The 72,089-nt window shown below is 45.0% G+C and overlaps 1 protein-coding gene and 2 long non-coding RNA genes across 3 annotated transcripts; 1 reads left to right on the plus strand and 2 right to left on the minus strand.

Moving 5' to 3' along the window:
* Positions 1-17,754: 17,754 nt before the first annotated feature.
* On the minus strand, positions 17,755-33,646 carry LOC111838835 (mothers against decapentaplegic homolog 7-like). Its single transcript, XM_023802201.2, has 4 exons — positions 33,181-33,646; positions 32,077-32,130; positions 29,327-29,398; positions 17,755-18,665 (listed from the first exon to the last, which is right to left on the minus strand). Exons 1-4 carry the CDS (start codon positions 33,644-33,646, stop codon positions 18,133-18,135), a joined length of 1,125 nt encoding a protein of 374 aa, XP_023657969.2. The 3' UTR covers positions 17,755-18,132.
* On the plus strand, positions 22,111-33,881 carry LOC140581617 (uncharacterized). The gene is made up of 2 exons (XR_011984715.1): positions 22,111-22,151; positions 33,461-33,881. It is a non-coding gene; the product is annotated as an uncharacterized lncRNA (long non-coding RNA).
* Positions 33,882-63,126: 29,245 nt separating this feature from the next.
* LOC140587688 (uncharacterized) lies at positions 63,127-70,633 on the minus strand. Its single transcript, XR_011989367.1, has 3 exons — positions 69,626-70,633; positions 68,334-68,387; positions 63,127-65,224 (listed from the first exon to the last, which is right to left on the minus strand). It is a non-coding gene; the product is annotated as an uncharacterized lncRNA (long non-coding RNA).
* Positions 70,634-72,089: the final 1,456 nt, after the last annotated feature.

Raw genomic sequence — 72,089 nt, forward strand, 5'->3', positions numbered from 1 at the left:
TATGATAAGCAATTTTGAAAATAATCTACGCAGCAAAAAAAATCAGATGATCCAAAACACCATTGACTTCTAGCTAAAGTCAGAAAATTGCACTAAATGTTGAAAAAGTGGCAAGTACAAAAATGTTTAGTACCTTTACAAACGGCACCCCATAGTAGACGAGTAGATTTATTTAACTCAGATAGCTTGAAGTATTGCTGGCAACCCATGGAAGCTGATTTTTCTATATGTGGCGGGTGCTGTCTGAGTCTGGGTTTATGAAGCTTATGGTTAATAGGCTTCAGTTAACACAGACAAGATTGTGGGTACTACGATGGCTGGAGGGAGGAAGAATAGGGTTAGTTGTTCAGCAATATAGTTCACCTCCATATTGAGGGAACTCACTTGAGATTCGGGGAGCGAATAAAGATGCTGCGACAAGGCCGGGGAGGTTTCTTTAGACACCAGCCGTGGGGTTTGAACCTCTCAGCCTCGGAACACTTCTGAGTCCTCAAGCTGGGGTGCTTGGTCTGTCTTTCTCATCAGATACTCGACTGGGCAAGTGAATAGAAAAACAATTTCAGAAATTACAAATGTAGCAATAATTCCACTTCTCGTTAGTCCAGAGGAATTTTGTAATTTAAAAATTATCTTATCAAAATGGTCCGGTGCTGGTGCTCTATGGATCCCGGATGGGGGGTTTGAATGCCGCCCCTATCCTTTGTGCGTGGAGTTTGTATACGCTCCCTGTGTTACCTGGGGGGTCCTCTGGATACTCTAGGTTACTCCTACAGTCCAAAGACAGTCAGGGCAGTTAAACAAATTGATGTCTCCGTTGCCCTTATAGTGGACTGGAATCACCTTCAGGGTCTCCTAGCCTGCACTGCGTGGGACAGGCTCTACAAGCGCCCTGACTGGGATCATCACTTAGAAGATGGATGGATGGATGGCCAGAAGTCATTTTGATGCAGTTCAGGTACCAAGGATTTTACAGCTACTTTTTAAATTATTCTTTGTGGTGGTGAACATTCCTGTTCATTATCTCGGGAAGTCAAACATCAAATTGTACTTTCTGCCTGAGAGTAATTTTTTAAAGGGGAATTACCCAGCCCGGTCTGGAGTGTGCTGCGTCAGGGATTCTTAAATTACCTGCATTTATCTGCTTAGCCAAAGTTTTCAAAGGACGTACTCGTCTTAAAGTGAATGCGGCTTAATGTGTGGCAGAGCAAATCCTATTAAGTTATGGCTAAAGAGAACAGGTTTTGATCACGGGTCCAGGTGAAATTAGCTATTGTGCAAAATGCAGTTTGCTGATGTGAAAGTAAGCAATTTAAAAACAAGCAGTAGCGGATTTTCTTGAAACACGCAGAAAACATCATAATGAATGAAACTCAAAATATCAAAGGAATCCGTTACCTATGAAGGTTTTAGTGCTACAAAATGAAGGCAATAATGTCTTACGAGATACTAACTATAATACTATGTTGCTTCTCCTTATTAGCAGTGGTACTCATCCATCTCTCTATCTATCCATTTTCTAGCTGCTTATTGTGGGGTAATAGTAATAGTAATAGGAACATTGTTATTAGATGTTAAACTATGCAGTAATGAGTAGCAATAACAGTTATTGCCATAGGGCTGAAAAACAATACAATAATTACAGCAGAAACCATGAACAGCATGTATAAAAGTATAAAGATGTTACTTTACTCTGCCTAGAAATGCGTTACAATGTAGGAACACGATCCAGTGTCTCTTTTATATAGGCTCATGTGGTCCGATATAGTGACCTTCACCACAGCGACCGCAGCTGGGACGATTTAATTCGTCCCTCCCTGGCCCATTAGCATGGAGAGAGAGACGCAGACGTGGTGAAGCCCCCCCAGGTCACTTGGGAGAACTCCGCAGTGTCGCCCCTGTGTTTCGGTGGTCCTGAATGGCGAGTTCACCGGGTCAGCGCGCTCGCGTGCCTGTCGTGTTCTGCCTTCTGCCCGCCCAAAAAGCCCAGACAAAGGCTGAGGGTTCCCCGCCAGCCCCTTTGTGATGGATGACGAGGGACACTGATTGACAAAGAGACCTGTCTCCCTTTGTCCCCAGAGCCGGAGCTGGTATGTGCCTTCGCGCCACTGGGGACCAGGAAGTTACTGGCCTTTTAAGGGTGAGATACAGGCATATGGCTGGATCTTCTCAGCATGAATGGGGGGCGGCGGATTGGGGCGGCTGACCCCAGCACCCCGGGACAGATGGGCCCCTCTGAACTCCGGGGGAGGGGATATCCCACGCAGACGAGTGTGTGTGTGTGTGTGTGCGGAGGGGAGGTGGTGGGGGGGGGGGCTGTCTGCCTCTTACAGCGCATGTAATTATGGGATGGCTGGCAGCCACAAAGCCACTAACTATCCATATGAAAATGCAGGAGATGCAGCTCAGGCCAGCTGTAATGCGTGGGGCCATCAGGAGCTGCGAGGAAGCCTCGGTGGTCTACGTGAAAGGCTGCACCAGTCTGCATTTATAGACGGTCCCGTAAGAACACAAACATCACATCATTTCACACTTATCTTTTGGATGTTTCTATATGTAGGGCTGGAATATTTGACAGCTGAAAACACCTTTGTCTTGTTAATGGTGGGCAAGTTTGTCCTATTAGGGCTCTGTTTGCTGTGGATATTGTGCCGTTTGGAAAAGCCTGAAGGGGTCCATTGCGTGTGGCTGTCAGCTGGAGGTGGCTGGTGTGGGTACACAGTGCAGGAAAGATCCTCGAAGGGAAATGAAGGGCTGTTCAGCTTGGGAGAAGGAATAGCAGGCCTGGACGGAAAAAGGTAAACACGGCTTGATTTATTGTGGCTTCAAAGCCTGGCGTCACACTGCCCCCCCACCCCCTTCCACCCCCAAATGCTGTGGTAGGGGAAGTAACCTATCAAAGAGGCTGAAGACACTGTCACTGATTGGGGGGGGGGGGGGTGGGGGGTGGGGGTGGTCCCCACAGAACCCAGCAAATGTAATGTAGGAATACCTCACATACAGCATCCCGTGGAAACATGGGACCTTCTAAATGGAACAGGAAACACATTTATTTAAATATAGAGACTATCCACTCATTAAGGTTCCAAAGCACATCATGCTGTGGAACCTTATTGCTTTTCTTAGTTTTTATTGTATTTCTCCCGTTTTTCTTGCCAGTGTTCCTTTTGTCTGCAGAAATTGCATAATTTGCATTTTCTCCTCAAAATATAAACGTCAAATAAGCAAATTCAAAAATACAGGTAACATTTGATGCCACACCTACTGTACATAAGAGCAGCGTATAAATCAACAAATGTTTTTTTGTCGTTTTCAAAGCTGTTTTGCATGCAGGCTCACGCACAGATACGAATAGAGACAAAACAAGCAAAATCTTCATTCAAATCAACTATGCCTGAGATAATTCTTTAGCTTTGTGCTGGGATGAAAGACACGCCCGTTTTGGGGCTGTAAATCAGCGAGGCCCATCAGAGTCCAGTAACGTAGATAATGTTTGTTTGGCTTTCGTAGCCAAAACATGAATTATTTTGGTATTTGGCTGGTAAAGCTGGCTCGTAAGAAAAATACACAAATACTTAACTTTACTGTTTAATAATAATTCAAACAAGGTTTTAGGAATCTGAATAACCAGCATGGAAATAAAATAAATAGTTAATTGACCAATGACTTGCTGAAAGGTAAAATGGGTGAATTGCTTATTAGGTGAATTATTGCAGCACATTGATAACGGTCATACTGTATATACTGTCTTACCAGCTACACAAAGCCAGCAACAAGTTTGAGAAGAAATGTTTGTACACACAGACATTGACCAAAATATCTGTTATAGGGCAGTGCATGGTTTAGCTGTACTTAAAGAAATGAACTGAAAAGGTCAAGGGGACTCCGGTTTGGAGCCAATGAATGTACTTGACCTGAACATATTCGCTAAACAATCTAATAAATGCTTTATTTATATATATATATGTATATATATATGAATTGCTTCAGATATAAGTGTCTGTTAAGTTGATAAAAAAGACCCAGAGAGTATAGAGACAGAGAGAGAGATGCTCTAATGTTAAGTGCAGCTGAAGATAACCCCGTGGTCTCCTTTGTCCAAACTTCAGCAGGAGACCTGCAGAGCAGCAGCAAAGGAGCCAGAGAGCCGAGGTGTTGAACTAGGAGATTTACGTCAGCGAGGGCCAGCACAGCATGAACCAGGCTGAACTTTGCTTGACACCAGAGCTGGGACAGCCTCTTCCCTCATGGTGATGAAATATCAGAGGTCAGAGGTCCTAGTTAATAATGCTTAAAAGCAGTTGGGGAGGGGGGGGGAGGAAAATCCACCTCAGAAATTTGATACTAAATGGCAAATTCCTGCTGCAAAATATGAGGAAGCCTTGATACTGGTGCAGCGTGTGTGTGTGTGTGTGTGTGTGTGTGTTGGTATGTGTGTGTGTGCATACATGCAAACTCATATTTGTGTGCTCCTTCTTCCCAGGCACAGAGTCTAAATAAGGAGTTCTGAACTTCAGCAGATCAGATATTTTTCTCCTGCACCTTCCAGCAAGTACAGATGAGCACAACACTTTACGACACGTGTGATATGTGCTGGATGACAGGCTATTGCAGAGATACATACCTTTGCAGAAGGTGGGTACTGTCCAGTGTTGATCTCAAGGTGAAACAATGGAGCTTGATGTCAGGGCTACAAGAATCTGTGGGGTCTCCATTGTATAACAACAGGAATATACAGTGCAGAGAGTGAATCTCTCTCAGGGTATAACTGGTTTGTCTTTCCATGTCTAGAAGGCACTGGAGCCTCTGGTTATAATGTAATCCTTGTATCTTTAAGTGACAGGACCAAAACAAAACAGTAAGGTTTGCAAGTCATTTCAGGAAATGCCAGCCAATGCCAGCAAATCTACATCACTCTACCATCCAACAAAATCTGAAGCTCATAATCCAGTGAGTGTTCTGTCATGTGTATGCAGTGAGAACGCGGCGCTGCACGTTAGGCTCAGGAAGGAGCTGAAATCCTGAATTGAGCAAAGCCATTTACTGAGCCTTTTAAAGTCGAGATGATAATCTAAACAGTGTTTTGCTTGGCAGCCGGACTAGACACACTTCCACATCCTGTCTGCGGAAGTGCCAGAGGAAAACACTCTGTTGACAAACTATGCGTGAGCTCTCTATCATGCCTGTCTGATACAAGCAAAACAATGTCCCTCGTGCAGCCAGAGAGCTGAGCTTTTGATTAATCATGACGGAAAATTTCCAAGTAATCAAACTGCAGTACAACGGCAATAATAATGAGAATAATGAGAACCAACAGCAACAACAATAAAAACATAACATCAGTAATAATAATGAAAAAAATATTATTATTAATAATAATAATAATACATTTTTAGTAGAAGGATCACTTTGAGGCCATTCATAATCACTTGCAGTAATAGCAGTTAAGACTGGTCCCATGTGCTCCAACTGGCTTTATAGTCAATATTATTAAAGAAGGACTTTTCCAAAAAACAGTGATGCTGTTTTGCCGTCATTGTTAAAGAGTGCAGCCTTACCTTTATAAAACGGACACACTCCATTTCTGGCAGGATGAAGATATTTAAGCATTGGGATTACATGCCACATGACTCACAACGACATTCTGCCTGTGATAATGCCACTTTGTATGTTTGAGCGGATGAGAAACACGACGCATTCATCTGCCATGACAGACATCTTCCTCCTAGCGGTGCAGAGATGTTTAATGCATTTCCCAAGAAATGTCATGAATGGAATAAACAGAGCGACGTCCCGTAACTGTCAAACAGGCGCTATATCTTTTATGGTATGGAAGGCTTGGCTCTCTAAAGCAGAAGCCGGATTTTTTTGTATTATTTGATTTTTCCAATATATCAAGTTGAATATATCCAATATATCAACTTGTTTCTTGAATAATGAGCAGTCATTAATTAGGCAGAGTATGATACTGTAATTTAAAGAGCTACATTTATGCTCATGGGAGGTTTACTTACACAAAAATGTTCTGAGGGCAGAACATAAAATGATTGGTTTAGAGAGAGAACCAATAACATTGTAGAGGAGGTGGGTCCAAGCAATTACAGGAGGTGGGACCAAGATAATTATCTGATTGGTTGGTCCCGCCTCCTCTAGTTTCTCTAGTTTATTGTAGCAATTGTACGAAGAGATGCCAGCTTCAGCAGATCCGGTTCTTCAAAAATCCCAAACCCCAGCCTCCAGTTAGCTACTGCCGTGTCCTTGATCTGTGACATTATTTAAATAAAAAGTCAGGGAAAGATCAGATGGTTCTTAAGGCCGGGCCTCTCAGATATGTGGGGTACGCATGCCTCTCGACTCCCTTTCCTGTATCCATTCTGAAGTGGCCACAGGAGGAGACGGATTAGGCCGTAATTCAGGAAGCCCTTCCAAACACGCCAGGGGCTGTCAAAGCAGGACGTGCCCCACCAAAGCCTATGGGTTAGCAAGCATTCTGGGTATTTACAGCGCTCATTCAGTCCCTGTGCATGCAGGTCCATGCAAGCTGGGATACACAGGCCTCATATGTGCTCCGAATAAACCATACTGATGTTTTGGCAGAGACTCAGCAATTTCATTCTCTCGACATCCAAGATTGTCGATGAGGCCGCCCTCATACGTTACTAACTAAGGGGCTTGCGTGCAGGAGTAGGGGGGGTGTGACAGCCCGTGCCCTTCTGACCCCAACTCTGCTCTGGAATTTATGTGCGTATGCAGTTGTGTCTGGACTATGTGTCTATGAACGGACGCATGTGTTTCAAGGTCAACTGTCATGCGTGAAATTGAGACATGACACGCTGACAGCAGAACTTATCTACTGGTTTGCTGCTTGACGTTGCATTTGCTTGCGTCGGGACCATATCGGGGTCACTGTATGTTGCATGATGCTGTGTGTGTGTGTGTGTGTGTGCATGATGGGCATCTAGAAGATTTGTGCATCGAAGGTGCCCACTGCCCACAGACCCAACTGGAAGCTGCACTGGGCTCTCAGCCTATTTACAGGCACATTTGTTCACTGGCTGTCTGTCATAAATAGAGGGAGGAAGAGAGGCAGGGAGGGAGAAGGGGAGGAAGTGGACTTTTTGCAGTTCTTTGATCTTTTTTTTTTTATATATGCTGACTTCACTGAATACCCAAGCCATTAATTAGGTAGATTTCAATACCTCAGTAGTAAATAAACTCCCACTGCAGATTAGGGGGTTAGGGTGCTGTCATAAAACTCCACAAATCTGAGCGGGAACAGGCAGTATGATCAGTTTTCTTGAGTCAGCTTGTTTTTATGACACATGAGGTGGTGACATCAGCTTGTTTCTACACTACTTTTCCTTCAAAACTATGTAATACCATACTGAACGGATTTAAGGAAACCCTTAACATTATGAATTTACCAATTTAAACGAGAGTTGGTGAATTCTATTTGTCTCAACATTCAGTATAATTAAATTGCAAATCTCTATTCAATATATTCTTGGTAATATTAATCATAAATTGTAAATTAATGCCACGAAACAGGACTTTCATTCCCAATTTTCCTTTAAGGTAAGGCCATTCTTTAATTGAGACATTGATTACTGGTATGTTTGTAAAAGCAAATTAAGAACTAAATAATAAATCAATTTCATTGCTGTACAATCATTTAGTCTCAGTAATTCTGAATTATCATTCATTTCTTAATTTAGTTTCATTAATTTCTTTTATTTCAATTTCAAAAATTAGGACCTATTGCCTCCTCTGAGGTCCTTTATAAAAACCTGCCCTTTACTGGAAAAAAATGAGCAAATGGGAAAAAAAGGTAAATAATGGCACTGGGATGATAGGACCTACAAGAAGAAAGATCATTCGTAATAAATGTCAACAATGTAATAATTGAAATGTAATAATTAGATTTAGATTGTGTTGATATACTACTATCACCAGCCAAGAAGACGGCCCTGGGTCATTAATTGTACAATATTGCAGAGAAGGAAATATTTCCTAGGTGCAAAATGCAGAATTCTGAAAATAATGTGAATTAAGAATGAAAGTAATTTTTAAAAAATGTACAGTAACTTTAAGTAACTTTTTAACTATATTTTGGTCACCATATGAGAGATCCAGGACAGAGGCTTGTAATTATCATATTGCTTTAGAATAGACAAAGACAGGAATCATTATTCTGATCAGTTGTGAACATTACATTTTGATAATGTTCTTAGGAGGCAGAACAATTTCCTCCTATCAGTTCAGTGTGTCACATTCTACAGGAGAAAACCTACAAGATTTCTCAACCCTTGCTGTAAAAAAATAGAAAATTATTTATAGGAATTGATCTTACTTCCTGCCCAAAGTAGGCATGTGGAAATTTATAATGAGTTCCTACCTCCTACTCTGAGAGAAGAGGTCTTTCATGTGAGTAGAAACACTGAGAGCCATCTGAGGTTCCTGCTGAATTGCTGGGCCAGACATTGTGTTCTAATGGGCTTCCCAATAAGGAACCACCCACATGTCTACCAGGGTCAGACTTCAGGGAGAACTTCACTTCACGCCACCTTCCTCTGGAAAATTCGCCCCCCCCCCCCTAGCTGTGTTTGCAAGACTGGGTGTAGCTCCCAAAAGTCAGATAAGCAGTTTGCCCTCGAGAAACGAGTGAAAGTTTTCTGCAGGACCCATTACATTTTCAACTGTGAAATGTAAGTGGTTTTCGTTTTGCTGTGACAGAAGAATGAGAAGAATGTGGACAAAATCAATGATTCATCACTCAAACTGCTCTCCATGTATGAATGAAGGTGAACATACAATGGATTAACATGTCTTTCATTAGAGAGCAAACCACGACTGCTGCTATTGTGGATGTAGTTCTTGAGACAATGTAGAAAAATACTTTTAGTGATTGACTGACATGTGGCTGAGGCGCAAAACAATTCTGGAAATATTTACTTATCTGTGGCACTACTTGTGCCTGTCCTCCAATATAATGGTAAATATTATTTCCTGTATCTGCTGTTGATGCTCTTATCTTTGCTTCCCAGTATATTAATGGTGTCTAGTCAACGCAACAGAAGATGGCCAGTACAACAATCCAGTAACATGGATACTGAAGACTAAGCATATGCACAAAACACTGAGAAGAACTCAATCAATCATAAGTTAAAGAGAAAAGCTGGTTTGTTGTCAGGCATATTAAGGGTGCACAGTTTTAGTGTATGATCGCAAACAATAAGCCATTTGTCAGCCTTTGCAGTTAACATCAGGATACAGTTCGTACAAAAAAGTAATGGGTAAAACAGACTACAGTAAAATAATTATGTACATTTTGTAGACTAGGGTATAAGAGACCATTGTTTATACATTTAAATCATATTTTCATAGCTGTTGCACTATTTTAAAATAATATTTTGTTTCAAGCAATTTTTTACAAACATGATATGGTTAGTAGAGGAAAAATCATTTAATATGTTCTAGGTGTTTAGTATGTTTAAAGCATACATTTCGATGCTTTCAGCGGGATGAATTTTTGTGTTGCAGTGGATGTCATTTTTCCTTGATTGCTCTCTGTGGATGTCTTGCCTCAAACAAATAAGGGGTCAGTGGATTCCTCCGCCCTGTTCCGTCACATGCCAGCCTCCGGTCGCCATGGCAGTGTGGCCGACCTCGCCACACACCCCGCAGGAGACAGGAAGTTTTATCTGCAATCTGGATTTTCGCCCTCTTCCTCTGTCCTTTTGTCTTGTTTGTCTACTCTGGAGACAGAGGACCCAGTGTCTGCAGAGTGCCACTTAATGGGGATTGTTTTTCATTAGCATGGTGAGGCGGTGGCCTGTTTTAGGACCGTGCAGCTGGCACCGTTTGAGGGGGCTGGATCCCGCCAGCCTGCCACTCTCACTGGCGCGGCCGTCACCGAGCCCCCACCTCTGCGGAGGACCAGAGAGGTCGGGCACATGTTCGGCATATGATGTGGACAGAGGGAATCGTCTGCAATGTCACAAACACATAAATACTGCTGGATGGGTCAACTTTATTTCACAGCAGAATTCACATTGTCATGTTGAAAGATGCACTAATTTTGGCCTAGAACATTCGGTGTATTCAATGCATGATGACCTTTACAGCCACATGCTTTCAATATGTACTCTGTGTTCTTGTGTTGTAATATTGCGTATTAAATTTTTTTAGACCCAGTAATTAAAATGTTTATCCACTGTAAATCTGTGACATATTGTCATTTTCCGTAAAATATCACGAAATACAGTTAAACTGGCAAAGGACGCCTCTGGGTCTGGCGCCCTGATGAAATTACAGAAATGCCTGGATGTCAGTCAACAAAATTCAGATTTAAAAGAAGCACGACGAAATTCCTGCAGGAAATAAGACACTCAGGAAGGTTGTCGCGTCAAGCAATGGCAACTAACTTGCCAAGTTGCAAAGGTGCTTATAGTATTTTGCAGGGCATATTTGAACTTAGCAGATGGCACCATATTGTCACATTTTGGTAAAGGAACAGAGATATTCAGGCATGAAATGGTTAAATATGACATTCAACACAAAGACATTTAACAATTTTCAGGAACTCTCTTGCCATCACATGGAGCAGAGTGACATCATCAGTAGTACGAATTAATTGAGTTGTGCTAGTTAAGCCAGACACCAAGAGGGTTACATTCCTTCAGCACCAACTGAGTAAACATACTTTAGATGTTTGTTGTCACCATACTTGTGACACTGATGATGCAGTGGAAGGGCAAGGACCAGATTTGCAATCCTGTCTCAATGGAGTGACAGTTATGGCTGGGAAGGCTGCCACACTTTTACCTCTTTGGAGTAGGGTTAAGAATTAAATGTAGGGCATGTGTCCTTTGAGCACCGGGAGAGACTGCCGAGGGTTACTATTCACAAGAGTTTTAAGCTGATGTGACTTAAGTTTTGTAAATGTCTGTTAAAGAGTTTGAACTCTTGCAATACCACTATATCGTTATCAGTTTCATAGTTACGTTATTCGTTTGATTGACTGTGTTGACATGGGAAGTAAGATTTCGGGTTTAATTTGCAAGTGTTGTACCCTTTGTTTTCACTTCAACTTTTTTTTTTTTTAATAAATCAAGAGTTTTGTTGCTTTTTTTGTATATTGGAGTTTCTCCACTTTACCCACAAGTCTATGGTGCGCAGATATAGTGGCATACTGGGGGTGTGTCCACCTCAGTGTTGAACGAGAGCTAATTTGGGCTGCCTGTCTTTAGCCTGATGGTGTTCCTCTAAGGATCCATAATACAAAACCTATATCCATGGCATGAGGTTCATGTTGGCCGGCTGGGCTGTTCTCTCTCTTGCCACCAAACAGTTTTCGTGCTGGGTACTTTGTCTTATGGGGAGAGGTTAGCTGAGCTGAATCTGTTCAGCCTCGAGCAAAGGAGACTAAGGGGGGACATGATCCAGGTGTATAAGATTCTAACAGGTCTGGATGCTGTTCAAATGGCTATTTCAATATTAGTTTAAATACTAGAACTCGTGGCCATATGTTGAAATTAACAGGAGAACATTTTAAACTGAATTTGAGGAAGCACTTCTTTACACAGCGTGTAGTTAGAGTATATAATAGTCTTCCTACTAGTGTAGTGCAAGCTAAAACCCTGGGTTCTTTTAAATCAGAGCCAGATAAGATTTTAACAAGTCTGAGCTATGAGTTAAGTTCTCCCCAAATGAGCCTGAAGGGCCGAATGGTCTCCTCTCAGTTGTAACTTTCTTATGTTCTTATGTTCATCCTTAGCAGCCTGGGGGAAGCACATAGTATCACGTGATTCTTACGTGAAGGACATTTAGGTTTACCAAGCCCAAAACAGAAGAGTCAGCCGTTTGAAGTAAAAAGAGGAGACTATTCATAATTTATGGAAAAAACCAAGGTTACGGTGCAGATCTTTTTAATATATTCATATATAGGCTCCTTAAAATACATACTTTTTGAAAACTGTTAAAAAACATCAGAAGAAAAGAGCCATGTTTGCCGTTTCTCTTTGCTATGCTTGAAATGGCACTTTGTGAATAAAGTAACGGGTATTTTGTGCTAGAGAGGCTGCCACTCACCCATTTACAGAAGCATAGCGAAATCTGGGTGTCAGTGCCTCTGTGGTTTTAATCATTAAAGCAATTCGCTTCTTCACTTTGTTCTCTGATGGGTTTTTCATAGCCTACCTATCATGAATGATGGATTCTACTAGACATAACGGCAAAGTTGCAAAATACGCATGTTTGTGGAGCGCAAATTGCGATGGTAATGGGAGAACAAAGGGTATAATTTCTATAATTCTACATTTATTTCTTTTTATCACCACGATAGAGAGATGTGTAACAGTCACCCAGAACCACCTGACTTATTATGCTCCTTTTTAGTTAACTGTAGTAATTTTCTACTATGGGCAATAATATTATGAATATTGAGTTCTATCCTAAATATTACAAATCTGCTTATTTTGGCCTCATTCTGGAAGCAGGCAACGTGTTTGTTTGGAAAAAAAACATACCTCTTAAAACCTGGCAAATGTCCTAGACAATAGAGTTTGAACAGAATTTATCCTTGACTAATTACAGGCGGTTAACGCAGCCGCTAATTCCCATTCTGACCATCTCCTACATAACTGTGAGACCTCAGAGGCTGGTCAGTAAGTGAAACCTCCTGTTTGAGGCCGAGGTAGACGTAGATGACGTCTACATGCCCGTCTTCATGCAGCGAAGAGATGCTGGGCTCCTGCGAAGATAAGTTGGGGTTTTACAGGATGGGCCAACCCACACAGAGTGAGTCAGCAGAGCGGGGGCAGCGATGCCCCCTGACCTGAACCCCACGGAGACACCTCCAGGCATGTTCCTCAAGTCTGCCCAGAGACTTTCAGGCTCTTATCTCCCCCCCCCCCCCGTAGAGGAGGACGGGGGTGATAGTGGAGGCAGCTCAGCGTCACGTTCAGCCGAGGGGGACCTGAAGCTGGAGACAGTCTATCAGCTCCTCCTCCCACATGACTGATGTTGAAGCTTACAGTGCAACTACCCCCCCCCCCCCACCCCCCCCGGCCCCTGGCTGCCCGGCACTCGCCGGCCAGGAGGTCACCTCCGGGGGGGGTCGACCTGCTCAGCCAACCGGCCCAGATCTGACCCCAGCACGGCAGTTATATGCAGAGGTGTCGGAGACAGAAGAGACTGGAGCTGCCTGCTGTCCTTGGGGGTCCTCTGCGTTGAACACTGACCACTCCCCTCCAACACACCCAACACAAACAAAAAGGTCACACCGCTGCGTGCCTCCTCCGCCTTTTACAAAGCTGTTCTCTGTATCCTGTTTGCTGATATTTGTATATAGTACTGTATTTCAAATATTGTACTGATATTTCAATGACAGTAACCGAAGGAAAGGAAACTTGTATGTAAAAAAATTGTATTTGCGTTACATATCAGGAATTCTTGTGGCATCGTGGCTCAGTGGGTGGCGCTGTTGGCGCACAACTGCAACGGGGGGGGGTTTGTATGTTCTCAGTGGCACTATGGGGTCGTAACACCTGGGCGTGTGGGATTGTTGGCTGGGAGTGCAGTTCGCATGCTCTCCCTGTGTGGGTTTTTTCTCCTACAGTAGAAAAACACATGGATTTGAGTCTTTAAATTCCCATTTGTTGCTTCTGCCGCTGCCTGCCCTTCCCAGAAAAGCCCTTGGACTTAGAGGCATAGGAAGCTGGGGGGATGGGATGTACCCCCCAATATTCAATTAGACTTCACGCGCCCCTGCCCAAAAAAGTAGACTTTTGCATTCAAATCATTAAGTTGTGTCCCCTTTGGGATTCCAGGTCCCACCTGCCACATAAGGGAAGTACTTCCCACATTGGCTGATTTGGCCGCGGAGAGCAGGAGGCCATTTCTGGCAACTGACTCAGTCCCACTTCTGCAGGGCCCCTGATGCATCAAGGCCTTTATCTACAAGCTGCTGTGCAGCCCAACCAGACGACCCAGATAGCCTGCAGCCCCGCAATCAGAAACATGTGCACGGCCATGGCTGTAACTTCGGGGAGTTTTACAATGAAAAAGCTTGATCAGCTCAAGACCCAGCACTCACTGTCTGCCTAGGAAAAGATGGGAGCCCTTTGCAGAGTTGGGTGTGAGAACCCAGCAATAAAGGGTCAAGCTGTGTGTGTCAGTAGGGCTCCAAGCAGATAACACGCTGTCAGGCGTCAATACATGAACCTATTTGTCTTGTTATCTAATCTGTGACACGTGTCATGGGGGGCAGAAACAAAAAAGGGAACTCCTTGAGAAATCAGAATACAGAATTAATCGGAGTCAGCTTGCTTTAACATTATTTTGGGTATTTGTGGGGGCACCCATATGCACGAGAGTTACTTAGAGTCCGGGGGTTTCCAGAGGCTGTCAGAGGCTTATCCACGTGTCAAGGCTTATAAGCAGGCAGACAGGGGCCTATTTGGCCGGATTAGGGAAGTCCTGGGATTACCCCACCCAGGACAGCGCCGCCCTAATGCTTAAACCGGCTTGCTGCAGGGATCATGCAGGTCCCTGCGAGGTGGAGGTGCAGCCGGGGCAGCCGGGGCAGCTGGGGCAGCCGGCACCCCCATGGCTCCTTGACTGGCTGCGGCCTTGAGCGGGCTGGCGGTAGAGAGGTGGCCCTGTCTGCATGCGGCCCCGGGGCGGCCAGGGGAGGCTCGGGCAGCTTACCGGCCTAATCCTGCGGGCAGACAGCCCCAAGGGGAGGAAAGGGGAGGAGATGCAGTGGCAGTCTAGACAGCGAAGACACATGATTCAGCTCCAGCAATATCGACTCGGGCTTGTGATATGTCCTTCAAAGGATGTTTTTACTTACGAACAATTCGACAGAACAATTGGAAATTTGCTCCAGCGACATAATTATTTTAATAAAGAATGTGTTTGGAAATATTTGAATGGATCTTTCGTGAAGGATATTTTGTAAGTCCTCTAGATATTTCATAATATTATTACATATTATTCCGTTATGGCATCCATGCATGTTTTTGGACAGCTGTTTCTATCAGGGTCATGGGGAACACAATGGACAGGATGCCAGTCAATCGCAGGGCATACGCACAGGCACGGGCCCCAGGGGGCACGGTGGGGATAGGGCTATTCCAAGGGCCCCTGAGTGATGGCGCCCTGAAAAATTAGTACCAACCAAAATAGTTGGATTGATTTGGGTTAGTCTGGGTCTCTAGTGGGAGCCCTGCACACAGGCAGACATAAACTATGGGTCACATGTGCTGCCAAGTCATGGTAGCCAATAGGTGAAGGCGTCAGTCTGGGTCTCTAGTGGGAGCCCTGCACACAGGCAGACATAAACTATGGGTCACATGTGCTGCCAAGTCATGGTAGCCAATAGGTGAAGGAGTAAGTCTGGGTCTCTAGTGGGAGCCCTGCACACAGGCAGACATAAACTATGGGTCACATGTGCTGCCAAGTCATGGTAGCCAATAGGTGAAGGCGTCAGTCTGGGTCTCTAGTGGGAGCCCTGCACACAGGCAGACATAAATTATGGGTCACATGTGCTGCCAAGTCATGGTAGCCAATAGGTGAAGGCGTCAGTCTGGGTCTCTAGTGGGAGCCCTGCACACAGGCAGACATAAACTATGGGTCACATGTGCTGCCAAGACATGGTAGCCAATAGGTGAAGGCGTCAGGCAGGAAATCCAAAGCGGTTTCCCTGCACAGGTTCCCCTCCTGTTTGTGACAGTGTGATGCACTTTAAAGCATGAATCACCAATTTTTTCGGCCCATGAACCCTGAAATAACCAGGGACTCATGACCCCCATTTTGCTGCCTTGGTGGGGGGGGGGGGGGGTGCTCTGTAGATTTATTACAACCGGCCAGTAGTGGTCATGGTTAAACTGGAATGTTTTTCACATTTTCTAGAAATCATTACACAACTTTAAGGGGCAGTGTGTGGGTTAGTGGGTAAGGATGCTGTGTCCGTCATCAGAAAGTTACTGATCCAAATCCCTGGGTTGCCAGGGTGATTTTACTGTTGGACCCTTGAGCAAGACCCCTAAGCCCCAATGGCACCGGGGATGTTGGACACAGGTGAAATAAAGGTAATGTGAATAAATGTCTTTGGAGGGCAGGTAGAAGAAGAAGATAATGGGAAGTACAGATCAAACAGTAGGTCAGACAAGAACAATACAATCGAAAAAAAATACAATCCCCTGTGTTTTCACATTAAACATATATTTTATATTTAATTGGTTTTCTGCTGTAGAATTCCAAAGGTCTTTGGTGACATACTTCTTTTTTTTGGGGGGGGGGGGGGGGGAATGGCTATGAATGTTAGGAAATCTGATGTCTTGTTATCTAGTAAAAATATTGTTTACCCTCCTCCCACCATAGTCAGCAGCACATATCCAGTGTAATGCAGCACAATCGCAGTGATATTGCTGCATCACTGCACTCTCCCCTCTGGAGAGATAAGACCTTTCCAGAAGGAAGCGGAAGTACTGGCACTGTCTGGCCCTACGGATCGCTATGGAATTCCTTGCAACTGAAGCGCTACAGTTGAAAGGGATCGGCAGACAAATCACATCTTTCCCTCGTCTCTAATGCAGCCCCCCCCTCTGTTTGCCTGGGCTTTCCATGCAGCACGACTCTGAGGTACACACTCTGCATGCCCCCCCCTGCCCAGCATCTGCTCTGAGCTGCGTGCCACGACCACTGCGTCTGGCGTTGCGGTGGAGGGCACTTCTGAGGCTTCCAAGCGCGGGGGCTTTTCTTTTTACAGGCCCCTGGATGTCATTATCATGGCAACTTTCTTAAGATGTCAGAGGCCGTAAATGAGGATGGGGACGGAGGAAGGGAATCTGCCAAAAATCAAAGCCAAATAAGTAAAAGTTTTGGGAAAACATTGTTGTTTCATGGCAAAAGAAAGAGACAACCTTGTATGAGCTTAAAAATTCTGACTACTGACTTTTTTGCTTTTTATATGAATAGTATAGAGGACAAAAAAAGATTTTACACTAAAAATGTAAAGCAGATATTAGCAAATTAAGGTGTTCTGTCTTTCTAAAGGCCAACTGTGTCCCAGATTTAAGACTAGGAGAGCAATTTCAGCCGTTCATGCTGAGTGGGACTTCCTTAGTAGAGGAAAATGACAGGTGATGCTTCCATCAGAGTCTCTCAGCCAAGTTAAAGTGCCTCTGAGTTGCCTCTTGGATAAGCATGTGATGCACCCACCCTCAGTTTTTCACCACTAAGCCTTGCAGTGGGGCAATTTCCTGGAACTTACAGGGATGTGTCACAAGCAGCCGAGCACCAGGGGACAAAAATGGACCGATTGATTAAACTGTCAAACCCCATTTGAATGAAAACCTTTAGGAACAGAATTGTGGCAACGCATAGTCTATCTCAGGAAGCACAGAACATAAGGCCGGATACGTCTCAGATGGGACACCAGGTAGTCACTCATGAATACACAGTGAAAGTACTTTAAGGGCCACAACTTCTCCTCAATTGGCTTTAAAGAGCCGGGGCAGCTGGGAATTAGGAATTAGTCTGGGGGCGCCGAGATAAAATGCCAAGCTGGTGGGTACTGAATAAAACAGGAAAATGCCACAAAAATACTTTCGACAACTGCACATACTTTTGCATATGTCAACAACGCTAAGCATACTGGACTTATTTTGTTAAAGATATTTTTACATATTTTTAGAAACTAAGAGATACCGTGTATAAGGTTTCCTGTGAGAGGAAGAAGGAGACTGGAGATAAAGGTAAAGGTGTGGTTTTATTTTAACAGAACATTAACCTCCTTTTAAAAACATTCAGCTGGGTTAGAAAACCCATAGAAAAAAAAAAAACATCAATCTTGTGTCTCAGGTATTATTTTAAAATTTTGGCATTTTTTTGCATTTATATTAAGCAAAGTGCATCTTTTTCTCTCTCATGAACACATTGCACAATACATAAATAATGCTGTATATAAAACGTCTTCATATTTACAAGTAATAATATATATAACATAAAATACATTTTTCTTTTCTTATTAATTAAATCTACGTCATTTAAAACTAGTCACTGAATTTTGACTCGACTTCTCGGTTTGCATTGAGTGACCCCCCCCCTTTATTTTACTCGAACCCGCTGCTACCGGTTGCTGAAAATGACCTCCAGCCAGCAAGGGCAGCTGCTGATGAACTGCCGTGTGTAGCACTGGCCCCAGCCCTTGACGAAGCTGATCTGCACGGTGAAGTCGGTCCTCGGCTGCTGTGAGAACTCGTGGTCGTTGGGCCGTTGCAGGCTGCCCGCCTTCTCATAGTCGAAGGCCTTGATGGAGAAGCCGGGGAACACCTTGTGCACCAGCAGCGTCCGCGAGTCGGGATTGTCCAGTGTGGCCGACTTGATGAAGATGGGGTAGCAGCTGCGGTTGTAGACCCACACGCCGTCCTGCTCGCGCGTCAGCTGGATGCCGTATCCGATCTTGCTGCGCACCTTCTCCACCAACTGGCTCTTGTTCTCCGAGCTCAGCTGCCCGAGGCAGAAGCCGTTCCCCTGAGGTAGGTCGTAGAAGATGTCCAGGGAGGGCTCCTGGACAGAGTAGAGGCGCCCGACGCGGGTCTTCTCCTCCCAATATGCCACCACGCACCAGGGAGAGTTCTCCTCCTGGTGACTTTGGGAATCTGATGAGAGAGGGAGGGGCGGGGGGGGGGAGCCAGGTCAGTGTCTGAAATCTCATGCATGTATCCATAAAGCAGCCGGGGCCTGTGTTTGGCCCTTCCCCTTCTCACAACACTTTTCCTGCTAGTACTGAATATAGAAATGATCAATTATTAATACGGGTTAATTCTAACAGGACAAGGAGACAAGGAGAATAAATCAGGAAATAAACAAGTATGTGTATTTATAAGAGTATATACATTTATGTGTTTACTCCTATATAGAGATGAAACGGTATGAAAATTTAATATCACGATTATAGTGACCAAAATAATCATGGTTATCAGTATTATCACGGCATTGTTAAAATTCGCTGATAATGTTCCAAAAATACACAAACTAATAAATAAATAAAATTAAGCACTTTTTGTTTGCATGAACATTAAAATTATAACACAGCCAATACCATATGCAAACAAATGAAAACCATATCAAATGTGCATTGACTTAAAGACCTTCAGAGCGCTGTCACTGCCAACAGTCACTGCCTTCCGGCATGTTCTCCCTGACACCAAACAGACCCACACTGCGTGCCACGCCTGCGCACCTGCGCGCCTGCGCAGCTGCGCCTGGGAGACCGTCGCTACCTTTGGATGATGCTTGACAGTATTTAACATGAGTGCCGTAATCAGCCACACTTTTAATGATAATTAACATTCGAAATGCTAATACTAACCGTCTGGAATTTTACCGTAGTTTACCGTGAAACCGATGGCCATTTCATGCCTACTCCTATAAACATTTTCACCTCTGCGTCCAGAAGCCTTTTGAGGATATTGCAACGGTTATACTATTATGTTACTTTGAGACACAGAGGTAAAACTATGGTAAAAGAGGTGGACTTTAGCTGGGGGTATTCAGACACTGGCATAAAGCTTTTAGGCGACTGGACCTGTGATGTAAGGAACCATTACTTCACTCTGGGTTAAGCAGTTCAGGTCAGAGGTATAAATAGAGAAAAAAAAAATCTAAAAGCCTCTTGGATACCGGTGTCTGCGAAGCTAATAAATAATAATAAATCAAAGGTAATTGATTCTGTCCTGGTTTCCTGTGTGTTTGGCAGCGCTGGACGCAAATTGATGGAAAAATGCTAGACTCTTGTAAAAGTAGTGGTGTTTTTTCCATAGACAAACTTTTCCCAGAGAAAAACCACACATTTATAAACAGAAGAGAAGTTTATCAACCACATGGTTTGCGCCTCTGGGCAGCTTGACATTTCCATGGAAATTAAAAGTACAATTCCCATGCAAAGATCTGCCCGCTCACTAACAGTGGGCATTTCAGCACCCCATCTGTTAAAAATTGTATTCATCAATTTTTATAACGCTGCCCCTTTAAACACATGGGTACCATTATGCATATGTAATTACATCCTGCCTCTCCGGAGCCAACGCTGAGATTCAGGACAGCCCACACCCCCCCCTGCCCCGTTTGTGAATCTACATTTGATGAATTTTACAAACCATATTAAATGACAAATTTGACTACCGTTCTCCTTTAAGAAATAAACACGCAAAATTATTATGACGAGGGGACCGAATACCAGACTTTTCCATTCAGAAAAACCCTCATTCCGAGCCTGAGGCTGGAGCTTTTAAAGAATTTTCTATGCATAAAAAGTAACCAAATCCCTCATTGGGGTTCATTTCTGTAGTGTTTTCCTTCCCCTCTTTGTTCCTTTCATCTTTATAGGACGCCAAGTACACCCCATAATTTTCTAAACATGGGTAGAGGGAACTGTTCAGTTATGTTAATTGCGCAGTACCCCAGCAAGTCTCTTAAAGCGACAGCAGTCTGTTATTAGGAGAGGATGCAGCGTGCATTTAAGGATGAAGGAGAGACGCAGATACAGGAGGAGGTTATTTGCAACGAGCTATAGACAATTCTTTGAAGCCCCAGTGCATTGCCTTTAATCTAGTCCCGGGCACACTGGAGTGCTAAATGTCTTTTGGCCGAGGTATTCATCTTCAAAGGGTCATTTTTTTTAAATAAAACCCATGAGCGAAGAATCTAAAAAAGACCCAGTTAATTATAATCGGTTATCAGAATCATTATTTCTGTGCTTAACTACTTAAACTACTTACGAATACATATATATATAGATTAGCAAGTAGGTTAAGGACCTTGCTAAATTGTTTAATAGTAGAGACTCTCCGAAGACTTGAACTAGAAACTTCCGCGATTCTTTTGAGCGGCACGATACCTGCTTCCCCATTGAGCACACAGAGAACGCCCAGACATCCTCCCCCAAGACCATAATTTGCATCTGTTCTGGCGGTGGGGGGGGGGGGGGGGGGGGGGGGGTGCCTGTCAGTACTTGTCTTAAGGACGAGAGCTTGATCATAGCCATTCGCTTTAGTGCCCCTTTTAAGAGCATGGATCCCTGTCCCCGGACGGCGTTTTTTTCCAGACGTGCTCCAGACGCGCCATGTCTAACTTCGCCTAACTCCTGGCACGCCAACACTGCGCTCCTCAGTCTGACACGGGCCATCAATCTAGGCCGTGTTGCCGACTTGCCAGTCGTCCCATCTGGGCATACCCCAGCAGGAAAGGGGCCGGTGGGGGGGTACAGTGGGGGGGACTGTTTAACCTTCCGCCCCACCGACTACAGGAGGCTGAGGCGAAAGCAGTGGCAGAATGCATTCCAGAATAATACCATCAGATAAGAACGCCTTGGAGAGCGGGGAGAGGCTGTCGGAGGCCAGCTGGCTCCAAGAGGCCCTGTTTATCAAGCACCGCCCGCGTCGGCAGCTCACCAGGGAGGAACAGGGGGCAACCGCCCACCCCCCCTCAAAGACAATACCGATCCATGGAAAATTTTTTACAAAGTAGATGAGACTCTGTATGCAGGCAAAGGCCTCTTAAATCCACCACCTTTACTCCCCCCCCCCCCCCCCACCCCACCCCACGTCGGCTTCCTCACTTCTCAGTTTCTCAAGGAGCCTTCAGTTTGCTCCGACAACCAGAGCACCCACATTAAAAACGCAGAAGCAGGCACAACGAGCCCGGCGTCTGGCTCTGCCACGAGTCGACACATCAATTACCAGCAAAGCGTGCAACAGTGAAGCCACTCCAGGAGGTGGGGGGGCTGTAAGTGGAACTAAGTTAAGGTTTCACGCGTTTACTCCTGCCGTCACGCAGAGAACAAGTCGGCCACGGAAAGCTACAAGAGAGAAGTCTTTTTATTTTCAAAAAGCCGTTTGGCTCTGAGAATCTGTCAGAATGTGTTTCTGACGCATTCCTCGCGGGACTGGCTGAGCTCCGAGTGCTGACTTCCTGTCTTATCAATGCTGCGTTCCAGCTTTTTCATCCCTCACTGCGACGACCCCCTGAAAAGCCGGCTCGCTCTGCTCTGTCCGCCTGCCGTTCGGATTTCTGGGTGCTCCGGCCCAGCGAGGCTGACAAACAGCCAGTCTCAGCGCGACCACGAGCAGACTGGGCCTCAGCGGGTGAGTAAATTACAGCACATAACCCCAGACTGTGCCCCCTGTTCCAACTCACATGGGCCCCTGGGCTGGGGGGGGGGGGACATTCCACTGCCTGCCAGTGCTAGAGTTTACACTAATTGTGTCTCTCTGCAAATCACCCCCAACTTTTCCTAAGGCTTGTTTGTCCAGCAAAAGCTTTTTTTTGTTTCATATGTTCTGTATAAATAACTTCCCCCAGTCACACTCCTTTAGAACCTCTTTACTACCATTTTTGCCCATTACTGAGGCTTTCAGGGGAGACATTGCGGGAGCAATGAACCTAAAAACAGCATATGCTCAGAACAGCATGGTCTGTGATGAATAAAGCCTGCAGGAGCAGAAAGCACATGGGACTGAAGCAGGTGGGCAAGAGCTAGTGTAGCGACAAACTGGTACACCTCTGAGCAATGTACTTAACCTGAGTTCCTTGAGTAAATATGAATGAATTCCCTTACTGAAGAGTGGGAAGAAAGCTAAGTGATTTATCCAAGGGAGATAACCGTTAGATCAAGCACTCAAGCCCTTGGCATTTCGCACATCTACAAGGCTGAGCACGCCCCAGAGCTTACGCGGTCAAGACGGCGGCGGACTTCCCACACAACCCAGTGTCCCATGTGACAGCCTCTACCCAGAATGCAACACTCGCAAAGCCTCTGGCTGGCGTTCATCAGTGATGTCACGAAGACCAGTCATTGTAGTAGCAGCTATAGGCGTGAAATTTTCTGGTGTCACTTTAACGGAGAACAAAGTGCATTCACAGCGGCGACTCGGCGGCGAAACGGTGAGACGGACGTACAATAGAAAGAGCTTCCCGTTAAGCGAAACATTACGTGGACGATTAGCTACATGTGACTTCACCGCCTCTTACACCATCGTGTCAAAAAGCTGACAAGAGATATGGCGGAGGGAGACCTTCACGGTCTGGGATACTCCAGACGGTTAGCAGCTACCTTTGTTCCACCCTCCTGCCTCGGTGACACTGCAGGCCTCCAGCTTGGGCCGGGGGCGGGGGGGGGAGGGGGGGGGGGCGGGTTAGTGAGAGGCAAACAGCCGGGCGCACCAGACGCTAGCCGTCTGAAAAAGTTAATCATTACCTCCGTCTGACTCCTTACCCTGAACAAGTTTCTATTCCAGGAAGCGAACACACAGACCGGCAAAGGCACGTGTGCGTGTGAATGCACGTACGCTCACGCACACACACACACAGACAGACAGACACACACACGCAGGTTTGTAATTACATCTTTGTGGGGACTCTCCATTCATTTCTACGGGGAAAACTCTAATCCCAACATGACGACCATAAACCCTATCCAGCCTTAACCTTTACTTTTTCGTTTTTTGATTACATTCACAGATCTTTGTGGGGACCTGAAAAATGGAACAACAACACCAAAATAACAGGTTTTTATCACATTGTGGGGAACATTTGGTCCCCACAATGTAATATCAACATAATCCACACACACATACACGCGTACATGCACACAGAAATGCACCCACAGAGACAAGCATACTAGGAGGAAAGCACACAAATACATACATGCAACATATGCGAACACTCCCACACACAATCACTCAAATGGCCTGGCAGACCTGCACACATTTTAGATTTGATTGCAGTCACAGATTTTTCAAAAATTGAATTTCCCCTTTTGAGGAGCAGAACAATGGTCCCCACAACGTCAAAAGAACGGTTTTTATCGCATTATGGGGGCATCTGACCCACACGCACACACACAGGCACACAGACACACACCAAACTGCCCTTTCATCTTGCTGACACAGATCAGGGTAGGGACTTTAATAACCTCTTCCATTTTTCCATTTTCGCTCTGCACAGGAAGTGATGTTATATATAAAGTGCGCATTCTGACTCTTCTGAGACCGATAAGCCATGTTAACAGATGAGGGCCTGGGGTGGTTGTTTATTCTCATCCATCGCTTGGCTTGACTGTTCTCTGCCAGGGTGGTCCAAATCTACTGCCTGGTGGTGACCGCCAACCCCTCCCCCCTCTCACCCCCCAGCCCTCCCCCGCAATATCTCCAATGCGCACGAGATACAGTGGAGATGGCCCGTAGTAAACATGATGCAGTGAGCCAACTGAGGAGAAGCCTAAAGAAGGAGTGGACTCTCTGCCTTTATCCAGCCGTAAACATTGTCCCGGCCAGCCCTCCGCCATCTTGGCCAGCCCGGTACTGAGGATCGCTGTAAGGCCATCTCGACGCACCAGTAATTAGCTATAGTGACCCGCCAGCGACGGCAGACGCGACGGCTGCCTTTTTGGCACCGAGCTGCCGGAGAAAGGGAGGCGCGGAGGGTAAGCGGGTGCAGGGGGGGGCGTGGCCATGGGGCTCGGCACTCATCAGATGTCAGCTTGGAGGAAGGCCATTTAGCGAAGGAAATCGCTCATTAGGGAAGTGTGTTACATAAGGAGAAAACGCAGGCTTTTCCTCTTCAATCCAGGAACCATAAACAATATAGCAGGAAAGCTTAACTCACACAGGAAATATTCTTTATAAAATGAAAAATGCACATTACATGTTTTCAAAATGTAGGAAAAGTCCCGTTTTCCCAGCGTAAATACAAACACTGGGGATCTGTACAGCCTTTACTGCTGACCAAACGCAGAACCTCAGAGGACCACTGCCTGTCCCCTCGTCCATGGAGCGGCTCTCCGGTTCCGAGCAGGAACAGTACCCCTACTCTCGCCCCTTCCTGGGGCAGTCGGCCGATCTCACCGATACGCCATCCCTCTCTCTTGCCTGTAAGAATTTACCCCCGCTAAACACCTGCGATCTCCTAGGGAAATCTATACTGCAACTTCCGCTGCTGCCTGGTTGACTGGGGAGGGCCGGCAGTTACCGCGGTGCTGACCCCAAACTCAACCTCCCTGTCACTGTTTATGCAACAGATCTACAACAGATCTACAAGATCATGGTTAAATCGGCATGGCAACCTGGGACTTTCAGAAGCAAGGCTTTTAAATAAGTTTAGTTTAGAAAATGCAATAGCACAAGGTGTGTAGAACATTCCAGCGCGGTATCCAATCGGCCAGTTCTGTCCAAACTCGATACCTCGCAGAAAGGTGGTCTAACAATGAATACCTTGTTCTCGGCGCCCTGCCATGACATAAAACCCAGGTCTGCCAGGGGGCTGTCGGTGGAGCGGCACAGGGCGCACCTCTCTGCAGTCAGACTCGGTGCAGTCTTTCCCCAAGCGGCGGGCTCCCTCCCCATTGGTGGAAATTTCCCCTCGCCTCGAAACCCAATTAACCCAGGCCTTTTTCAACATAAACAGAGCCTTCGTTCTGAAACGCACTCGATCTCACCCAAGTCCTACATGACAGCCAGTTGTGTTGTTTCAATAGTCTGTGACTTTTTTACCCCTGATTTCAGACAGCATAATGACACCAGGCTACGTCTGGGTAAAGCCAGAGTCTCAACCGTGGATGGAAGTGGAGTCTGTAGCAAGAAGTGGAACAGGCTTAGTGTTTGCTCTTTTAATATACAGAAAGAAAAGCTATATAAATATATAGTTAAAATATAACTTTGCTAGCCAGCCCATTTAGTCTGCAAGCTCTTAAGAATACAGATAAGTGTACTAGGATTTGCTATCCATTTCACCGAGACAGCCAGATTCCCTTAGCAGAAAGACACAAAAGCCTGTCGTACTTCTCCCGAATGCCTAAGAATATACGAAACATGCTGTCTGTCCATAGAATATTATGTTACGTCAGTTAATTAAATGCAGAAATATATCTGTAGACACAATGATTCATATGCAGTGCTTAATTAAAACGAAAAACAAATCAAGCCTTAATGCATTTATGAGTCGCATAACAAATGCAGCCATATGGCGACCGTTTAAGCATAAAACAGAATTAAAGGTTATCACAGCAGAAAGTGTAAAATGCAACTGATTAGCCACGCTAAAGCAGAAGCTACACGCTAATGAAAGAGCCAGCATTAATTTTGAGTTTTAGGGTTGATTTTTCATGAGCAAAAGATGAAGCTGCGGTAAGAGTCGATCCCTTGGCTACAGGAAGGGAGACACAGGTTAATGCTTCCCTTAACCTGACAGGTGTGGTACGCTGGAGGGAAAAAAGTGTGCAGAGAACGTCGCATGGTAAAATGCGCGATGTTGTGATTAGCTGGGGACAGGATGGCCAGCCCAGACCCTACAGCTCAGTTTAATAATACCCCCCATACCCACGGCCTATATTTAACCCCGTAGAGGAAGCTGCTCTGACCGAGGGCTTGCAGCCAGGAGCCGAGCGGGTCATTCGATCCCTGGCCTAACCCAGACCAGCGACGGGCCCCCGGGGGGGGGGGCTTCCAGAGCCACTGCAGCGGATCCTCTTACAAAGGGCTCTCTGGAGCCGCTCCTCAGCGGCGGCAGTAGACTTACCCCTCCCCCGTCCCCCGTCCCCCGTCCCCCCCCCCCACCGCTGGAGCATGCAGACTGAGGGCACGTTACCCAGGAACGTTTTAAAGACCTGCGAGGAACGTCGCGTGCAAAAGTGTGGCACTCGGCAATAACTGGGGAATTTTCAGAAGGGGGGGTGAGGGAAAGAGAAAGAGAGAGAAAGAGAGAGAGAGAGACAGATGCGGAATGGGGGGGTTTGGTGCCTTTTCTCATCCAGGGACCATGCACACACACACACACAAAAGGCGCCAGAGGAGAGAGCCCGTTCTGTGAGAAGTAAAGCCCCCCACCCCAGATTTAAGAAGCCGAGCGGAGCAGCCAACCCCCCACCCTGACCACAGGAGAAAGCGGCTGCCAGGAAAGGCCCAGCGAAGAGGAGGCGGAGGAGGAGGAAACGAAGGAGCGGCGACGGGGGACTGGGGGCCAAGAGCTACAGGCGGCGCTGGCCAAGGCTCCGTCCCCCCCCCAGAGCAGCGGCGCACTCCGGCGGGGGGGGGGTGAGAGCCAGAGAGCAGCTCTGCACTGGCCGGCCGCCCGCTCTGGCAGTAAAGCTGCACACCGCTACACTCTAGTTAACTCTTCACCCCCCCCACCCACCCGCAAAGACCAGCTAGGCCTCAGTATGGGGGGGGGGGGAAGGACTTTAATGCCTCTCGTTTATTTTTGATTTTAAATATTTTGTTTAGGACAGCTGTGTTTCTGAACTGCTTGCGTTTTATGTGAACTACAATGAAGTGCTTAAGCATATATAGGCGAGGTCGTCTCCTACAGTGACTACGAGCGTCACGGCCCACCCCCCCACCCCCCGTAAAGGAGCTTTAAAGTAAACATCAAAATAGAGGCCTTAAAAGGAAGAAAGGGTAGGAAACGCTTCACAGCCCTCACCCAGTAACGGTGACCGGATTCACGCTTCACGCGCGTCTCCGGCGAGAAGCGCGGATGGACAGGGACCTGGAGCACCGCTCTGGGAACGTACTTCTGTCCTTTTTACAGAATGAAAGGTAACGATTTCCTCTACGGCGGCGATTTCCTCTACAGCCCCTCCTCCCTCCCTAAGTCCAGCGTCTCCAGCCAAACGGGGGGTGCTGAGAAGCACAAGCAGGGAAGTTGCCGTGGCGACCCTCTGGGATGACCCCTGGTTTCCTTTGTGAGAGCCCCTAGGGGATTCCAGCTGATCCCCTAACCCAACCCCCTCCCCCCCCCCCCCGCCACACACAACCTAGAAAAAAAAAAAAAAAACAGCGTGCGGCTGGAGGCAGCACCCGCCCCCCCCCCCCCCCCCCGCACAGCCCCCCAATCCCCTGCTCACACTCACAGTGCTGTGAGCTTAGCCAGGAAGGAGAACAGGGTGGGTATGCATTTTTTTTCGGGAGGGGGCGGGCGGAGGGTGCTGTGGGGGCTGGGGCATGGACGAGTCTGCGGGGGGAGGGGGGACACCACTTTACCATTTCACAGTGTGTGCTCCATGTAAAAGGAGTCCTGGGTCACGACAAGGAGAGGCAGCTTTAAGTTAATGGCTGGAGACTGTCCCTGGACGGGGGCTGATTACCACGGCCTCTCCTGTTACTCCTAACGAAGGGGATTACAGCCAGACTCCCCAAACTCCCGCTACAACCAAACGCCAGGCCATCCATTCATCCATCCAGATCTATCACAGCACTAACTGGAAATAAAAATCCCCACCTGACAGTAAGGCCCCCGTCACACCCGCTATTCTCCCCTCGGGGACGAGCGTCACATCCAGCCTCCACACCCCATTACGGAGCTAAGTCTACCAACTAGCCGGCCCTCTTTGTGAAAAACAAACCTCTGAAAAAAATAACAACAAAAATAATATTTGATATACATCTCGCACGCACCGACTGCCATAAAACTTTAAACGGTTCCTGGTGATGAGAAACATCTGTGCGCTGTAGAATCAGAGAGCAGGAAAGCGCCCTTACCACTGTTTTGCCCCCCCCACCAACATTCCCCATAATAAACACTTTCTTATCGAGTTTCTTCCAAAAGGAGAAGGACCCTTGTGCCACGGGAGGCGACTGGGGGGGGCCTGGACTGATTAGCGTTCTGCCCTTGCTGCCACCGCCCCTTTTGTTTCCCCCCCTCCCAGTTCTTAAAGACTTTACGTGGGTTGGGGGGGGGGGGACTCTAGATTGTTGCTCTTCCTAGAGCCCCCTTTCCCTGCCCTCAACCCCACCCTGCAGGCTGGGCCGGCCCGCGGAGATGTTATCAGTAACTTAAAACTCTTAAGAGCCCCCTCCCCTTTTTAATAACTGGCACTTCCCGGGTCTCTTTTTATGCGGCATCCTGAGGAAAATGTGATAAGCCCCCATCTCCCCTCCAAATACCAAACGCTGCACCCCCCCCCCCCCCCACTCACCCGAGAGCCATATCTATCGGGGCTTGTAATCAGGCAGATGTTAGACACCGTTACAGACCCCATCGAACCCAGACGCTAAACTAAACTGCAGTGTCCTGATTCACAGGAGAAAGCATCTCTTTCGAAAGAGCAGTTCTAGAACATCTGCTTCCTTGGAGGCACCCAGCTAGTGTGGATACAGCAGTTTATGTCGTGTCATGTCCACTATCTCTCAGTGTGCTTTAGTCGGCCAATCAGCCATCGGTTTGGTTTTCTCTCCTAGGTGAAGCGATTTTTTGTGTTTTTCCAACATGACATGTGCTTAGGATACGCGACGGGGTGGGGGGAGCCGTAGGTTATGCGCCTTACCTGAAAGCCCCCCAGGGGCCGAATAGATAATCCCCCCAGTTTCGGTGGAAGTAGGCAAAGCATCTGCAGAGTCTGGGGAAGAGAGAGTCAGAGAAAAGACAAGATTTTAGTGGCCGTGAGCCCGATAATCGCAGTGTGAAATTCGCAATGACGCCAAGCCAGGCGTCGATCTGGCCTGACCCCCCACCCCCCGGAGCAGGCATAGCCAATCACAGCTAGGGTCTCGCTTCCAATAGCAGCCCCTGCAGAAACTCGCTCGTTACAGAAGCTTGTAAAACGGCGAGCGAGCTGTAGGACGAGTCATGATGAGGATGGCGGCGAAAGGCAGCGGACCCCAGTGTCCGCCCAGTTACAGTAAACACGCCGTTCCTCCACTGAGTAGACTTCGGCTAAGATGAACGTCATACAAAATGCCGTCGAGTCCGTCATTTATAACCTTAAACACGGGTTAATCGCTAATCCTCTGGTTTGCGAATTCGCAGAAATCAGTCACAGGTCAGTTGCTGCACAGAAACGCCACGGGTCGCAGCCTGAGAAATGCGGCGAGACGATGCGCTTCTGCTGCTTTCCCTTTTCCATTTCACAGAGCCCCGACTGCAGCGCATCGACAGAACATCCAAACACAAGCCTGAGCGATCTTATCCGACCCATCATGTCACACGCAATACTGGAATAACGTAGGGGGCGGTGGGACCCACTTAATGAGACCTAAACACCAGAGGAGAGGGGACTCTGTCTGGGAATGAGTCCCGATGTGCTCTCAGCGGCATGCCAGCAACCACAAGGGACCATTCCCTCCATCCCCCCTCCTCCACCCGGTACAGCTCAGTACCATTCGGGTACAGCGCTCATGTGGAATAAAAAAATATGGATCATTTCTGGAGATATTCAGCCAATTAAAGGTCGGAGAATCAAAGCATTTTATCCCCGGGTTTCATTCCCTCTCTTGCAGCGCACTGGATACAATACTTCAGCATCTCAGATGCTACCATGACAATGTGTCAGAACAGCAATGTAGCTCAAACTCCCCGTAAGACTGCTGTCCCCCTACATCCTGCCTTCTTTGGTCTAGTTAGACATAACGTCTCCTACGAGCTGGGGGAGGGGGGGGGGGACCCCTCCACCCACCAAGCCTGCAGTTATGGTAACAGGCTGGGCCTCCGGGCTCATCCGCTGGCTCAGAGAAGGTGAAATGTGTCTTGAGGGTGAGGTGTGGTCCATGGTGTGTCACAGCGACAGGAACACGGTGCTGCAGTTTCAGAAGCTTAGCTCATTGTCCCTTAGACAGCATTCCATTACAAAGACATTGACCTCAACTGACAACCGTACACTAAGACAAATATAATATTTTCCCCTTCTTAAAAGTCTTCAGAAGCAAAAAAAAAAATCAAGCTATCAAATGCAGCTGGACAGAGGTCCCCTTAAAGTGGCCTTCTCTACTCCCGATGGGACCTGTCTATAGTGTGCCTGTGCATATCTATTCATGGCAATTAATAATTATTAATTATTAACAATAAATTAATAATTCACTTGCACACAAAAATACAAAAAGCTGTCTTCAGTGAAACTGAAACCAAAGTCCTGGGCTTAAAAGCCAGTCACGTTTTTCACTAGTGCCTGACCCTTAATGCATTCCCCCCCCCCCCCTCGCTGTCAACTCGACCCCAGAGAATGACCGAGTCTCAACAAGGTTGAGGAAAACCACCATCATGGTAGCTGGAGACACGTACCGTTCTGTCACAGTGTATCTGGTCCGATTCTGGGTTTGTAATCGACCCCTCGCCGCTGATGCCAAACAGACACAAGGGCAGCCCGAAAGTGTATTAGATGGCTAACGGGGTCCTAGCCGACCCCCGGGACGTGGCGAGCGGCATCTCCAATGGGGGGGGGGGGGGGGGGGGACTGCTGCGTGTCTCACGGTGGAGAGAAAATAACAGAGCAGCAGGGGAGTGAATCCAAGAGGTGCTTCCTGCTAGGTGCAGAGGCTTTCGGAGGGTGGGCCTGAGAGTCAGGGGGAGGGGGTGGGGGAGGGGGCGGGGGAGGGAATGTGTTACGGTTGCCAAGCGTAAAAGAGAAAAGTGGAAGGAAACTAAGTGAACCTAAATAAATCGCAAATGTCCACAAATGCTGTTGTGGGGAAAGGCTAAGGCTGTCCTTGCATTTCTAATTGCCACCAACACAAACCACAAACCACTGATGCCAGATTCCCCCCCCCCCCTCCCCACACGACTCTGGACGCTGACTGCGTTTCAGCGCCGGTGCTGTTCATCTGCCCTGCCGGGTCAACAGTCAGCCAAGGAAGTTTGTGCAAGACAACAACCACAGAGCCTCTGCCAGTGGAGACTGGGCCTTGCTGACAGGCCACCCTATTACACAGTCCTGACAGCCCCAGAGCCACTGTCTGTAAAGTTATCAAGCAGGACATTCAGCAGCTTGTGTTTCCATAGCAGAACAACAGCAAAATAAGCAAATCAAATCCTACACTCCAGCAAATACATTTGCACAAAAAGGCAAAAGAAACATCCCGGATCATGCATTACTACAGTTAAAGGGCCAGAAGTAGCAGGAACACTGGTCTTAGTCATATTCACTGCAATGTCTCAGGGTACAATTAAGGTAGTGCAAATTACGCATTCGTATTACACAATAGACATAATAAACTAATGCGTTTGGTCATTTGAATGAAGCCCAGGTCACTAAATAGTTCCCATAAGACCACGTTAGTTAAAAAAAATAAAAATAAAACTCACCAGGTGGTTTAAGAAAGTCCATTGGGTAAGGAGAATAAGGAGGAGGCGGGGACTCTGAAACGAGAAAATACCAGAGAGCAGAGCGGACCATGAGAAAGGGGGAGATAGAAAGTTGCGATAACAGTGGCATTCTTTCAGGAAAAAAAACTGTTTGTCTTAGCTGTGAGCGCTGGAGGCAGGGCAGCGCGGCGGCGATCTGCCTTGATATTTAGCAGTCAGATAAACAAGGGGGCGCCTGGCGCCAGTCTCCCGGCTATCTGCGCCTCGGCCCCCGCCGTACGGCGCTCGCTCCTCAAGCTGGACGCGCTCCACGGCACAAACCGCAAACTTGATCCAGACTGCTCACCACGTTTAAGCCTTCTTTTAAACCCATTGGTATTTGTTTGTTCATTTGATGCAGGCAGGCCGCATTTGCTTACAAAAAATACGTAATCATTTATTTTTATCATTAAAAATGCATGTACGCACCGTAGTCCTGGCGCATGTTCGATGAACAGTTTAGTGTTTATATAAAAATAACATACATTTTTGCATGCGCTATGGGAAACACAAAAAATCCCAAACACTCTTTAATACGAACTGAAAACCATTTTAGGCTGGTATTAATATTTACATTTATCGTCCAACACATATCCACCTTTAAAACAGTAATTATCAATGAGCTTTACATCTGGGAAAGGTGTTTTAATTAATCTGACGGGCAACCTGCAGGTACATTGGCACATCCTATCACATAAACCACAATCCTGAACTTTAACTCCATCCTAAGTGCTGAAACCACTCTTGTAGAGCAGCGTAATTACAATGAAATATCTTTCCGAATCAGCAGCTAATTATAATAAACTTAGTAAATCCAACTGCTAGGCGCATAATTTCAATAGATTATTTGTTGACAGTTCCTCACTGTCAAACAACTAGAAGCCTGCAATCACGTCCATGGCCCAAACATCGGAACGTGGTTCTGAACTTTATCCGGAAGCCTCGACGCTCCGCTCTCGATTCGGTATCAAACACGGCGACCCAGTGACAGATCGAGCTTTGCTTGGCATCGCGGGTCCCGCATCACGGCTGACAAACCGACAGAAAGGAGAAAATGAAACATACCAAGTTCGCACAGCCGGCTCATGTGATGCGGGTTGCAGCAAACGAGCTCCGGGTTAATTTTCCCATACGATTCACAGCAATATAGTCTCTTTAATTCCGAAGAATGCCTGAGGTCCGGCCATCTGAACACTTTGTAGAGCAACAAAGGTAACGAATATGTGTGTTGACCCAGTTTGGAGTCCACTTTGCTGGGCAGCAGAAGACAGGGGCTCCTCGCTCCCCCTTTCGACTCCACTGCTTGTAAAAGTGCCTCTAATTGTTTTTCCTTAATTTTTTTCAGTATCGAATGGGTCAATGATTTTAATTCAGCCTCCATTCCGGGATTTGATTTGGAAACCTTAGTCGACTTCCCCATACAACAGCCCCCGGATCCATGGGTTCCAGTATTCGCCTCCCCGTCGCCATCGACGGGCGCACGGCTCCTCCAGAGTCGCCGGACGAGCCCCGATCGTTTGGTCCTAAACATGCGGGACGAAAGGAAGGTTTCCCGGCTAAAAAACGAGCATGACGTCCGCAAATCATGAAGAATCTGGGATCCGAGTTCAGGCAACGACAAACAGCCTGAAATAATATTACGGAAAAACTGTGGATTGGAGCAGCAAAGAGAATCTGTAGCATACGCCAGTATCCTTATTTTAAAGTTAATTCTTGCAGATATAAAAATACAGAGTACAGTAATAAAATATGCAAAACTAAAAAAAATACGACAAGACTTGGACTTTATATCCACGGTTATGTTTACTTTGTCTCATAAGGTAAAAAAAAAAAAAATACGACCTAAATAATAGGTTACAACATGTGAACTGGCATATTTCATAAAATGCATATTAAAATAAAAAAGATTCTTCAGTGTGTTCCGTAGGCTAATAATTGCATATAAGCCTAATAAATTTAATTATTTCAATGGCGTGAAAAAGAAGGTAGACATTAGCAGTAACATGCAGAGGAATATAATGACAATCTACAGTGGGGAAAAATGCAAAAATGTAACGTTTCCATTCAAAGCCAAAGTCGTCCTGGGTTTCTTAAGATTTAATCCACAGAATACTTGATCCAGTTGCGAAGAGTGCAGGGCAATAGCTAAGCGGGGCTTCTGCCGTGTCCGTCTTTCTCTCTATCTTCCTCCAAGTAACATATCCATCTGCCAGCTGCGAGCTTCTCGTCAATCATTAGATCTTATTATTTCGAGGAACCAATGGGGTCCGGATAGATCCAACACCCTGAGCAGAAGCTATTCCGCGATATACCACATGAAGCGACCGCGGAGAAGAAGGAAAAAAGATACATGCACTGAATTTTTCGCTTTCCAATGGAATAGTATGGGTATTAAAATATGACTTGTATATTTTTCCCGACCTCCTTCAAATTAAGTTACATTGCCTGGGGAAAAAAGACAACTAGTTGCAAGTGTAGTAGAAGGTGATGCGATCTTCCGGACGAGGCGGATTGCCCGGGCGCCGCTGCCTTCTCTCGCTCGTATCTCCGTCTCTCCCCGGCTCTCTGTTCTCTTAGCCGCGTCTCCAGTGCGCATTGGCGCGCCCCATCACGTGGGTGTCTAGACACCCTGTCGCTTTAAAAAAAGTGATTGTATTTCGCAAACAAGAGATCAAACTTGGCGCTAGAGAAAAATCTTTGTAGGGAAGAAAATTCAACTGGGAAATATATAGAGAGGAAAGGGAAAGTTGTCAGAAAACGGCATTCTCACTTATTATTAACTGACATCTTGAATAAATATACATATTAGCGTGGATTTTAAAGCAGTCAGTAAAAGCTTGCGAAGCCTTTTTCACATTTCGGTGGGTTTATTATATTAATACAGGCTTTTGTATTACTGAAAGTTGTTATTCTATTCAGCAAGCCGATTTACTTTGTTGGTAGTACATTTCCACACGCACAATTCTTTTGCTGTCACTGATCTGAATTTTCTTCACACATTGGTGAGTACGCAAAGTGGAATGATGATAAAACAACTAGGGAATTATCAACTAGGGAAAAGGGAATTATCAGCCTATTATGAAATTTATCAATGGCATTTAATGTGTTGAACAAAGCTGTACTTATTTCTACAGACGTTAATAAAACAAATGGATGCCACTCGTGCTGCTTTTACTCTTAATAAGAATATAAGAAATTATGACCGTGTTAAAGGTATAGTTTTCAATATTAACATTTTGCTGCCTCTCTCCAATCGCAAACCGAATTTTAAAGATTATTTTCTAAAGACATTTTTCTTTGAAGTCGTTTATATACATTAGGCTGGTTGCATTGGTACCGCATTGACTGTAATGCATGGTATTAACAAACAGCACATTCGTTGCAACGTGCTGTTATTAATAATGATAACATTTCCATTCGTAACGCACTCTATTTATGTCCGTCTGGGACTTGTTTAGTTTTAATTTTGATAGAGAATCGGCCGCAGCCAAAGGCGCCGCTCCCCCCAGTATGGGAACAGTGGGAGGCGCTTGGGTTTCCTCAAGCTACGCCCGTGTGCCGGAGTCAGCCTTCATTAACCTGTTTCGCTAACAGCAATGGAGTGAGACACGAAACAAACTGACCTCTGCAAGACAAATACCAACCGGCGGGATATCCTCCCCATCAGCAAAAGCGATACAAAGCGAGCCGTTAATGTGAAGCTTTTTTCTTTTCCATTAAGTCGTCGTGTATAATAAGCACTATGCAGTACTAAGGCGATGATAAATATATACAGTATATATAAAACAAAGTTTATATATTGCAAGTAACATATTGTACCTTACAGAAAATATTTGGTATCGGATCTCATTAATACTTCGTAAAAACAGGAAACAACAGTATTTAATTTTTTACTAGCGCAGTTGTATATTTATTTGCCTTGCGAATGGAGTAATAAACTTGGGTAAACTAGGCGAAGAAATGCCGCGTAGTCTAATTGTGCCTGTCGACTGCAGGGGAGGCGCAGTATGTAAATACGGGTGCCAGTTAGTGTCGCTGCAGGGCAGTGGGATGGATGATAATGATTATGGCAGATGCGTGTTCGGAGGCGCCGCCAGTCAATCGCTCGCTCCCTTTGTTTTGAGATTCCCCACTGGCGCCGCACAGGAGCTGGTCTCAGCTAACAACCTCCAGCGTTTAAGGTAGTCCGAGGGCAATTCCGCCCTCCCCGACCGCGGCGCGCTGGGGGGCGCGCGGGGGGGTGACGTCACAGAGCAGCGGGCTGTGACGAGCGCTTTGAAGCTGGGTGCGTTATTATGACGGCGGCGATTCCAGTGACTGAATGTATATGCAAAATTCTACGCACATACATTAAATGTTCATGAAAAGCTTAAGAAGGCTTATAGCCCCTGAGGAAACTATATTAATGCACCCACAAACAAGTAAATGCATGAAATGTTTTTTTTTTTTTTAAATCCACCGCATATACAAGAACCTACTTATTATGTTTTTTTTTAACTGATTTCACTGTATGTTGTACTTGTATAACTGTGTACGTTACAAACATTTTGCTCATGTTGCTTTTAATTAAAAAAAACTTAATAAAATATAAATTTAAAACATACACACGCACACAGTATAATAAGGTTACTGTTTATGTAAAGAATATCTAAGTAGACTCTTCTGCTCCTGTTATGTAACAATTGCACATAATTGTATTTTAAGCCTAAAAATGTGTGTCGCTCAGTCTACTCACCTTGTTTACTCCCATAAAGTAGAGACCAGACGTCTGGACTCTTCATCTGCATGCACAAAGCCTCCCATAGCTTATAGCTCCTTCCTGGTCTAAGATCCGCTCAGGGCATTTAGATTCTGGCTTCCTGTAAACACTTCGTGACATATCCTTAAGTCCTGTCCTTCACAAACCGCTATCTGGTATTTACAGACTCTACCGTGACACTATGGCTTTGAAGCTTTGAGAATGTGAGACCCCTACTTGGTCATTCCTGTCACGTTATTCCCAGTGAAGTCCTCGCCCCACGGCCACTCGCTGTCCCCCAGTTATCACGGAATGTTGCTTCCCAAACCGGATAACATGCTAAATACTTCATGTCAGGAAACCATGGTCTGTTTTCACCACTCTGAAGCATGCTCTCTCCTCAGATTCTTGTGAGGTGTGTATTTTATAGACTTTTGCAGTATCTTAAATTTCATACTTCAGGTTCAAATCCAACACATGCACATGGATGCATACACTTCATATACCCCTCTTGCATGCCTGTGTGGCCCCGTGGAAATCATTTGACGCAGGGTGCAAAAGTGCATTTTCTTCAATCAACAATCAATACTGTTGTCTGCACTCTTAAACATCTGCTGTCAAGTCTTCATCTTAAAAACCATCCCACAACCACCTTTAAATATCAAAATATACACCGCATGGAAGCTTGATGCCTGTACACTATATTAAAACATTCACAGATGTTGAATCCTCATCAGCACTAGTGATTATGTTGTACTAGTACTAGTACTTAAAGAGTTTTTCATATGAGGGAAAAATACTATACTAATACTATAGTCTAATACTTTGCTAATTTTTTGATGCCGGAGAACATTGCAGAACAGGAAGAATCCAGGAAGAGTCCTATGGAAAGGTCACGGAGCACATTGCTGGTCTGGAGGCTCAAGCACGTTGACACCTGGAACACCTCAAAGCCACCTTAAAAAGTCTTTCCCACTCTCCGCTTCCCACCACGAGCCCCAGTGTCAGCACATCACAGCCCATGTGTTTAAAAGGGGTTGTAAATCCTGGATAAGCACTGCACAGGAGTGGCAATAGGAAACAGTCTGGCCAATTTGTTACTACAGTGGGACTGCATGGATTACTTTATTGATGCTGCTTCTTAAATGCCAATTTTCAGATGATTCAGCTATGCGTGCGACCCTAAATAGAGCCAGCTATTTTTTTATTTTATGTACAGAAATGGCTGTGGAATTCTGTTCCCTGACAAATACTTTAAGTGTTTTTAAATATATTTCCATTGGTTATTTGTCTCTAAATAATTGCACATTATATAGTGCAAATTTATTCCTTAAATTTGGCATCCCTTACACAGCAAACAGCCACACAATATTGAAACAAGGCTGTGATTCTAGACAGCAGAAATAAAAAAAAAACATAAATTTGGCAATAGCGGTTTAAGATCAAGACTTTCCAGTACACAGAATACTCTGAGTCAACAGAGTGACACTGAAACCACAGAGGAATAAAGTAAATGTGTGTAAAAGGCATTCAGACAGCAAAGTGTAAATGTTTTGAGAATTTATAACAGAAAAAGGCATCAGTTTGTGAGAGAGCATCACCTTCAGCTCTAAGGGCATCCGGAAATGGCTCAGGTGCCAGATGTTTGTCTAACTATAGCCTTGTCCACACTGGCGTGTGAGTAGGACGGACCACTCCGAGCAGCTTGTCTTGAGCAGGGGAGTCGACACTGGATATGTGTAACATTTATGTGTGGAAAGGACTCGGGTTACATGTTTCCCCCAGACGGCTGACCTGTGTAGTGACTGCAATGGGAACTTAGGTAATTCCATTTCTAATTTTACCCGTAGAATTTCATTTACCCTTTAATCAATGGCTATTATGCAATATTATGCAATGCAATGTGAAAATTAGCTGCTATCCAAATAACAGCTTAGGTGTAACAATTAAAAGACGTAGGAAGAAAAATAAGCAGACCTTTTGGAGGGTCTCTCCCTGCATCTTAGCAAGAAGGTGGTGAACAAGCAATAGCATATTTCAGGCAGGATAGTGCACAAGGTAGGGGTTCACCCTGAAATGGATGTTAGTCTGCTAAATTAATACATTAGGTAATTCATTTATTAAATACCTGGGCGACAGACCGTATAATGGAACTCCGTAAACACTGGATAACATATTAGCTAGGGCAGTATTATAAACAAGGACACTGAACGCCTTTCCCTGGTCAGTGGATAATGAGAACACATTTATCTCCTTGAAGCTGCTGGTGAATAGAAACTTCATGTAGGCCCAAAGAGCGACGAAGGTTGGTGATGATTCAGATTGGTGGTTGGAATCTCCTGGTCCATCCAGGTTAATTTGCTGACTGAAAGGCAGACTGGTGCTGCTTTATTGTACACGGATGAATAATGGAGGCAATAATCTTGTGCCTGGAGGGACCGCAGTTATGCCTATGAGCTAATGCAGCATTTAAATCTAAATTCCACGTTGAAATGCCAGATGAAAGGCCACAATCGTAATGTTATTTAGCATAATTTCACATGAATATTATGTTTGGAAGAAGGCTGTCAGTTTCAGTCTTTGGGGGGAAAACTGTGGCTGAGTCTTTAACCCCAGTAGCCCCAGTAAACATCCGACTTGTGGAGTAAAGTTAATAATTGTTTGCAGCGTGAGCTGCTTTGGATAAAAAAAAAAAAAAAACACATGTTCAGCAAATATAATTGTTTGCACTCCTATAATTTGATTGCTAAACAAAAGGAATTGGGCATTAGAGATAATTCGTTTGGTACCATTTTCTTTCACATCCTTTTTAATGACAGTGCATTAGCAAACCTTAGCATCAACTGACATTTGAGACAACTAACCTCTGTTTGGGAGAGCACAGTCTTTTTTAGGATGCAGAAGGAAAATGAAAAGAAAAAGACAGACAGTATCTAATTCTCCATGCTTTGAGACGGCAGTGTCTAGGCAAACAGGCTTGTGAAACACGAACTGAAAGGCAGGTCTTCCACTTTCTGTCGTATTTTACTGAATCTGTGACATAATTGACAGATGTGCATCAGATCAGTGCATAAGTAGATCTTCATACCCTGGATGCAAAGCTCACACATTTCTTTATTTGCAAAGAACAAGGTGAGGTCCAACCCTTGCAGAATCCTCCGTGTTGAGCTATTTATCATACTAATGATTCTTCTTTAAATGATTGAGGCTGCCTCACAGTACAAAGGGAACGGACATCTATTTTAGCCCAACTCAGATACATATTAGACTATAAATGGCTTGTGAATGTCGGAGTTGACGTTGAAATTCGGCCCAGAAAAAGTCTTTGCTAGCCATGTGGCAGCCTGTGATAACCTCTCGCTGTTTTGCTAGTGAAGAGGGGCTGCTTTGCACAACACCGGGTGCCAGTCCTCTGACGTTCCGTTATCAATGTCTGCCGTTTCTTCCCAACTGAACAGAAACGGAAGGAGAGCTGCCGCCGGCGGCCCCCTCTTGACGCACAGTGGGTCTTGAGGTAAATGTTATCTCTTCCATCGACAAGCATTTAAGAAAAACCCAGACAGGAGTGAGACAAACAATAATAGGGAGACAGACTCCCTGGCCACAGTTGTTAGAGGGAACGACAGACCGGCCCCAGTGTCTTATCAGCCCCTGGATTGGATACACTGGCTGCGGCTGCCCAAAAAGGTCACTGGCAAGCTCTGGTCTTCCTCTTGTGCACATTTAGATAGCCCTTATCCCTTTATGCCGTAGGCTGTACCAGACCCAGCACACTCATGAATAATGAGTGACAGACAGACATTTTTTCCTGTTTAATGTCCTATTTTCCTTCTTCCTTTATTTTAGGAAAATCACATTAATGCATCATACATAATATTTAAGGCCCATCAATCTTTCAACCACTTTTCCTGGTCAGGGTCAGTGGGGGGGGGGGGGGGGGGGGGGGGGCTGGAGCCTGTCCCAGACAGCATAAGCCACAGGGCTGGACTACAGCTTAGTCAAGATGCCAATGCATCACAGGGCGTATTTCTGTGATGCAAGATGAATACCATAATCGATTAATTGCCACGCATGTGATTTAATTATTTTTTGCGGACCCACTTAAAAAGGGTGATAAGTCAGCAACAACAAGAGAGCCGGTCTTCCTTTGTCTTCCTTTGTCTTCCTTTGTCCTCTGCCTCGTGTAATTCTTAATGCCTCATAAAGGCCGGGGAGTGCTGCGTTACAGAAAGCAGCACCCCAGCGCCGACTCCCGTCTCGGATTTACAACCGCGTGCCTTTCAGAAGCCGTAAATCGAACCCCCGCGCCGGACTGCCTATAGAAGAACGCGCACGACATACAGCACGTCGGCTGGCAAAGAAGCAGTTCAGCTACGCCGCCGCGGAAATCTGGTCGTCGTGACGACGACGTGCGACGTGGAACGGGCCGGCTAGGCCTCTGTCCAGCATTCCTTACAGTTGACAAATTACCAATTAAGGCGCGAGAGCCATAGGGAGAAAAAAAAAGATCAGCGGAGGGACGGCGTGGGGGGAAAAGGCCGAGCTGCTCGCGGCTCTGGCGTAAGAGTGTCTCTCCGCGAGCGTTACTGGGGAGTTTCCGCAGGCATGAATGAGGAGCGGATTCCCCCTGCTGCGGAGACAGGCTGTCTGTGCTAATCGTGCCAGAGACTGGAGCGAGGCGACGTTGGCTGAGCGGCAAATTCCACAGGCGCGACCTCTAAAAGGACACTGGTCCTGATAGATGGGGCAGCAAAACTGGTTTATCCCAGGGAGGGGGGAGGGGAGGGGAGGGCCAGAGCTGGAAATGGTTGGAGCTACAGTGTATGGGTGGGGGGAGGGACCTGCCAGCACTAGGGCAGTTAGACCCACCCACCCCTTTACTTTCTATTTAATTAATACACCCAACATGACATCTGAGTCTGGTCATCAGCTCTTTTCTGAGAAACTACCCCCCCCCCCCCAATCACTGACACTTTTTCCAGCATTAACCAAGGATCTGTTTGTGCTATTAAATAGATTAATTATTAGCTGAGCACTTCACTGATTATCAGTATAGCTCACCTGTCAGTGGTGAGGTTTAATGTGAGTGTTTGGCACAATGCTGACTATTTCACGAGTGTCACTGGCCACATAGAGTGCCTGGGAACAGCTCAGTCTCACACATACACAAACACAGTAACGCAATAACATACAGGCACACATCTGAAAGAGTTCATGCACACACACATTTGATTTAATTTAATTCAATAATTTAATTTATCGGAATAAGCCCTTGAACATGCACAAACAGATACATACATCTGACGCTAAAACGAACCAGTACATTGCAGTTAAAACAAATCCTTCTTAGTTACAAAGCATTCACAAGTGTGTCTCAAAATATAAAGAATAACTAAGCAACTGAGACACAGTCGGGCCTTTCCATTTGTTCTGTCGGCATGAAATCTGACACATAATCCTTAATGAGATCTTTTTGTTTGGAATTCTTTGATAAAGCATGAATAAGGTTGCTGGTGCATTTCACAATGCCTCCATTTTGACTCTGCGTTTGTTGGTCACATATCAGCATCTGTACTGAGTGTCACTCTCTCCTGCACAGAGCCACATGCTATGCACCTTGGGTGGACACCAGCAGTCCTTGTCATGGGTATAGCAGACTGCAGGCAGAGCAACTGCGCAGTAGAGGACTGAAGACAAGTCTGCAGATGGCTGAAGGCATGAACTGACCTACAGGTGGCGTGATGATCCGCAGGCAGTGTGACAAAGGATAGAACTACTATTGTCCCCTTGAACTGTTCTGTCTGTATGTGATGGTGTTTTTGTATTTGTTAAGCACTTTGGGGCAACCAGGTTGACTTTATGTCTGCATTATTATTTTTTAAATTACACAATACAGGATACAGTACAACAATGCAAGCATCACAGCAACAACAAATACAACATTCTCTGTAAATAAGAATTTACATGTAACCGAAAAAATAACAAAGAACCAATAACAGGGCCAGACAAATTAGGATGATGGGACAAACTGCACATTGTGTTTGAAGGGAATCAAATTTAAATCTGAAACAATTTCAGCCCACTTGCCATATTTAACATCATCAAGAGACATGTACAAATAGGCAAAATGGTGGCGTGACAAAATAACGAATGGCTTCCGGGACCTACAGTGCATCTTGTGAATATCCTGACATGATCATGTGTCACATGAAGGCCACAACAAAACACAATCAGTGTGGGATGTATTGGGTGGTCCTGTGATCCGGACGCATGAGTACTCATTGACCAGCTCCATCTAAGCCAGCGCTGCTGAATTGGGTTTTACAAAGATGCCACGAGGACCAGTTAAACTTTTTTAAAGACGTGCGACACCTAGCAGATGTATCTTCAGCATGCTGCCTTAGAATGGTCCACACGGAGGCAGAAGAAGAGACAAATACACTCAAGTCCAAACTACAGAGATTTGGCCATCTGCTGCAAAAAACTCAAACTACATACGCAGGACCTCCACCAGACAATGGGCTCGTTGGACTGGCCTGTGCAGGTACAGTACAACAGACCTCTTCAAACATGGAAATTCTCATGGCATACAATGGAGAACACTGTTAAATAATAGCAACATCATCTCTATTTTAGAAATAGATAAATGTATAGTATCCAGAGCCTGCAAGATGATTTTTCAGTCTTGTTAGACCAGTATTAGATCAGTAACGAACAACATTGTCTACCATGTGTCTATAATTACTGAAAACTGAATTTTGCATCATATAAGATGATGAGAATTGCATCATGCTCAGTCTGATCTAGGTGATTGTATAGTATGACAATCATGCATGCATTCCACATCCATCCATCCATGTTTCGCACTACGTCTTCAGCACACTGAACCAGGAAGCACTGTCCAAAAAGTTGGGTGACCATGATGTCAAAATTTTAGCTATTAATGTCATTTGTGAATTAATGATTAGGCCTTTTTGGGATTTATAAAATTATGCATCCTTCTAATTATATATGGATTATATATCCTAATTGATGTTATTAGAATTTGGATGCTTTGTTACACTTTATTTAACACATTTTTCTATTGCTTGACTGTAGTCACTACAGAAACTGGAATTATGGCCCTGGGGGCTGTTTTACCATCCTGGAAGGTGATTTCACTCAACTGCTTCAGAAAAATATCCAGCTGTGAGAAAGATAAAGTGTGTAAATCGTTAAAAGAAAACATGCTAAATGCTGAAGGCTTCAGTCAAGTAGATGCATTAACATTTGTTATAAATCGTGCTTTTCTGGATGGTAACCAAGGCCAGTATATGTTTTATATAACATTTGCTGGGCAGGTTATAGTGACTCTTCTTTATGGCGGATGCTACATTCTGTTTTCTGCCCGGGCTGTTTTTCTGTGACGAAGCACCCTGCTTTGTTCCAGGCCTGCACAAAATTCACCTTGTGGATATATCCACCTGAGGTGAGCTCAGGTAGCCCCCTGTCTCGACATGCCTACTGGGAACCATGGGCCAGCTCAGCCAAATAAGTTACACTGGGTTTTACTGCTTCCTTGCCCATTGTTAGCTATAATTGTCTTTACCCTCCCAGGCAGTGTTCGGCTTCTCTGACTGACGACTGCACCCTGGGGGACGCTGGCAATGAAAATCAACCCAGAAAATGACACCCCCTTGAATGTTTTCCTCCTGGCACAGGGATATAGCAGCCCACTTGGAATTCTTCCGGTATTCTCGATGGCCAGTCCATCCCTGATGCCACCATTTTGTGACATAGATAAGTGACATACAAAATAACTCATTAACTCAAGGTGGTGATATTATTCAGTCAATAATAACACGTTCAGATCTCCTTGAATTTTTAAATAGTGTGTTGAAAGAAGTAAACATCTTTCCCCATTTCCATTTGTATTCTATCTCAATAACTAATCTCACTACTGATTATTTGCTTGCCATTAGTGAATTTAGCAAAATACAATTTCTAGACGATTAGAAAATGACATACAGTACATTTCAGTTCACACTACGGAGTGCCTTCTGATACACAGCCATTGTGAAAATACAGCCATTTCTGATCATGTGTCATGAAGGTTTATCTGCGCACACATGAAGTACAACATCTTCTGTGAAGATCACAATGTACTTTATTAAATTAATCATCCAGGCTGACAGTGAGGCACCAAAGACTTACTTAGCTAACTGATGACACAGAGCAAAATAAGTCAGACAGAAACTCCACGTTGTTTCAAATACAGACTGATATGAACTCGCTATTCTATCATGAAAAGTATTTTTGTTAATAAAAAGACTCCCCATCCCCTAAGCATTTGAGAAACTCACTCTCCTAGCTCCTCCAAAATAGTCACAGTGCTTAAACTATTTTTTTCAAAATTTAGTTCGTAAACGTCCTTCAAACAAACTGAATACCTATTTATCATATATTAAAATGATTATTCATTTAATTAATCAGAAAATCTATTTATTAATTAAATCTTAAGCAGGAGAGTCATGCCCATTTAATTAAGAGCTCAGCCGTAATAAAACCAGCATAGAGACTGTCCAAGGACCAGGATTAGAATCACAGCCATAGGGTTCATGAACTCAGGATTTGTTCCGTGAATCATACAGACAATAACCACCAGTGCTTGTGATTTTTTGCCATTCTGTAAACAATGTTTGTTGCTAATTTATACATCAACATCAGTTTACAGTACTAAGCAGTGTGCTTCACAGTATCAATACCAAAACATGCAGGATGCTAATAATGAGTTACAGTTTAGCTTAATTTGTAGGTTAGCAAATACCCCAAAAAGAAAAAAAGAACGCAGATTACAAAACGCATAAGGCGTGATTGGTGCCATGATAAGAAATACAGAAAAAAAATCCATAACAGAAGTTCTTCATCTAGATGGAATCTAAACCAGTGTTTCTCAGCCTAAGACCGTCCGCAGTTTTGCTCCATCCCAGTTTTGGAGAAACACTGATCTAAACAACAAAAGCTATTAATAAATATGTAGAATTGTGTACCGTTGAGCGACTATTTCTGTTCCCATTTATTTTCTGTTCAGTGAATCTAATTTTTAGACTGGCTCATATTCACAGGACTTTAATTCAGGCGATTCAAACAAATACACGCGTGTTGATTTTCAGTGTTAACCTTGAAGAACACTGTTCCCACAGTAGTCAAAATGACTTCTAGGACCTTGCAAGCAGGACTGATCACATGGGACAGGAGGGCCCCTGGGGGTTTCAAAACACAGGAGTTATCTGCTCTCATGCCCATAAGGTGAGCTGCTGTGTTGGTATCTGCCCAGCTGCATTAACAAGTAAATCCATTGTGGTTGGGGGACATGTGGCTTGCTTGAGATTCAAAGTAATGGTCATTACATACAATCCAAGCCACAGCTTTATGGTTACTGTAAGAAAATAAATCACAAAACAGAAAAAACACCTGAATGATTCCTGTTGTCTCCAGGCCATATCATGTCATAGTTAGCATGAAATGTGAATTACAAATAGCTTTAAATGTTACGTATTATTATATATTATTTACTACAAGAAAACCCATAATTTTATAAATAAATAAATTTAAAAAATGTATTTATTGTTTTGTAGTCCTTTAATCACATAAAATCAAAACTCCTGTAAGAAAAGAGTAATTACAGTTCAAAAGTACAGCTTAATTTATCATTTTTTCAGTACATCAATAAGACTGTCTTATTCCCATATATATTAACCAATTAAGAGAAAATACAAAGGAAATTCACCCTTTATCCCAATTTCATAATATTTTACAAGTTTAAATCATCTTCATGTGTTCACAATCAGCTCAGGTTCAATGGCTGGTGTAGCTGTGACTCGTGCAGCTTCCAGATTCCAGCCCTGGCAGTTCCATCCACCTCTTCCATTGTTTTCCCTCTTCTGCTTTATTTTACCCTTTATAGTTAGACACAAAAATCATAATCGATTATTATTTTTAGTTGCCATATAAATCTGTGCTCCCTGCTGTGATGACTGAGTGTGCCAATTTTGCTGCTGGCTGTTCCCAATCTTGTTTAACTTTAAGGTATTTTCCAAAGCACCAGGTCTTCTCATAATATGCACAAAATGAGGCAGCTTCAATGAAATCATCTGTGCTTCAAGCAGAAGTTCAAGCTTGACATCATCTATAATCCATTTGTTTGTTTTCCTTGCAGTCCATGATTTTTAAAGAGTTTTTTTTAAAGACGTCAAAAGCAGTGAAGTTAAAAGGCCTCAGTACCCTCCTGTCCTGCTTCTTCATTGTTCAACTTTCACATGCATGAAGCATCATGGGAAATACCATATTCTGAACATTTTCTGTTTTGATGCAAGATCTTCCATTCTACCTTTAATCCTAATCCACCTGCATTTTTTATTCATTAGCTGGCATCTCTATATGACTATAGACTCCCTCTATAAATAGTTTGTATATGCCTCTGAAAGGGGCTTTTTAGTTTAAAAGAAGTAAGATGACAATCCCAGTACATAGCATGCTTCCTGACAAAAACAAACAATGCATAAATAACTGTATGCCAGTGTTTCCCAATCCGGTCCTCAGGGACTCACAGACAATCCATGTTTTTGCTCCCTAAGAATTGGGAGGGAGCAAAAATCTGCACTGTCTGGCGGGGAGCTGGGAGGTAGCAAAGACGTGTACTGTATGTGAGTCCCATAGGACCGGACTGGGAAACACTGCTCTATGCAAATCACTGCAATCTCATTTTTTGTTCTAGTCACAAACAAAAGTATTTATTTATTTTTTTACCGCGTGGAGAATATCCAGAATATTCTAAATGTGGTTTGACAATGTTCCTGTCCGCTTGCTAGTGCAGCAGAGTGGTGCTGTGCTGCGATAGGTGGTGATTTAGGTCATGCTAACCCCAGCTGAGTCACATGGTGCACCCATGATTGTGGGATCCAATGATGTTCCGTCAAAATACGTCGGTGGCCATACGTTGCACTTAGTACCTAATTGACTCAGTGTCTGTATAAGAGCCTATGGATCGCCAAGCACCCTGTCCTGCTACTGAAAATGGTTGGATTTGTGCTTTGAAGAAACCTATTATACCTCATATTGTACCCAGATATAACTTATCCTCATTTTATAGCAGTTTACAATAGGCACCTTGCTTACTTGACATAAGTGACTCTCCTGGGAAGCCACAGCCATAGTGACATGATCTAGTCATAGGTTATCTGCCTCGATGCCTCTTGTTGCTCTCCAGAGTTTAACAAAGCATAGCCTCGTGAGGATTGCCAAAGACTAAATACGTGATTACATTACATCAAACCAACCTTTTCGTTTGACATGTATCAATTAATTTCATGCAAACCCTACTGAAAGCAATTTTATACATTTGCATGTTTATGGGGTTATTGTTTTTAATAAATTCTACCCCAGAGCACTTTGAAAGCATATCCCTCTAATCTGATGAATCACAGATGATACACAGTCTTTTGGAATAATTGTATCCCTGAAGGGGTTTTTCAGACACTAGAACAGTGCAGACAACTTGGTCGGAATGGCATCATCCAGAAACAAAAAGTACCTGGTAGTTAGCAAACAGATAAACTCGTTTCCCTCTGTTACCCAACCTCCTCCATTTCTCCTGTTGGGACCTTATTTTCTTCTCTTCTGCCGTTATCAGCCGCAGACAGGCAGCAATGGGGCCAGAAGCGTCAGGTCCGATATGACGAAGGTCATAAATACAATGTAGTAAACAATTTTATCTGGGCTCCCGTTTTTTTTCTTTTTCTTTTTACTATAATTTTCTGCTGCTGGATACCTAGATGTGGAGGGGGGCATGTTCTAAAAAGTGCTACAAACATCTTGGAGGTTAATTCCATATCATTACACACATTTTGCAAACATCACGTCTTAGTACTATTTTTATAGTATAGTATAGTATTATTATTTTTCTCTATGCACCACAGGTGTCCACATATCATTATCATCCGAGCTACAATCACGCACCAATAATTGATCAATATCATAGTATTTCAGAATCCATTTAGACTGCATATTTTAGCTTATATGACCGGGATCATGTGACGTGACACAGAAAGCCCATTATTTGCCCTACAGACATCTGTGGAAAGGTCTGAGGCCAAAATCAAGCTATCAAAAAGCCATAACACGATGGCATGCTTTGAAAATTGTGGGTGGATGCCATGCACCACTTTTTCTACGTCTAACTGTTGGTGTCACGTCTTGCCCGCCATGACCACCTGACTCTCCTGTCTCCTCCCTAGTGTGACCCTAACAAGCTGTGCCTGTTACTTGTTTGTCTTACCTCTCGTTCCTGCCTTTATATTAATCACTCCCAGCTGTCTCTCATTAGTTCCCTCGTCTTGCATATACGTGCTTCCCAGTCCTGTGACCCCCAGTCCAGTCATTGACATCAAACCTTCCTGTTGTCTGTGCCCATCCTAATTTCCGATCCACCCGTTTTCATCCCTTGCAGTCCAGTTCGTTTCCCTACCCTTTTCGTGTAAGTTCAAAATAAACCTCTTTTGTTTCGCTACAATGTCTGCCCTTGAGTCCTTCGTCCCTCAAGTCATGACAGTTGGTAGTTATTTAAGGTACAGTGAAATAAAAGCCTCATTCTCAGTTAACTGCTGCTGTTTTAAAGACTTTGCACATCTCAGGAAAGCAGAGGCAGAGCTGTAAACAATGACCAGAATTTGCTTTGACTATCAACCAATTCTGATATCACATACAAACTGTTCCCATCCTTTCTGGCAAGAGACAGGTTGAGGTGGTTTAATCGAATATGGAATAAGCTTTGCCCTGTATCGCTATCAGGAATTGGTCATCAGCAAAAAGAGTTGGTAACACTTTCTATGAATGCCATGTCCATAGGAATCTATGAACGGATTCATAATGCATTATAACGCATTCATAAATCATTACAAACATGGCTATAAATATTAATAAAAAGGCATAACACATTATACCCATGTTTATTATGCATTATGAATGCTTTATGAAGCTTCCATCTACAGTGCATTTTAGATACCTCCACAATGCAGTACAAAGCATCCTTAATTCTTATACTGATCATTATAATGGTATATGAAGGTATCTATAGTGCATTATAGATAAGAGCTCCATTGGAGCTTATGAAGTATTATAATCAACACTATAATCCTTCATGACTGTCAATAGAAGGTGCTGTAATGCTTTATTAATTCTTAGACTGAGCATTATAATGTATTATGCAGGTATATATAATGCATATAGATGACAGCTCTAAGTAAAGTGTTACCAAAGAGTTTTATGTAACTGTTTGCTTTTTTTAGGTATATTGTGCATAAATTGTAAATAAAAACTTGGCCAATATGGAGAATGACAGCAAATGTCTGATGCCCCAGTCACAGTGTTGAAATCCTCAGGACTTCACTTCTTTCAGTGTTGTATGTGAAGTGCAGCTTACCGTATGACACCTCCATGGCACAAAGAGACCTTGTCGCTGCTGTTTCGACACGCTTGAGAAGCTGAGATCTGTCACACTGTTAAAAAAAACACATAGAAAAACCTCCAGTTGCGTGAATAACAGAGCTGCTGTTTAGCATGTTGCTCTGATGCAAATCTGAGCTCCTATGCTTCCTCCACCTGAAGGGGGTTTCCATGTTCAGATCCAGTGTTTACTCTCAATCTGATTGCCTTATGCAGATTTTCAGGTTCCTAGAGAAGTATTAGACGTATGTTTTTCCATTACCCTAAAATTCTGCTTGGCCAATCACAGCATGTTAAGAAGAAAAGCAACTGACTGTGACACGCTGAACCCCATCTGTGGTTTACCTGAGGAGGCCATGTTGCAGAGCTCACTCTTTCTGCATATCTGGTCATGCTGCGTCTGGTCGCCTTGTGATCGGCTTTGGAGCATTGCGATGGTGATGCAGTGGACGGTGGCATTGAACTGGCAGCAGTAAACCTGCTGGAAATTGGTCATATTTAGTGTCGTAACATACATACATGTCATACTGTGTCAGGCTCTGGGAAAACCGTCATGTGTCATAGTAAAGCTGCCTGCAAAGCAATGGTTTCAAACCTCCATCCCTCTGCTCTGATTTCTTTATTAATGACTTGTGTGCATCCATGTAGAAGCTACAGGCTAGTGTTGACCTGTCAGGTTTACTTCTTTAAGTGCCGAACAAACAGTATGGAGAGGGGAAGTGAAACAATTATGCCTAGAAGGTCAACCCAATAACTGACCGGCCTTCAATGTCCAATGTCACTTACATTCATTGATGTAACTTTATATGCACAGAAAATAAGGCTGCATACAAAAAAAAACACAAAAGAGTTGTAGGGTTATTGTAATTGAAGAGCTAATTGCAAAAAGTTTTGTTGCTTTTGATATGAGTCCACCAATGATCTAAAGTCAGGCTTCCTCATCATATGTTACAGTACTGGGAACCAAAACGCACGCAGTCCTCATGTAATCCAACCAGGAATTTACACTGAATTTACACTGAATTTCCAAAATTCACTGAGCTGATATACGTTTTCTTGGAAACATATCCATTGGACTGAATGAGTTTTAGAAACTTTCTCTTCAATTATCTGCACGAAAAGTGTTTTAGTCACCTAAATAGGCCAAAGTGGAGTAATTCTCACACCTCGACAATTGTTTCTCTATTAGTTAATTCTTCTGCCTACTTGCACTACATTATATATATAATTCAAATACTTGTGCTTATCTGATTACTGTGTCGATTTAAGCTCATAAATTCCTCAGAAAGCCATTCAAAGACATCAGCTTGGTTTTTCGAGGAAGTTTAGCCCTCTGTCCTTTTGCTGGCCTGTTCGTCACTTTCCATGCCACATCAGCACAGACTTAAATAACTCCTGTTTACAGTTCATCCTGGGATACTGATACTGTGCGATTACAGGCTGAAAATTCCAGAAGATTTCACAGCCCAGTTTCCAATGAATAGCTTTTCCCTTCAGCTCTGCTGTCACACTTATTTGTCACATAAAAATTCTGCATTAAAATAGTTATCAAATGTTGCCCCTCAGCTTTTACCAAAAAAAAAGATTTGTTTTAACAAATATTCTTAAAATTCTTTTTTTTACAGTTGATGCAGTTTTCCAAGAACTGGGCCATTTTACAAATATATTTATTCACATCATCAATTGTAATTAGGTATCATAAACAAACCATAACAAAATAGGATTCACTCCATTTAATGGCAGCAGTCACATCAAATTGCCTCCTTATTCCTTCATGAAGGAGACACTTAATTGAAGGCAAGTCATATGCTATTCCAGAGTCGGAGTCCCTGAGACCCAGTGACCCCCAGGCGTGGCTCGGACCCCTGGCGTGGGCGGTACATTGGCGGCGCTCTGAGTCAGGCAGACAAAGATGATTATGAGAAGCATTACCCAGAAACATGAAGTAGAGCCCAAGTTTGGATGCTGTTCATGTACCAGACTCTCCAGTGATGACTGTGCTCTCAGAACTGCGTTAATGTTTGCTGTAGCTATTTTTGGATAAAACTGGCTTTTCCATTTTGACACAGAAGCATTTCCACTTATCTGACATACACAGACAATTTTTTTACTATGAACAGAAAGGTATAACAAGATAAACTTTTGCAAAATTCTGAACGCTTGTAGATTGAGCTCATTTTTATTGTGTCAGACAATTAAAATGCAGGTTAAATATCTACTGCTTCAAACCAACATGGGTGGCAATCCGTAACGAACATAAACGGTGCTTGGAAATAGTATCATTATTCGATGTATCTGTGCGGTAACGCAGAGTTATTCTTGGCTCGCTGTGATAGTGATAATCAGCGGGAGAAACTCGGTTGAACTGTGCAGATTATAGAGGCGTCGAGCGTTTACTCTCCTGTTGTCACGGAAACCTGAATCATCCGCGTCGAAATAACCGCAAATCCCAGCGCCTGCTCTGAAAGCGGGCACTACGAATCAGCAAAGGCACGTCCAGGCCCCTGGTCCGCCCACTGCAAGTCTGCATGCGACAGACCGCCCGTGCCGGGTCTCCATGCCAGCCTGGGACAAGACTTTACAGACCCAGCAGGCAAAAGGGGAAGTTAGGAGAGGCAGTCAGAGGTCCCAGAGCATCAACCAGGGCCTACTGTGTCCTGAAAGCCTCTTACGGATGATTGGCACCATACCTCCCTCCTGTATTTTACAGATCCAGCCGGTCGGTCACTGCAGCACATTTCATTGATTTGTCCCAAGCAGACCTAAGCAGGGATCAAACTATGAAAAAGAGGAACCCTGACTGTGCCCCCATCTCCCATCCCCCCGACCCCCCACCGCAGTGAGGGCAAAGGCTCCTCCTCCACAGGTCTGTTTGTGTGGGCTGGCTGGCAGGACGTCAGCAGACGGGCTATTGATTTTCACATGGGGAACAAGCCAGGGCCAGACTGAGAACCACTGGCTGGCTGTGTCCGTGAACTGAGCCTGGGGGGGTGGGGGGCGGTGTGGTGAGACAGTTGGGCGCTATCCGGTAGGCGCCAGTCTCAGGGAAGAACCCCTTTCCGGAACACACCGGCGAACTCAATGCTTCTCCACTTGTTGCTGCGGCACAAGGTCGACATACACTGACTGCAGTAAAAAACTGAAAATTGTGCTCGAAGCCCCCCGTTATGTTATATTGCTGTATCGGGGGCATGAGCATCACTGGGGAATTAGGAAAGGGGGGGCTAAGCTTTTATTCGATGGGGGGGTGGATCTGATTTTAATGAAAGTGAATTAAAACTCATTATTTAAACCCAGATATACAGACCCCCCCATAACCGGCCCTAATAATCCCCCTGATTTTTTTCCCACTTTCATCATCATGCATACTATTGCTTCTGTACTTTAAGTCATTTATTATGTTCATAGTTTATTGTGTGTCTGTGTGTCATCGGTTGCGTTTAATGTTACTACTGTTATTTGTGTGCGTTGCTCCTCTATGCCTTTTAAATTGCCCCTCGGGGACAAATAAAGTTTTTTGAAATTGAAATTGAAATTGAAATTGAAATTGAAATTGGTAGCGCACTTGTCTTTGGTGAGCTGTGAGCTCACTGGAGTCACTGCTTTTCATCACCTTTAGGGCTCGCTTCTGTCCTGGTAGGAGATGATGACATGGTGTCAGGAGCAGGACTTGGGGAGGCCGAGCCAAGCGCAGGCAGGCATGCAGACGGGGAGCCGAGCCACGCAGACGATGGCGTAAGCACATGGGTCAGCTGGGCCCCTCCCGGCGGGCTCAGACTGGCGCGGCCCCCGTCAGCTGTTGCAGTGAGACGCTGCTGGGGCCCCGGCGATGAGAAGCGGTAATTAGCGAAGCCGCACTGTCCTCGCAGCAGCTGCACTCGCGGGGGCTTCCGTCCGGGGATCACCGAGCCAGTAATAAGATCACCCTGAAACGGTGGGGGGGGGTCCTGGGTCGGTGCCTGCCAGCTGGACGTCTGAGTGGGGGTTGGGGGGGGGGGTGACATGGCCTGATTAAATGAGAGGCAAACCAGCCCCCCAGTTAAGAGTTCCTGTTTCAGGAACGGGCCTGAAGGTTGATTAAATGGGTGGTGAATCAAGGATTCTTGTTTCAGGGAAGATGCCGTGGGATGATTAAGTGGGCGCTAGACTGGCCTCACAATGAAGGAAGAGTTCCTTTTTCAGGAGATGCGTGGCTGAGATGATTAAATGAGCGCCCCCTCGTCTCGTGGCTGCTAAGTGTCACTCCCTGCTTAAAGACACCCACCGTCTTTCACTCCTCTTTCCCACTGCATCCATCTCCTCGCCGCATTGACCTACTTCTCTATCTGTAAACTGGATCCGAAAAACCCAGGTAGGGACTTGGGAGAAACGTAGCCTTTGTTTTTTTAGGAGACTCGCTACAGGCAGGATGGCGAAAGGAACCACGTGACATGGGGACAGGAGCGAGGAGAGGGGACATTATTAGGGGAGGGGAGGGGTTTCATAAAGACTGCTGTGAGGAAGGAGAATAAACAACAGCTGTCTCAGCGTAAGAGCGCAGGCGAAGTGGAAACAAGGTATCATCTAAGGAACAGTGCTGGGTTGCACCAGCTTAGCGCAAGTTCGATCGTAAAGTCGGGTGTAAAGTATACTTTAAGTCTAACGTTGAAACTAGCTAGTTTGAAACTAGCGCTGCGAGAACAGGTGAGCTGAGTGAGTGGACGTGTCCCTTGACTTAACCCCTGCCCCAGGCCACCGTCGGCCCCCAGTCTGCAAACGTGGGGGTAGAGGTGCCGCCAAAGCGTTCACATTATACTCTCATCATCGGCATATTGGGAGCGTTTTACTGACCCGTCGGCAGTAGATCTGGGAACACTGCCACCTCCAGGGCACAGGGGAGAAGGTGGAAGGAGATGCGCTTCTCCCACCTCCATAGCAGCAGGGATGAGTGACTACAATGTCAAAGGGTGGGTCTGTCAGCCCAGGGACTCGCAAAATTACCTATAGAGAAAGACAAACTGACTTTTCAGACATTCACGTACGTTACGTTACCCTGCTCCTTTAATTGCTGCTGCTCTGTTAGCAATGTTACTACTAAAGTCACTGTGATCGCAATACTACTGTTTAATGTGAATCGGATCATTTGGATGTGCAAGCTGGTGGAGGAATGAAGGCCAACGTGAATCGGGTACAGGGCAGACTTATTTTAGGTGGAAAGATGTACAAAATATACATTTAACGATATAGCATCACAAATGAAATCCAAGCAAATTACTGAGCAATGCAAGGAGCACAGCAGGACCAGAGACTCTTCAAGCAGGCCAGTCTAGCATAGCATTTTGCGACTCGCTAAACAGCATCATCATCGTGCGACGGACAAGAATCCCTTCCCGTCATTTTCCTCTTTGGAACGGCAGTGTTCCCCAAATAGCAGACGAGCCCAGGCATTTTCCTCCGTTTTGACAGATTTGTGCAACAGGACATCAGCCTGTAATGACAGGGATTTTGTTTTGGGGTCTATCGCCTTTTATATCCTCCACTTCTCTAACTGGCAACACAATTTGTTGATTAGAAACGAAATGCCAGGGATTAGCTAGCAGAGTTACGTTTCATTTAGATACCGCAGCTATATTTACCTTGTCTTTGTGCAATACCTTGGTCCAAGTCAGCGACTGAATTCCATCCCGAAGCATTTACATTATTAAAAATTGAATGTCCCTTGGAAGCCACAGGAAATGGCTTTCTGGGTCACTACAATTCAGCTAAAAATCTGGCTACCCTTTCTGCTATACCTTGGCCAAAGTCACCAAGTAGAATAGAAAAATCAATAAATCCAGCTTCTTTTATTGCTATTTGCTTGTTCTTAGTCAGAAAGACTGTGGTTTATATGCTCATAGTTTAGGTGGCTGGCATGGTCATCTATGCTAATAGCTTAACAACTGGGCATACAGAAATAAATGTGATTTATTAATGATTACACTTTTAGAAACTGCAGGGGGCCACACATGTTTCAGCTTCCGCTCTCGCACCGACTCGCAGGAGCATTTGCTGTCGGTGGCGGGCGGCTCTCCTCTAAGGCGGTCTTATCGCGGGGAGATTATCCCGTCTGGGACAGCGAGGCGGATAAGCCAGTGACACAGATGTCAATGTGGCTCGAGCCAACAGGACTGTCAGCCAGCGGCCTGCAGACTGACTGCGTGGACAGCGAGCGGGTCGCGGGGACGAGTCCTGACGTCAGGCGTCTGCAGGGACCGGAGCGCCAGGCTCGCGGCTCCGTGTGGGCTGGCTGTGGGGGCTGTGCTGTGGGGGGTGTGCTGTGGCGTGGAGCGGATCGCCTCTTCCGGGCTTTTTCAGCACCTCCACATCAGCTCTGAGAATAATGGATTATCTTAATCACAGCTATGGCGGGGATGTGAAACACAGACTCAAACTACACTGCAGGCCTCACTGAGAGTATCGGGCATTGGCTGTCCGGCACTGTGGCCAGTGGAACGTCATCGTAATTCTAGAAATGTTTATTTTATTTATTTAGAGAATGCTTTGCTCCAAAGCAGTATACAGTTGAGGAAGCAGGGCATGCCAGTCCCTGGAGCAATTTGGGGATCAAGGGCCCAACAGCGAAATCATTCTGCTGAACCCAGGATTTGAACCTGTAAAGTTCCAGGGAGAGGATGCACTTAATATAGACGTAGAGTGTGTGTGTGTGTGTGTGAGTGTGTGTGAGTGTAGGACATTTATCTTTTCCTTCAGGCGGCACACCTGGCACAGTGCACAGCCCAAACCTGTTAGGGCGCTTTTCCATCACACCAAGTACCGTATTTTTGGTATGGTACTTTCGGTACTTTCCCGTTTCCATTCGAGTATCAGTACCCAACGTTCCAAGTAGCAAATGCGCCAGACCAGCTGGGGTACTTGGGCTCTTTGGGGTGGATTGTCTTGGAGAACGCATGCAGCATTCATGCAAAAAACTTTAAACTGATTTTCAAACATATACTAGATAATCTTGAAAAGGAATAATAATTAAAATTGCAAAACTTGCTAAGTTTTTTTTCCTATGACAGAGTAAAAATGTTTTAGCGAGACTTAAACTCCCTGCGCAATAATATCTGTACTAAATTGAAGGTAAGAAAAAGCCTGATATTAATCTAGCTGACTAGAGATGTAAGAATTATATGTGTATAACAGGCAATGTTGGTATTAAAATCACACATCATCCAGCCCTATAAACTCAGTACGAAATACCCTAGTACCAGTGATGTCATTCAGCACTAGTACTAGTTTTTACACCAGTGGAAAACCAACACCTTGAAGTACCACACCTTTGGTACCTTCTTGAAATACCAAAAGCATGGTACCTGGTAGGGTGGAAAAGTTCCCTTAGACCTCATAGATCCACTCAATCGAGGTTTCTGACACTGCAAATGCAGGCGATCTGCTTTTTCCTTCAGGTGTCTCAGCTGGCACAGTGCACAGCCCGAACCTGTTAGATCTCAAAGATCCACTCCTCTGAGGCTTCTGGCACTGCAACTGCAAGCCGTCTGCTTGACCTCAAGTGACCTTAAGGAAAAACTGCAGAATGTGAAACACTGTAGACCGTGGGGCTCTGCCACAGAAGGTCACAGGCAATCTGTGCATGGCCTATCAGCCAGTTCTGAGTCCTGACCTGATGAGCTGCACACCGCCCCCAGAGCAGAGCTTAAGGATGCCCATCTTTATGCATCGACAGTCCACAGCTCTACCGGCTGAGCTACTGAAGCGGGCTTTTTCAGAGCGCGTGAGTGGGAATCCAGATTTTTACAACTGAAATACTTGATTCTGTGTTAGCTGTTTATATTTGTATTCATTTCTATTTTCAACCCATAACTTGCAATAAATAAGCCAGCAGGTGAATGGATGAATGGATAGATGGATGTCATATCATATAATAACTATTTACTAAACAATAAGTGACAGATTTTGGGCATAATGGTTAGACAAGGCTGCATACTATCACTATAGATTATAGTCAACTTGTTTCCAGAACATGAGAGAAGCTGCACTGGAAGAAGACAACTATAGATTAAGGATACTGGTGGAAGAAACAGTAACAGCCCCTGATGTCTTGATGACACTGAACTTATATAAGGGAAATCTCCCTGCAAGCCTGACCAGGATAAATGCTTAGAAGATGGGTGGGTAGATGGATGGACTCTTATTTATTAAGGAATTTCCATAAAAATTTGATTATGTTTGGAAAATTGCAGACTTTATTGTGAGGAGCATTCAAGAAGCTGATGCAGATTCTGGGGCCACTGCAGGGGTTTGGTCCTGGTGTGATATGAGGTAACATTATTCCCCAGAGCATGGGTGAGATGGCCAAAGCGCGAATGGGGACGACTTTCCAGCAGAATCCTCGCTGAGCGAGTAAGAGTAGTGACGTCTTCTTCTATACCATCTCATGTTACCTCAGGATATGTACTGTAAGAGGATCCAACCTTATCCTGACCACCTGCTCCGAGGAGGATTGCCCCTTGCCTCAGGTAGGGAGCTCCAGGGCTTCATCGTAGCCTGGATGGTCGGGGGGTGGGGGGGGAGTTAGCACTCAAAGAACATGCTGTATAAGTCCCAAAACGTGCAACTGTTTGACCTCCATTACAGCACAGCCACTTCATAATAGCGCTTCATCCCCTGGCTCCTCTTCCACAGCCGCCTCTGTGGGGCCACAGTAAAGGTCAGGGCAGTGAGGTCAGACAGGATTTTAATCCTCCTGAAACAGGAACCTGGTTATTCTTAAGGCAAACAGGCAGACTTCCTGTCCGACAAGGAAGTAATAACTTATATAATTATCAATTGTAAAAATCAGTTAAACAGTTTACATAATTAGTCTGTTCCATAGAAAAAGAGGCATAGAGGGGTCTATATTTATTTTAAAAAGTCTTGATGCTTGTGTGCCGATTCGTTTTTTTTTTTTGGTTTGGTTTTTCCTTCATGTAACAATGATTCAGGAAATCCCCCCATACCTTTTCAGTCTAGCTAGCCTACTTATTAGTGATCCAAGCTCAACGGGAACTCCTCTGGGTTAGTTACAAGCCCTTGGAAATGTTTATGAACATGAGTCTGGAGGCTTGAGAGGGAGAAGCTGGTGCCATTGAAGTCCATGGGAGGTGGATGAGTGCATCGCGGGGCCCCTCAGCCCAATGCAGATGGTGCCAGAAAAGGAAGCCAAGGTGACTCCCTAAAGCCTGCTCACCTGCCATTTACCTGACGCAGGACCTTGTGCACACACGGTAGCATCGCCAGGTCTGATGCAATTCAGTTTTAATTCAGTTCAGTTCAATTTATTTTTATATAGCCCTTGTCACAGTACAGCTGCCCCCAAGCCTCTTAACAAGAGCGAGCAGCAATAAATTATTAGTCAATCATGTAGGTTAACAGTTTCAAGCAAACTACACAGAACGTTATAGCAAAATCCAGGTAGTGTAGACAATAAAACACATGTCTGCATAACTAGGAAGGCTCTAGCTGAAATTATGAGCGATCCTGCTGCAACAGCCTAAAAAAATTCTATGCAAAATAACGATAAATGCATTGTTCACTAAATGCATGCTTTCAATTTATGTATGAACTAAACAATCACTTAACAACATTTTACATCATTGCATTCATGGTGTGTTTTCCCTGATAAAAATGGGCATTAAAAATTGCACAGCAGCACACACAGGTTAGATGTAGAAGAATGCAAATTGATTACAAAGATAAGACAAGGCACTTGGGGATTCCTTCCACCCCTGATTTAGGTGAGAAGTATCAGTGCTCTTTCAGCCCTTAGTCCCGATCTCAGGCCACCTGGCACCCAAAGCTGCTTGAGTCTGAGTCTGATGAGGACTGTCTCTAGACAGGTGGCCAGGTTGCAGTCTGGGCTGCTCACCTGCAGAGGCAGACACAGGGCCCCCGGGTGGGCAACAGATGTTACTGCAGCAATCAAACAGAAGAGGCAGCCAAAGAGACACCACAGTCTGTGGAACGTCACTCGCCCCAACAGAGCTATTGATTTTTTTCTCAAAGAGCTGTGATTATGAATTATAGTCTATTTCAACTGTATGAAATTAAAGCTGACAGATAGATGCAGGCCGAGTTATCAGGTCTGATGGGCAAGAAATTTATGCAAGGTTTCAGGGAGAGGATGCTTTTAATATAGATTGTTAAAGGAGAAGCTTACTACGGTTTAGCTTTTGAAAGGTGTGCTTTGGGAATTCCTTATACTTAATTTGCATCACACGTGTGACATTGTGAGCTTTATGGGATGGATTTCTACTGTCTCTATGATGACTGGAGGCTTTTCCTTGTTCTTAGTCGCTAGGGAATGCCCCTTTTGTGGGACTCTGGAAAGTTCCCTGGGTTATTTTGCGGATAGCAGACGCAGAGTGTGTGCGTGCGTGTGCTGCCTTTTTCCTTCGGGTGTCTCAGCTGGCACAGTGCACAGCCCGAACCTGTTAGACCTCAAAGATCCACTCCTCCGAGGCTTCTGGCACTGCAACTGCAGGCCGTCTGCTTGACCTCAAGTGACCTTAAGGGAGAACTGTAGAATGTGGCACACTGTAGGCCGTCGGGCACCGCCATGGAAGGCCACACGCGACCAGTGCATGGCCTATCAGTCAGCGCTCACGTGTTCCTGACGGGACGGGCGGTGGACGACAAGGCGACAGCGGCAGGGACTGGGAAGTGAAAGGGGAAGCAGACGCAGGCTGGAGCCAGACAGGGTTTGGCCTGCATCAGACATCAGTGTATCAGCAGTTGGACAAAGGGGGCATGGCTTTTGATCCATTCTCCCAGCTTACGCTCTACTCAGGCCTCTCGATATCTTTATCACTACCATCTCAAACAAACAATATGACAATTCTGTCCGGTGATGTCACAGGGGCCGGTGGTTCCCGTTTTCCCATGAGCTCAGACTAGGGCTCCATTTAATCAGTGTCCTTGCGTGTCCCTTACGCCTCTCCATTGATGTGCTGTAGGGTAAAAGACCAGCATGTGGTCTGCTGGTCTTTGGTCATCGTGTCCGGCTGCTGTGACGATCAGTCACTTTATTCCTCACGATCCAGTTTGTGTGAATTATTGAATACAAAAAAAAAAAACTTACCTTTTCTGCAGCTCTTTATCATATAATGGACTCCTGAAAAACACATTCATTTTAGGAATAAAAAAGAAAACTCCAAGATATTTTTAGGTGATAACGCCAAAAATATCTTTTTAACGGCAAACGTAACAGATCACGGACAAGTTTAAGTCATTAAAAAAATACCTGTGTGAAAATGTGTGAATTTATCTGTCTCCTTACAGATAGGAGTACAACTGAAAAGAGAATGTGAGCTGCATTGTGTGTGTGTGTGTGTGTTTGTGTGTATAAATGCAGTGTAATTACCTGCTGACACTTTGAGAGTAAGTAGCCCGGTTAGGCCACAGAGCCCTGAGCTGGAAGTGCTGCCCTGGCCCTGCTGAGAGGCTGCTCAGTGGGGACCATCTGTCCTCAGCTGCCCCCAACCACTCCCGTCCACAGGAGGCTAGTTTAATGAAGTGAACAAACAAAGCAATTTCTTTTCCACAAGTCCCCAAAACCTAATAATATGTTCCACGAATTATCTAACATTTGCCCGTTTATGAGGCTTCACCAAGTGTAGAACCAATAATCTGCTTCAAGGCAAATTGAGTATTACCTGAGGAGTAATTTGAAGGCAACGTTTAGAGGTTCTGTCAATTCCACATGGTGTGCGGGAAACTAAACGAATGAATGAATGTTACATCTATACAGCACTTTTCAAGACACCCAAAGTCTTTACAGAAGCAATGGGGAGCCACTTCGACCACCACCACTGTGTAGCCCCCACCTGGATGATGCAATGGCAGCCATCACGCTCATCACACAATAGCTAAGATGGTGAAGGGGCAGGAGAGAATTCACCAGTTAGATATAGGGGATGATTAAGAGGTCAGATTAGAAAGGCCTGAGTGGGGAAAATTCAGAAATGTTACCTCTCATTTCAAGATACTGAAATGAACAAATCAGTGAAGGACTAGTGATCTGTAGCCCCAGTCATTTTAATGGTGACCAGGATATCATATATTCTCCCACCATATATTTTCACATTCACATAGACTAATTAAAGAGAACTTATTTTTGAGCTCGTTGGTAGTGTATCTTGTGCTGGTGGTATTTTGTTGCTATGTTCTGCTAAAATACCTAATGGAAGGCTCTGCTTTTATACAGCACATGTTATGTAGTGGGGGGCGGCATGGTGGTGCAGTGGTTAGCGCTGTTGCCTCGCACCTCTGGGACCTGGGTTCGAGTCTCCGCCTGGGTCACATGTGCGTGGAGTTTGCATGTTCTCCCCGTGTCGTCGTGGGGTTTCCTCAGGGTACTCCGGTTTCCCCCCACAGTCCAAAGACATGCTGCGGCTAATTGGCGTTGCTAAATTGCCCTTAGGTGTGCATGTGTGGGTGGCTGGTGTGTGAGTGTGCCCTGCAATGGGCTGGCCCCCCATCCAGGGTTGTTCCCTGCCTCGTGCCCGTTGCTTCCGGGATAGGCTCCGGACCCCCCGCGACCCAGTAGGATAAGCGGGTTGGACAATGGATGGATGGATGGATGTTATGTAGTGGACTCCTAGCACCCAAAGCTAAGTGGATCCACTAGGCCCAAGAGCCTAGGAGCTGGGAGTTCTGCCCCAGCCTGCTGTGAGGCTGCTCACTGTGGGCCACCTATCCTCATGGTACCTTTGCCCTTAGCGGGAGGCTAACTCCATAAAGTAACTATGCAAAGCAAGTTTATTTGTGGAACCAAATTCATAGAAGCTGCAAGAGATTACATAGATTACAATGATGACTCACATTATTAACAATGTTTCCCTTAACAATGGTTTAGTGACCAGTTACATGAATCATCAACTAAAAAAAACACCAATTTCCCCTGTGTACTGTCCAAGATGATTTTGCGTTGACTTTATTGCTACAGTATTTGCTCACATCACCACATATACAGTGCCACTACTTTGAAAAATGTAACACCAAAAATACACATTATTTCCCAAATGTACTGCAAAAACCAAGAGAATTAACAAAAATGCTGCGGCTGAGTGCTAATACCACCCTAATGTTTTGCTAGATAAAATACATGAACTTTAATTCTTGCTTATAAGACACCACAGGTCGAAAAAAAAATCTATCAAGTTCATAATTAAGCAGTGACATTTGAGGAAACAAAGGCAGCAAAGTGCTGGCAGAATGGCTAAAGCTCCCCTCTGTGTGTAGACCTGCTCTGGTGGATCATGTGGCCCTGATTGGTGTCCGGTCACCTGCCTTAAGACGTGACTGACCACCTCACCTGATACCCGTGGGACAGTCCGTGCCGGCTATGTAGAAGCTTCCAGAACAATTTCCTTACTTCTACGAGCTTGCTCAGAGTACTCAGCTTGTTTATCTTCACTTACAACAAGTATTCACTGACTACTGCTCTTGGTCCAGGGCCCAGAAATCTCCTATGCTATCGCTACAGTGTTTCTTGCAGGACTTCCAGCATGTTCTATGATACCTGTGCCAGTCTGAGCTCAAGAGGCACCCCAGACAGGTTTACCTTCAGGCCACATTCCCTGGGAGGCTTTATCAGCTGATTTCACTTTGTCTTGCATAGCTACATGTGCTTCTCAGGGTGGGTGGTGATGGGTGTTACTAACAGGGTAGGTGTTGCTTCTGACCACCTGGGTTGCCTAATGGGACTGAAACCTATGCGGTCTATCCAGGATGTCCCTGCCCTCATCTGCATCCACAAACCAAAACTGTTTAACCTTCATCATCATTTCCTCTCACGACCGGCACTCGGAATAAATGAGCGCTTACACTAACTGATTGTGCTGTAATATTAATGTGAGCACTGACAGTATTGATTAGTGGTGCTGCTGTTGATTGCTCCGTGTGTTTGCTACTCCCATTACAACTGCCTTGTATATAGGTCTTAAGATGTTCCCAAGATAAACTGGTATGTCTTAATTTAACATATTGGTTGTAAACACCTAAGCATTGGAGCGTACGCATACAAAAGCCAAACAAAACACATTTATTACAGCACAGAGTCATTTATACTGTAGGTGCATAAATCCCACTCAATAAATTGGAATAAAACTACCAATTTTAGCATATCGCTAAAATTTTTCACTTATACAATTAAGTATATTTGTGAACACCACCAGAATTGTATTGAGGATACTAAATGCGACAGATCCCACTCCTTTGGGCATTAGACCAATCAGCGCCAGTTGGAGTTCATTAATAGAGGCATATCAGAGATACTGGGCTAGTGGTCTATTACCCTGATAATTCCAGAATTAGCCAAACCCAGCCCTGTGTCATTGTTATTATCTTCTGCTGGGTTGAAAATACACTTGCAGAACGTGAATGGCACACAGAGCCTCCTACAGATCGCTGTGATATATTTTTTAAAACGAATGATTATATTTCCCAAGTAACACTTACTTCACCTCTTTATGAAGGTACTGGCCCCTAAGAAAAACAATAACATGCGGAGACTAACGTGTTGGATTCCATGGAACGAATCGCGCTGAAGTGGCTTGCACTTCCGCCGGTCCCCGAACTGGGAGTGCGGTAGCTGAGCAGAGTTTGTTATTTTCGGAAGGCCTTGAACTCGGAGAATCAGTTCATCGCACAGAAAAAGCATTATGGACTTTGGCATCGGCGGAATTGCGTGTGTGTTCTAGCGAAGAACTAGTCTTCGAAAAACAAACCATCCAGCTACTTCAGCTTTACTAAGAGAGTACTTGGCAGCAGGATCGCGTCAACTCCCTCTGCATGGGGAGGGTGTGTTCATTCTCTCGTGGGGTCTCGCTCAGTTGTATTATTCCCTATGAGCCGGTTCAAACTTGACTTCTAGAGAAACAGGAAGCAGAGGAATGCAGTGAAATAAGATTTTATAGTGGTTAAGAAACTGGATGTGTAAGCAGGAGAAAAGTAAAGTTTCCTGTCCTGGGGGGAAGGAGGGCAGGTCAGCAAGATGTCAATCCTCAATTTCTAAAAAAAACCATCAGTGTGGGAGCTGCTTCGCGCTGAAGTTCTTCTGAAGCAAATAATCACACAACAGGTAGATATGGAGATATCTATAGACATGGAAAGTCTCATTTACAGAGAATGTTGTATTTGTTGTTACTGTGATGGATGCATTTCTGTACTGTATCCTGTATTGTGTAATTTAAAAAGAACAATTCAGACTAATATATGCTAAAATTAGCATAAAACACAACGGAATACCTGATAGTGTTCCCCTCTCCAATGTCCAGAAATCGGCTTCATAGGATACAGTGGATATTGCACTATGCTATAAATCCCTGTGTGCTGTGAACAAGACAATTACTGAACTTTAGAAATAAGACAGAACAGATTTATTACACCTCTGAAACAGGCAGACTGGTTATTTAGGTAAAAAGGTATTGAGATGTATTAAGAAAAAGTCAGATAATATGTCAATATGCGAATATGGTATTCATTTATTCCCAGAACACAGGACCGACTGGTAATCGACAAAGTGCTTCCCTGACAGATACTGTCTCCGGGAAAGAAACACCAGGCAGACAGAGATGCTCTTCAGCTTGATCTTTGATACTTTCAAGCTTGGAGGGGTCACATGGAGGGGCCAACCTCAGCTGGGGAAGACGAAAATGCCCGTCAGTCTTAGGGCTGGAAGAATATAGTGGCGTTACCTCATAAAATGTCATTTTTAAATGATAAATTAAGGAAGAGTCCTACCAATTGACTAATGTAACGGTCTCCCTGTCTATGCATGTGTTGAAACAGATCTGTGTTTATGAGTGAAAATTCCTTGTTGCGAAAAATTAGCTGAAAACGAATCCAAAGCTACTCAGCTGTATCATTTTGAAATTTAGATCAAAGCGCCCCAACTGTCATGTGAAGCTGGTGGTACTCTCCATGAACTGCAGCCAATGTGGAGGAGAGGCGTCTTCCCGGACTGGATCCCTCTGGGGTAGCAGATGGTCGGAGCGGTTGGTCACTCTGGAGCACGGTAGGCTAGTGGTCAGGAGTTCGTGACTTCATCAGCTGGCAGCCGAAACAGGAGAACGAGCAAAGAATAATAGGTCTTTGGCCGGTTCTGGAGTGAGAATTCAGAGACGTCTCCAGTTGGCATTCCAGATGGCACCCAACGAGAGCTTCGGTGATCCCACTTCCTGTCCAGCTACCCCTAGCACTTCAAGCCGCCGCGCACGAATCCGCTCGAATGCCACCACACATTCAGGAGACAATACCGCTGACAGTGAGTGGGCTCCCGGCATGATGACGCTGTGTGTGTCACAGGCATTCGTCGTGCCGCACGCCGACACGGTTGCGCAATGGGCCATCTGATAGAGCGCCCCCCCCCCCCCCCCCAATCGCCTTGCACCCCCTACCCTGCCATCCAGTTAAACCCGTAGCTCTGATTCTCACTTGCCCTGGAGGTAACGTTGCGTCTCACGAGGGATGAGGCTTGGCATACTGTCACCGAGCCTTGAAGACTCAAACAGGAAGGACACCTGCCGCGATATTTCCCCACATGTGGCTGGTACCCACTTCCTGCAAGGCACAGATGTGACATGAATTGAGCCAGTGCAGAGTGTGTGTATTAATACACACAGGTTATTTACGTGTTTTTTCCATGCCGGCGGTGGTGGTAGGGGGTTGTGGGGAGAGTTTGACAGGTAGCTGGCTATCGGAGAGCCAGCGTCTCGCTGCAGCAAACACAGCCAGCTCGTCTTGTGGTGGTGTTTTGTCTAGACAGAGCGGCTGGATGTCACAGAGCGCCTGGGAGCCGTGTCAGGCTGACCCGCTGGGGGAGCAGACCGAGTGGCATCGTCTGGCCACCGCGGGCGAAACGTGCCGCTCTGTCTGGTACGGCGCAGACAGGAGCACCTCACCGTCGTGCTGGAGCAGTCAATATGAAAGGGCACCTCAGCTCATTTGCTCATAACAAAACCAGATTTGGACACGATACACCTTCTGGAGGTTTTGCAGTTTCTGTTCTCTTTATTACGGAAAGAAACTCATATTTGAACTACTATGGGCCCTAACTCACCATAGCCCAGTTTATGGTTTTTGTAGTCTGAACACATTAGTGTGATTCTTGAAGAGCAGCTAACATATTCAGATCAATAATCTCCCATCTGGTTTGGAGGCATGTGGTAAGTGCTTCATGCTTAATGATTAACCAAATCATATATACAGTCTTCCAACTTCCATGTATACCGTGATTTATATCCATTCAACAGTGTATTTACATTTGAATGGCATTTTAAATTCAATTACACAAGCACTTATATATGACACATATGAAATTAATATGAAAATAGTCACAATTGCAAAGCTAGATAGAAGCATCACCAGCCATCACACTCACTAAGGAGGTGATAATTGTGTCTTTTGTACTCCACAAGGTCAAGTGTTTATTTGTCTGTGCCGAAGAAGCTTTGCACGTAACGAGAGTCAGGCGGAAGAGAGAGCGATTAGAAAATGTTCCCAGTTCGGAATTTGGTTACGAAACTGCAGCCTGGCTTTGGGTCGTGACTGCAGACTGTTCTGTAAAGCGGGGCGGACTGGCCAAGCCGCGTGGTGCCGTGCCGCGGGCGGGGCTCTGGCATGACGAGCCAAAACAAAAATAACAGCGAGAAACGCCGGAGCGGGAACAGAAATATGAGGAGGATTCCGAGCTGGTTCGACGACGCAAACCTTTCGGGGGAAACCCGCATCTAGGGCTCGCGCCGTGTCCGTGAAACCACGAGCGGGGGAATATCTGGCAGAGCACGGAGCTGTCAGCGAGCTGGGCTGAGACCCCCCCCGCCCACCCCTCTGCAGTGACAGTTAGGTTTCGTGGCATGGAGGGCCAGTGAAGAGGAATGCTTAATTTCGCGCATGCGGACTCAGCGTGTCCTGGCATCAGCCTAAATGTGATAGGGGTTAGCGCTTGGATGGACCGGCCGTTTTTAGCCCAACGTACCTGGTTTTTGCTCCCTGTATTCCATGCACCATGGGCTTAGATCCTGACTGGCACCTATCCGTGACAGGGAGAGAATGTTCCGGTCGGCATGGTGTCGGCTCACCCCTGTATGAACGCAGACACCTACCACAGTGAAGGAAGTTCTGATCCTTTATCTTTAGCTCTCTGGGTCACATGCCAGGGTGTGTCTATGCAGGCTTCCAAAAAGACATGGCAGGTCGCCTCAAGCAGAACCATATCGGGACAGAATTTCTTCTTACGGAAGATTTAATGGTGGTGGTGGGATTCTGTGGGATTCGTGTACAGGAAATACCCTAGTGCGTGTCCTCAGAAATAGTTTTACTCTTCATTTACCCTTTGAGTGAAGATAGCAGAATAAAACTGAATAAAACTTTAATATTTAGTAAACAGAAACGGCTGACAGCCCTTAATCTGGCCCTTTAGACAATCTGTTGTTCAGCTACAACGGCAAATCGCAAATATTGGCCCATGGAAAAACCCACTGTGGCAAATCATTTTCTGTTATGGTAAATCATGATCTCCCAGGGGACATTCTAGTTTGCAATGAAAAAAAGCAGTTATGCTGCACCACTTAATGGTCTTATTACAAACCACGGTCAAATTTGATTGGATATAACCCCTTACAAACCATGGCATAGGCGGCACAATGGACCGATGATGCATGACAAGATCTCCTGTTCTACAAATGCGGAAGATGCCCTTGCCTTTCAGAATGGCTCTGAGACCCACTTGCAGGTAATTCATACAATGTGAGTTCTTAAACAGTGGGTATGAGGCCCTGTTTCCACAGAGACCAGAGTAACTGGCTTTCAGTCTGAACGTTCCTGTGATCGTTCGGGGACATCTCTAAAGGACTACTTTATTATTGTCAATAAACAGGCCTCACAGCTCACCGCTTTTGCCGTTTGGGTGATTCCAGCAGTGAATTAAGGCGTTTATCAAACGACCCTTCAATAACAGTCATAAATCCCGCTCAAGCAGCAAATGTAATTTTAAGTCCAGTGGTTATAATATGCATCGCTTGGAAATAGTTGCAATTATAATTACAATTTTATGGAAAAGCGACTGCAGGACAAAGGCTATAGGTCTGATGTATGCAACTCACAATTACCTCTGAAGGACTTGATATGACCTTATAGTACGTAGGTAAGTAGGCATATTTTATTGGCCCCTGGGGGAAATTGCAGGTCTGGGAACATACAGAAGGTTTAACAAGAGTAACACGGTAAGTGTGGCAATAAATACAATGCAATGAAATACAAAATATATACCTCAATGTCCACAATGAGCTATTGGAACAATGCTATTTTGTTGGACACTCTGAAGTTTCCAGAGAAGTGGATAGAATCCAGCTACAGCAGATTTGAATGGAATTCCTTTCATTTATCAACCAAAATGGCTTTTGACAATCATCTCAGCTCTTGTCGCTCTCTTGATACTCTCCCAATCTCAGCTCCTATCCACTCCAGCTCCAACCAAAATTGCAGCAGGAAACCTATAGATGAGAACCAAATACAGAAAGACAGAACAAGCTCGTTCTGCATGAACAAAATATAAAACGAGGTGGTACTGGAGGCGGCTGGTTCTGAAGGAGCCCCAGAAAAGCTTCTACGTGTACTGTGGTACTTTCACCCACTAGAACCAAGGTCCTTGCAGGAAGCCCAATGATGGGATCATTGTTGTTTATAATGATGGTGAGTTTTACCCTCATCCTATCTTTTGCTACCAGCTTCAGTGTGCCTTAGAGACAGCACTCTCTCTCATTCAGCCTTTTCAATGAGCTTAATCAGATGATGGACACCCCTAGAGGTAATGTTCTGCCCCTCCCCGCACAGACCACTATGGTAAGGAAGACAATACTAAATACCACAGAGAGGTAAAACATGGTGAGAGGTCTGTTGCAGACATTGAAGAACCTGGTTTTCATCAACCCTCTTCTGTCTATTCTTTTACAGTGCACTTGTGTTATTTCTGCAGTCCAGGTTGAGATACATGCCGACTAATCTGTAGCCGTGCACCGTCTCCACAATCTCCACTTGTATAGCGACTGGGGATGTGGCCACACCAGCAGAATGAACATCTACTTCCATCTCCTTAGTCTTCCTATGGAGTCTCAAACAGAAATCATCTACTAGCCAGGTAGTTGGCGATACAGGATGTCTGTCTGAATTGCATTGAAGTCACTGGAAAAACCCAAAAACATGTTCCTCACAAGCTCCCTGTATCATGTACTGCTAATTAGCCCTGATACACAAACGGCAGGGGGTCCAGGTGGTCACTCAGCAGAGAACAGGGCAGCTTTGCTGCCGGCCTCACAAAGGTCTTCATAATACCTGAAGTGTGAGCTTCTGGCCCATAACCTGACGTGTCAGTGAAGCATGCCTTCTTAGGGACCACACCGGATGTCATTAACTGCATAGAAACTGTCTATGGAGTTAGGTGGAGGGTGAAGTGGCCAACTTAAGCACCAGCACCAGGCCCTACAGCTTCGCAGGACTGGATACTTGATGCTGTACGGTGACTTTTACTCAAAGAGATACAAGCGACCTCAATGAACTGGGAGCTTCATGAGATACTCGCCAAAGAGGCATTTCTGAGGGAAGACTGCTTTTCGGAATCTTGCCTTGTCTTCAGACCCACATTAGCAATTCTGATTTTTCTATGCATATTACAGGTCGTCCCTAAGTTAAGAATCTCCCATTTTCAGACAACTTGTACTTACAAATAGATGGTCATAAAGTCTATTGTATTAAAAATTCGGGTTAAATACAAAGGTTCATAATGACGAAAACACGCACTACTACTACGTGAAAACATTGTGCTCCTTCAGTTACTTTTATTATAACTGTATAATAATGATTATTATGTACTGTATTATTATTTTCCCCACTTATCTACAGATATGACTTAAAGACAGACTTTGGGAACAGATCTCATTTGTAACCCAGAGACTGCTTGCACTGTGAAGCACTGTTGAACTGTGTATGCCTCTTGACGGTATATCTTGAATCAATCCTGCACTTAGATCTCCAGTCTCGATCATTACAAGAACCTTGAGCAGGTTATTCACCAGGTCTGTGTGAGACCGCACGTGTAGTTAAAACGGTAAAACCCAATCTGTGATAGATGCCTGGACTCTATAGCTAGTCAGAAAAGTTTATTTCTAACGCCAGGAGTCATCACTCAAACACGACAATTCCAGGTGTCTGTCAACATCTAAATTGTGCTGGGTTGTTCTGCATTTGCTGGAAATATACTAAAAAAAAATTAGGTACAGTGGCTCATGTGGCATGTCAAGTCAAATCAGTGCCAACACTTGTCAAATGTGTTGCCAAGCAACAAAAATGAAATGGAAGTCTAATTTAACATTATACAGACTACAGCTTACAAGTAATCCAGCCTTGAGCGTTAAAAACCTGAATGAGATGAATTGCTCTACTTGCTGTGTAGCGTGTGGAACCTCCAACAAGGCCTGCAGACCAGTATTAAACAAGGCTGAGTTTCTCAGCAAGGCCATGGAAAGAAACCCCCCCCCCCCCATCCTTCAGACCACTACTGTCCTCCAGCATTACATGAACCGAGGCAGGTCATTACTGCCGCCTTAAACAATGTCGAAAACAAACGTCCCTCTGACACTCACAAAAGCCATTCAGAATCCCTGATGAGAAAGTGGGGGAAAAAAAAAGGCATCGTTCTTTCAGAGTGGCCTCTCTTGCGGTGAAAGAGAGTGGAAAA

Source organism: Paramormyrops kingsleyae, chromosome 2, assembly GCF_048594095.1.
Source record: "Paramormyrops kingsleyae isolate MSU_618 chromosome 2, PKINGS_0.4, whole genome shotgun sequence".
In the NCBI taxonomy this organism is placed as follows: Eukaryota; Metazoa; Chordata; class Actinopteri; order Osteoglossiformes; family Mormyridae; genus Paramormyrops; species Paramormyrops kingsleyae.

Coding starts and splice junctions, on each gene's coding strand:
- LOC111838835 (XM_023802201.2), bottom strand. CDS start 33,646: ATGTTTAGGACCAAACGATCGGGGCTCGTCCGGCGACTCTGGAGGAGC. Junction 29,399..32,076: donor GGACTTTCTTAAACCACCTG/GTGAGTTTTATT, acceptor TCTCTTCCCCAG/ACTCTGCAGATGCTTTGCCT. Junction 18,666..29,326: donor GGCCCCTGGGGGGCTTTCAG/GTAAGGCGCATA, acceptor CTCTCTCATCAG/ATTCCCAAAGTCACCAGGAG.